The 72,089-nt window shown below is 31.9% G+C and overlaps 4 protein-coding genes across 6 annotated transcripts in view; 2 read left to right on the top strand and 2 right to left on the bottom strand.

Moving 5' to 3' along the window:
* Window positions 1-24,878: 24,878 nt before the first annotated feature.
* LOC125876556 (monothiol glutaredoxin-S10-like) lies at window positions 24,879-25,530 on the bottom strand. Its single transcript, XM_049557769.1, has one exon. It carries the CDS (start codon window positions 25,408-25,410, stop codon window positions 25,102-25,104), a length of 309 nt encoding a protein of 102 aa, XP_049413726.1. The 5' UTR covers window positions 25,411-25,530; the 3' UTR covers window positions 24,879-25,101.
* A 23,529-nt stretch (window positions 25,531-49,059) lies between these two features.
* Window positions 49,060-49,797, top strand: LOC125877092 (monothiol glutaredoxin-S3-like). Its single transcript, XM_049558413.1, has one exon. The coding sequence runs from the start codon at window positions 49,162-49,164 to the stop codon at window positions 49,468-49,470; it is 309 nt and encodes a 102-aa protein (XP_049414370.1). The 5' UTR covers window positions 49,060-49,161; the 3' UTR covers window positions 49,471-49,797.
* Window positions 49,798-53,315: 3,518 nt separating this feature from the next.
* On the top strand, window positions 53,316-63,678 carry LOC125873613 (acyl-CoA-binding domain-containing protein 4). Of its 3 annotated transcripts, XM_049554510.1 has the most exons (18): window positions 53,316-53,489; window positions 53,588-53,658; window positions 54,763-54,826; window positions 54,901-55,053; window positions 55,137-55,214; window positions 56,328-56,432; window positions 58,257-58,323; window positions 58,410-58,471; window positions 59,026-59,165; window positions 59,287-59,413; window positions 59,511-59,625; window positions 59,807-59,895; window positions 61,121-61,204; window positions 61,318-61,659; window positions 62,287-62,338; window positions 62,456-62,784; window positions 62,884-62,943; window positions 63,332-63,678. In XM_049554510.1, the coding sequence occupies exons 2-18, from the start codon at window positions 53,621-53,623 to the stop codon at window positions 63,410-63,412; spliced, it is 1,986 nt and encodes a 661-aa protein (XP_049410467.1). In that variant the 5' UTR covers window positions 53,316-53,489; window positions 53,588-53,620; the 3' UTR covers window positions 63,413-63,678. The 3 variants fall into 3 exon arrangements, with proteins under 3 accessions (XP_049410467.1, XP_049410463.1, XP_049410473.1); XM_049554506.1 differs by having other exon boundaries at window positions 53,319-53,489; window positions 62,287-62,784; XM_049554516.1 differs by lacking the exons at window positions 53,316-53,489; window positions 53,588-53,658; window positions 54,763-54,826; window positions 54,901-55,053 and having other exon boundaries at window positions 55,157-55,214; window positions 56,284-56,432; window positions 62,287-62,784.
* Window positions 63,679-65,463: 1,785 nt separating this feature from the next.
* Window positions 65,464-72,089, bottom strand: part of LOC125846306 (anaphase-promoting complex subunit 7) — a 16,140-nt gene continuing 9,514 nt past the window's right edge. Inside the window, exons 11-18 of the mRNA XM_049525694.1 lie at window positions 70,610-70,660; window positions 70,327-70,527; window positions 70,201-70,245; window positions 70,020-70,113; window positions 69,752-69,897; window positions 66,521-66,750; window positions 66,259-66,319; window positions 65,464-65,952 (exon numbers count right to left, since the gene is read on the bottom strand). Of these exons, the coding sequence (XP_049381651.1) occupies window positions 65,866-65,952; window positions 66,259-66,319; window positions 66,521-66,750; window positions 69,752-69,897; window positions 70,020-70,113; window positions 70,201-70,245; window positions 70,327-70,527; window positions 70,610-70,660 (915 nt within the window). The 3' untranslated portion in view covers window positions 65,464-65,865. The remainder of the gene's footprint in view (window positions 65,953-66,258; window positions 66,320-66,520; window positions 66,751-69,751; window positions 69,898-70,019; window positions 70,114-70,200; window positions 70,246-70,326; window positions 70,528-70,609; window positions 70,661-72,089) is intronic.

Here is a 72,089-nt window from a genome sequence, read left to right as displayed (position 1 = left end):
GAATCATTTGAAGGAAGAGGCACCGCCTCAACCCATTTACTCACATAATCAACAGCCACAAGGATGTATTGGTTTCCACTAGATGGTGGGAAAGGACCCATAAAGTCAATACCCCACACATAAAAAATTTCCACCTCCAGAATGTTACTTAGCGGCATCTCATGTCTACTTGAAAAAGTACCCAACCTTTGACATTTATCACAACCCTTCACAAAAGTAATAGAATCTTTAAATAACGAGGGCCAAAAGAAACCAAATTGTAGTACCTTATGCACCGTGCACTCTCCTCCATGGTGTCCTCCATATGGGCTAACATGACAACTTTCGAGCACTTTTTGAACCTCATACTCCGGAATGCATCTTCTCACCACCCGATCCACACCTTGCTTGAATAAGAACGGTTTACTCAGATATAAAACTTAGCATCATGATTGAGCCTTTTCTTTTGTTGGGTGGTTGCACCCGGAGGGTAGTCTCCACTTACTATCAGATTCACAATGTCTGCATACCAAGAAACTTGAGAGATATCTAGTTCCATCAACTGTTCATCTGGAAACTCTTCTCGGATTTGTTCATCTTCATGCACATGGGAAAAATCCTCCAACCTAGACAAATGATTAGCTATTTGATTTTCAGTACCTTTTCTATCCTTAATCTCAAGGTCAAGTTCTTGGAGAAACAATATACACCGAATCAACCTTGGTTTAGCATCCTTCTTGTTAAATAAATACCTAATATCTGCATGGTCAGTAAAAACAATCACCTTAGTACCTACCAAATACGATCTGAACTTGTCGAAGGTGAACACTAGAGATAACATCTCCTTCTCAGTCACTGTATAATTAGCTTGTGCAGAATCAAGGGTCTTGCTTACATAATAGATTGAGTGGAACACCTTATCTTTTCTTTGTTCCAACACTGCACCCACTGCCACGTCGCTTGCAGCACACATGAGTTCAAATGGTAATTCCCAATTATGAGCAATTAAGATGGGAGCTTCAATTAAGTTCCTCTTCAACATCTCAAAAGCTTTCAAGCACATTTCATCAAAATCAAATTTCACCTCCTTCTCCAAAAGACTGCACATAGGTCTTGCAATCTTGGAGAAATCCTTGATGAATCTTCGGTAAAAACCTGTATGACCAAGGAAACTTCGCACCCCTTTTACAGAAATAAGAGGGCGAAATTTCTCAATAACTTCTACCTTGGCTATACCAACTTCTAATTTTGACTTAGACACCTTATATCCTAATACTATCCCATCTCTAACCAAAAAATGACATTTTCCCCAATTTAGCACTAAGTTAGTGTCCTCACACCTAGCAAGTACTTTATCAAGATTTCGGAGACATACCTCAAAGGACTTCCCGAAGACAGATAAATCATCCATGAACACCTCTATAAATTCTTCCACCATATCATGAAAAATGGCCATCATACACCTTTGAAAAGTCACCGGTGCATTGCAAAGTCTGAAGGGCATGCATTTGAAAGCATATGTACCACAAGGACAAGTGAACATTGTATTTTCCTGATCTTCGGGTGCAACTAAAAACTGGTTGTATCCGGAATGCCCATCTAAGAAACAATAGTACTCCTGCCCTGCTAGTCAGTCAAGCATCTGATCAATAAAGGGAACCAGGTAGTGGTCTTTCAGGGTGGCATCATTTAGTTTTCGGTAATCCATACAAATTCTCCATCCGGTCACTGTTCTAGTAGGAATCAACTCATTTTTCTCGTTTCTTACCACTGTCATACCTCTCTTCTTAAGAACACACTGCACAGGACTTGGTCAATTACTATCAGAAATCGAGTATACAATTCCAACATCTAGCTACTTTATCACTTCATTTCTCATCACTTCTTTCATCAAAGGATTTAGCCTACGTTGATGTTGTGCACTTGGTTTGTGATCCTTTTCCATGTAGATTCTGTGCATACATAACGTTGAACTAATCCCATGAATATCAGCCATCTGCCATCCAATAGCTTTCTTTCTCCGCTTGAGGACCCTCAATGTCGCATCAACCTATATTTTAGACAATTATGTAGAAAGTATAACAGGAAAAGTTTCATTAGCACCCAAATATGCATATCTTAGGTGAGCAGGCAGAGTTTACAGTTCCAACTTAGGAGCTTCTTCGATTGAGGGTTTGGGTGGAGGCCCTAACTCACAATTTAATGGCTCCACTCTATGCTTGTGACTATCCACGAATGCCAGATTCAAATATGTCTCTATCTCTTGAGCCTCAGTATCTCCATCTACCTCATGGCCCACTAACACTCTTTCTAAGGGATATTCGGGCACAACTAACTGCGATTCTACTATATGATCTACAACCGTAATAGCAGACAACTCTTCATAGATAAAAGGTAATTTAAAGCGCGGTAGACATCAAATACTTCAACCTTATCATGTGCCCTCATAGTTAATTGCCCAAATGCTACATCAATCAATGCCATCCTCGTAGCTAATAATGGACGTCCCAAAATGAATGAAACTTCAGAATCGGGTTCAAAGTCTAAGACCACAAAACCCATCGTAAAAATCAAGGAACCTACTTGTACTAACACATATTTTACTACCCCCTTTGGCCTAGAAATGGACCTATCATCGAGTTGGAGAATGACAATGGTTCATTTTGGACTACCCAACCCAAGCTTTCTATACAATGATAAGGACATAAAATTAATACTAGCACCCAAATCATACAACCCTCGGGCATGAACACTTTACCCAATTGTAATCTCCACAATAAAACTACCCGTATCTTTTAACTTCTTGGGTAATCTATTTTGAATTCTAGAGCTGCACTCCTCAGTAAGTGCTACAGTTTCATACTCCGTAAGCCTCCTCTTGTTAGCTACTATCTCCTTCACATATTTAGCATACTTCGAGATACCCTGCAAAATGTCAACCAAAGGCAGGTTAATATGAACCTATTTAAGGAGACAGAAACTTACCGAAGTATTCGTCTTCATTCTGTTTTTTGAGCCTTTGTGGAAACAGAGGGGATAGTTTTTTTTGAAGAACGAGTGTCTCAACATTAGAGTTCTTTACTACCTCTTCCACTTTGTTTTCTTTATTACCTGCCTTAACATCTCTCTTCTTTGGAGCTATTTCCTCTAGTTGTAACCCACTTCTAGTACTTACCGAATTCAGTTGCTTGGGGTTAGGTTCAGTATCACCGGGCATCTCACCTTGGGGACGCAAGTTCAGAGAATTGGTTACTTGCACAACTTGTTTCTCTAAACTCATTTGTGACATTTGGATGTTTCTGATGTTCTCATCCTGCTTATCTATCCTAGTATTTATCTTTGTCCCTAGTTCAACCATGAGCTTTTGGAGTAACTCCTCATTAGTCATACCGCCCCCCCTTTGGTGCACTAGGATTTGCGCCTTGGTTAGGATTTTGGTATTGCTGCCCAGCCCCTTGGGAACGGTATTGGTTAGCCCCTTGCGCTTGGTTTTGGTTCCCACCCCATGAGAAGTTAGGATGGTTCCTCCAACTATAGTTATATGTATTACCATAGTTTTGCTTATCTCCACCTCTTTGCACATTACCCACGTAGTTTACGAAATCCGGGTTTGCCTCACATTTTTTGGTTTCATGAGTTCCACTACCACATACCCCACACCAATTCGTTGCCTGTTGTACCATGTTAACCGGTGCTTGGTTTAGGGACATTTGTTTGAAATGCATGGTTATATTATGTTGCATCGCATCCAGATTGGCATTTATGGCGATGGCTTGATCTACATCTAAGATTCCCGTTGCTCTTTGGGTTGTGGTTTTAGGCATTTCCCCCTCATACCTTGAGTTTCCTTCTGAGAGTCTATCGAGTAAGTCGAATAACTCTTCATAGGTTTTTTCTAGGGCTTGTCCATCTGCTGAACTATTAAGAAATACACGTGCATTATAATCTAAACCCTCAAAGAACGCGTGAACAAGTACCTCATTAGTTTGCATGTGGTGCGGACAAACATTCAACATTTGTTTAAACCGAGCCTATTCTTGGTACATATCCTCCCTATGGTTTTTCTTGAAGCTTAATATCTCACTCCTCAACCGTACGATTTTCTTGGATGGAAAAAATCGACTTAAGAACTTTTTTGTTAGATAATCCCATGTAGTGATAGAGTTTGGTGGCTCTTGGTCTAACCACTGCCTGGCGGCTCCTAACAATGAATATGGGAACAACGTCAGCCTCACATAGTCTGATGAGACTCCATTTGGGATGTATGTATCACTAATCTCTATAAAGTTCCTAAGGTGGATTTGGGGATCCTCGTGGAGGAGACTGGTAAATTGTCCATTAGAATAGAGGAGTTGTACCATGCCTTGTTTTAGTTCAAATCTACCCCGGTGGTGGTTTCCTTATACTAGATGCCACACTGGCTGTAAGTGGGACTGCCACATCACAGACTAGTCTTGCAGGTATGATAGGGGGTACCTCTTGGTTATTCAAGTTTTCTTGGTTGTTCACGTTGTCTTGGTTATTATCCTTATTTTTTTTCCGAAAGACCTAACCCCAATTCTTCATGATGTCCTTGATTAGCCATTTTTCTGTGTCGGCGTAAAGCTCTTTCGATTTCGTTATCTGGTTCGACAAGTTCTTCTTTCCGAGCCAGACTTGAAAGTCAAATTCCTGCAATAAACAAGCTAAGATCAAGTTATTAGCACCTGAATATTCTACTTGTAGACTTAAGAAAATCAAATATAAATTAATTTCTAAGTCTCCGGCAGCTGCGCCAGAAACTTATTGCTTCCCAATATACACGCAAGTGTACGTGGTCGATCAAATAATATAGATTCTTAAAGAAACGAGTTATCGTTCCCCAGGGACTTATGATCAATTTATATTTAACACTCAATTCTACAAATAAAATAAAAGTAACCGTTGAAAGAGATGCTGATGATTGTTTAACTATTATTCCTAATTATGAAGTAGATTAAAAGTAACTAATTGCGAACGACTTTAAGATGATGTTTCAAGCATGTAAAAGACAATTCCAGGCTTGCAGCATGCAATGAATCTTATGTATCATATTCTTGGCTTAGAACTAATTTTAGTTGTCATGGTTTACAGGGTTAATTGTATGAGTCGGGTCTCTCGACCTCTAGTCGCCTACTCTAGCTAGCTGTCTAACTACATCGTTGAGCGGGGATAAACAGGCCTAACTGACGAGCATTTATATTTCATCCTATTTCATAACCAAGCAAGTTGTTCGTCCGGTGTCACTCCTAAACACAAATCACCTCAACTTAATGGATGATCGAGCTCTCTATATTCTCTGGTCTACATTTTAACTGAAAATTTGTCATCAAAGTCAAAGCAAAGAACAGTTTTTCTTTCCTTCAAGGCTCCGGGATAAAGATACAATTTTGATGAAAAATTGTTCAAAAAAATTCAATTCANGAAAATTTGTCATCAAAGTCAAAGCAAAGAACGGTTTTTCTTTCCTTCGAGGCTCCGGGATAAAGATACAATTTTGATGAAAGATTGTTCAAAAAAATTCAATTCATGTTTGCAAAAACAACGTTCCCTTCTTTTTCTGATATTTTTCTATTTTTATAACGGATTAATTCAATGAATTAGAACGAATCAACTGATTGATGGTTTATATCTTTTAGACTATAGTTAATGGATACTCTTAAGTTACCCGGAGAATGAACTCCAGGAAGGTAGAGTAGAGATTAGTATGAGAAAATATACTAAAGTAGTCAAAATGAATGAACACGTTCAATTCAATCTAACCCCTTCTCTCTCAATTTTAAGATTATACAATAGATTTATCTTATGGTGATCAAGCACAAAATACTAAAACAAGAATATAGAAGTAACTTATAATGACAACAAAGAATTAATTCAAGAACCTTAAATAGTCAACAATCGATTCGTAGCTACAGCCCCAGAACTAGGACGTTTAGCCACTCGTACTATTAGAAAACCACAAAATACAATTGTTCATGCGATTTCCAGAAAATAGAAGAGTTAGAAGATCGAAACCTATTACAAACGATGAAACTTGCTCTTGCACACAAATAATGTCGAACTCCCTACAAATTAGCCCTAGGGGTCTATTTATAAGAGTAGGGAAAATTAGAACCAAATTCTACTTCAACTAGGAGTCCTATTTACTCATGTTTTTGCTGAAAAAGTCAGACCAGGGGTGGGGCTTCGCTTCTGCTAGTGCGCCAGGCACTAGCTTCTGAAATTTGACTTGTGGCGCGCCGCGCCTGTCAATGCGCCAGGCAAAGGCCTCTGAAGTTTTGGCCTTGGCGCGCCACGCCTCTCAGATTCCCATGCCTTGGTGCTTCCATACTTAGTTTATTCTTCGCATGTCCTTGCATCTCTTTTCTTCAATTCGACTCCAATCTCCTTGAGAGTTCTTGAAACAACTAATCACATGTGTTAGTGCACAATCATTGCAAATTTAACAAAATCAAGCTAAATAGACACACAATCATTCTTTATTTCAATCAATTCATGGGCAAATATTGATAGCTTAGGTATATAAATACGCCTAAGATCAAGTACTAAACATATACACAACACCATTGTCGTTTGATCCAAATTCAAAACGATGACAGGGGTCTTCTTAAAGTGCTCTGAGTCGATAATTATCACATGCACTACTCATTTTTGCTTTCTCAATTTTCAATGTCCTTATGCATGAGTTGTAATGTCAAAACACATAAATTTTCTATCGGATCAAATCTCATCACAAACAATAGTAAACATTTCAAAATCTTAAATATCTTTCAATGTTTTATTTAACGTGAGTTATAAGGATTAATGATAGATAATTAACTATTAAAAAAAATATCCTTATATAAGCTATATGGTCATCCTTATATATACTACATCGGTTTTATCCTCTAGTTATAAGTTAATTATTTATTAGCATCGAGACTTTATTTATTATCCTTTAAAACTCGGTATAAATTCAACTGTACCTTTATAGGGTAAACAGTTTGACGTCACAATGAGGCTTAGGATAGTTAAAATATTGTTTCAACCTTGCTGCTGATATTTCTAACACATTTTATTTTTGTGAAGGGACATAGCTAATCAACTCATTGACTGATTTTTATGGAGTACTAAAATAAAAATAACAATCAGATTAACGATAATAACGATGCCAATGACATGACATCATTAGTTTTGATTTAATATTATTTATGCTTTGATTTAATTTTGAAGATTGTGTTAGTTATAGCAATTTAAGAGAATGATTCGCCCAATTATTTATCAATAATATTGAGGTAAAATATTTAAAGCGACAAACACCGTTTTAATTAAGCTATTAATTTCTATGATAATTTTATCCATTATGATTCACAGTATAATAAACATTTCAAAAGTATTATTTACTGCATAAATTATCTCTATATTATAATTTTAGCGTAAATTGAACGTGAACCCAACAAACGGAGTCAAAAATCAGTTGAGAAATATATCTATTCAAAAGTATTATTTACTTCATTTTTTTTAGAATTCTTCGTTATTGATAACTTTCCTCATTTTTTCTTGTTTTCAATCTCCTTTCTTTTTCTTGTTTAGAGTTACATACATATTAGCACTTTTATTTTAATTTATGTGAAATAATTGGATTCAATGCAGAGTTTAATAAGAAAATAAGACTTTGAATTATGATATTAAACATGTCATACTATTGTGTATAATTTATTTGAATTTGTGATCTTGATCATGCTATACAATTTATACGAATCTTGTAATCTTGGACACACTTTTAACTTTTCTAAGCTATAAAAGTGTTTCATTAAAATAAAATAAAATTATAATTAAATATTTTTAAATACCACGCGTTATTTTTAATGGATTAATAAAAAAAAACGTCATATAAATTAAAACTATAAAAATATTAGACTAATTCGAATGAAAATTTTCAACTTTAGCAACCACAAAATGGTTATTGGAAATAGGTGGAAACCAATAGAAAGTATTATAATTAGACAGTCTTGCAATATCTAAATAATCAGTCAATAATGGATCCTGCCGTGAAAAATGGATAAAGTTATTTTCCAACATTACCTTAATTAATAATCATTTTTATTTCACTTTGTTTTTTATTAAAAAAAGAAAAAGAAAAAGGGAATAATAAGTTACCGACACCCTTTTACACCTAAAAAAAAGAATAAATAATTTAATTAAAAAGAATAGTCTCATGATTCATGAATGTTGACTTCTTCTAAACGATAAAATTCCAAAATTATATGGCTTTATGAAGACTAATTAAAGGAGGCTACCAAACATTTGTTTTTTACCTTATTCTATATAAATGACGACATTTACTAATATTAAACAAGACAGAGAAAAATTTCATTGACTAGAAGTTTTAGATATTAAAGGTATTTTGTAATTCATACAAAAAAAAATCTTTATATAGTTTTTTATACGTAAATTTGTTTAATTTTTTATTTATAAATATGTTTCTTATAAATATGATAGTTCACAAAATTGTCCTATCATTATTTATTTATTCACTTATTGTAATAGTTATTACAAATTATACAAATATATAAGTTAAGACAACAATTAGTTAAATGAAATAATAATAAAAATGGTATAAATAATGTAAATATTTGTCTATTAACTAAACATAGCAGTGTGTCCTAATTAATAAGTCGTATAATATTCATTAGGGTTAGGGGTGCTCACGATTTGGATAAAAACTGATTCAAACTGAAAAATCAAATCAAATCGATAAAATAAAAACGATTTTACTTGGGTTTGGTTTGGTTTGGTTTTAGATTTTTGAAAATCGGTAGTATTTGGTTTGGTTATGGTATTATTCGAAAAAAATCGAAGAAATAACCGAACCGAATCAATGAATTATATACATATATTTTATTAATATACATACTTAATATATTGTTTTTAGAAACAATTTTAAAGATCTTATATATGTTTCCATTAAAATTTCTTTAAACTTTACTTATTGAAAGCAAGAATGCCCAAGGTGAAAACATTTTTCTTATTGATTTCATGTATATAAGTGTCTATGACAATTCTTTGTGGGACTGAAAATGTTATTATCTCTTCCTTCTAGGCCAATATAGTGAATTTTAAAGCTTTATTGATAGTAAATTCAATGATTGAACGTTCGGTAATTTAAGTCATTCTAACTATTTTTTGTTTTGAATGGATTGTTGTCACTTTTTTCACATTTTGAATGAATTGTTTCTTTTATTTTTGTGTATGGTTAATAACGGAATAACCGAACCAAACCAAACCGAAATCGATAACCACCAAACCGATAAATATATATTATATTTGGTTTGGTTTGATTTTGATAATTTTAAAACCGATTAAGTTGGTTTGATTTTGATTTTGACCAAAAACTGATCCAAACCGACCCGTGAACACCCCTAATTAGGGTCATCAATTCATTTTTCAAAGACTATTCTTCTTTCCGAACAACAAGGCATCCCATAAAGGACCAAAAAAACATAATTTCAATCTTGACTTATTAGTCGAAACAACAATAACAACCCAATATAGTCCCAAAAATTGAGTTTGAGAGGGTAGAGTGTACACAAATCTTATCACTATCTCGAGGAGGTAGAGAGACTATTTTTGAAAGACCCTCTACTCGAGTAACAAACAAAGATGTAACAAAAGTAATGAGGACATATAAAGTAATAAGTAAAACATAACATAACATATCAAAGAGGAGCAACAACCATAATCAACTAATGTGATTACAGAAGCACAATAAATAACGAAGAATAACAAAAGTTGTAAGATAGGACAACTTCGAGATAAATGCTACGTCTACAACTGGAAAATAAAATAAAATTGGGAAACAGATATAGTGCACCAAACTATCCTACTAGGAAAAGAGATAAGGCTCAAATATCTACTAACCTTCCATTCTAATCTGTGATCTCCATAACTTCCTATCTAAGGTCATGTCCTTGGAAAGTTGAAGTTGCATCATATACAGTCTAGTCTAATCACCTCTCCACATGCAATACTTCTTCGGCCTACCTCTATCTCTCCTAAAATCCATCATGGCCAACCTTTCATGCACACATCTTCACTGGAACCTCTACGTACCTCCTCTTCAAATGACCAAATCATTTCAATTTCACTTCCCTCGTCTTGTCCACCATAGAGGAAACTTCCACCTTTCCTAGAATGACCACAAATCCACCTCAGCATCCCCATTTCCGTCACTGTTATCTTTCGGACATACGAGTTTTTAACTAGCTAAACCTCTGCTCCATAAACATAGTTAACCTAACCGCCATTATGTTGAAATTTTCTTTAAGTTTGGTGGTACATTCTTATCGCATAGGACTTTCAAGGCAAACCTCCATTTTATTTACCCTGCACTTATATGATGTATGACATCATAATCGATCTCTCCATTGCCTTGAATTAGAGATACTAAAACTGTATCTCTTAGGGATGATATGTGTATCTAGTTTCACTTTCATGTCATCCTCATGTGACACGTCACTGACTTGCACGCTAGGTATTAGTTGAAATTCTTTAAAAATCACCATCTCATAAATAGAGGTGCATCAATCGTTTCTCAAGTTTAAAAAACATGTTTAAAGTTACTATATGATGTTTTAAGACAATAATTCGCTTATATAGTAAAATTATGCTTAAAAATCATCACTTTGAAATCAAGTTCAAATAATCTCAATTTGTCAGGTAAATCATGTGCATATACATAGTTTTTTTTTTTTGTAATATAGAACAAAATCAAAATATTAAAACTTGATGCCAAGCTTTTCTACACACAAATAAAGTCTTATTAAATTCTCTTTATAATTCTTTTTTCTTTGATAAAGTTAACTAGTATTACATGATTTAGATTCTAGCAAATGCAATTGTCATGATACCACTAACAACCAAGTAACAAAAGGGAAACAACATAATCGCAACACCAATTGTGTGATATATAGAATAGCATAGGTTAAACGCAAAGCTCCTATAAGCATTGCACTGATATTAAGGATTTTAAAGACATAAACACTAAAACTATGAATATTTATATATATATATATCTTACTTGCTCTGATGAACTACTTGACCATCGATCGAACTACATATATATAGTTACGATCACAAATGAATAAATAATAAAATGTTTTAAAAAAATAAATTAAATTCGATAAAAATTCGATGAGCTAGCTAGATATAAATATAACCTTTTGTCTCTTTCTTGCTTTTATTAATTAGAGAAAGAACTAGGAATTTTAATAGAATATCCCTAACTCATTGCTTCCTTGTGATAATTGATACAAAGTATACATAATTGTATGTAGAGTTGAACTACTACATACACATTGATTGAGTCATTATGTAATTACTATATTGGATAAACTAGGAAAATGGGAAATAAAATTCTAACTAAATATATCGATCCGCATTGGTAGAGCCACAATCAATCAAGGGGTTTCAATTTGTTCGAAGTCACACCACAACAATAATATATTCAATATAATTTTATAAGTATTAGCGTGTGAGGATGGTATGTATGCAAATTTTATCCCTATTTTGTGAAGGTAGTTGGTCCTGATAGACCCTCAATTCAAGCAAACCATTTGAAAGCAAGTCATAAACTAAATATCTATTGACTTTCTAGGGTCATATGTTCTCATTAAGCTAAAGGTGTATCATTCCCTGCCTAATCACCTCTTCCCAATACTTTTTCGGTCTACCTTTACTTCTCCTCAAATCTACCATAGTCAACGTCTCGCACCTCCTCATTAGGACATCTTTGCATCTCCTCTTCACATGTCTGAACTATCTCAATCTCATTTCCTCATCTTATTACCACAGAAGCTACTCTCACCTTATCTTGAATATCTCTGTTCCTAATTATACTCCCTCTTAATACACTCGCACATACATCTCAACATTCTCATTTTCGCTACTTTTTGCACCAATACAATATATAACATTATCATCAATCTCCCTATTCTATCAATTAAATTATTGACTCAAAAATACTTACAAAGTAACATTAACATTATTAATTAACTAGAAAAAGACTGCAACTTATGTTTGGGACATTCTGGTCCTACATTTTAGGCTGTACAATTAAAACGTGTTTTTAATCTGAAAACTAAAAACAACTAGAAAAAGACAGCAACTTAAATTTGTACATTAATTAAATTTCGATGGATAATGTTATTGTCGCTCTTCGTACTTCTAATACTTATAACACTAACTGCTAAGGGTGTGATTGGTATATACGACTAAAAATGTTTTCTTGTTTTTATTTCTTTTCATAAATGTAAATACGTTTTTTTATTTATCTTTTTTGTGTTTGATATATATATATATATATATATATATATATTATCTTAAAAAAGTTATACTTATATAATCTAGACAAATGAATAAAAGGTGAGGGTGGGGTTGGTGTGTGGGGTGGGAGGTTGGGGGTTGGTGTGTGTTGGGACCTAAGGTGATGTGAAATTGGGGTGTGTAGGAGGATAGAGAGGATATGAGAAATATGTCACTCGATGGAGCTAGAGAAATCATTTTTCTCACTTTTTTCTAAAAAAATATTTTCCTTCTTAATGAACACGCTCTAAGATGTAAAGGCACTGTTGTGAATTATCAGAGTTAGTTTTTATAAAGCCTTGTAGGAACAAAAATGATTTTACAGTGATTTTTTTTTTCAAAAAATGAATACTTAAAAATATTTTTATTTTTAAATTATCTTTGACTAGACGCACAAGGTTTTTATGATTAAAGTATGTCATATTGTTAGAAAATTTTTGGGTTTGGGTCACTCATAAGTGGTGTTAATTAACCTACAATTTATTAGTTTGTCCTTTTCTTATCCACTTGCCTATAATGTATAAATACAATATTATCGGTGTTACAAGAATAATGATTTTTCAATCATAATATAAATGCTAAGCCTAATTACACAAGAGAAAATATATTCTGCCTCACTTAAGAAATATAGGTTTTGGACAAAAAAAAATTTACTGCTTCATGAAAATTCCTAGGATGTTTTATTTTCTTTTGTCAAATGTATTACTTTTACTATTTCTATTATGTTTCTAATTTCTAATATTCTCATTTTCTAACCTTTCAATTTGTTGCTTGTAGTGTGCTTTCATATAATTTGTAACTTTTCGTATTTTTCTTCTTCGTTTTTTATTAATTGTCAAACACAATTCCGTCTTTTACTAACCTTATTTTCTGTTCATTAGTATAAATGTTTCAGATGAATTTTTTTTTAATTCTAAACTCATATCTATATTTTTGTTATTCTCTTCGTCCACTTTTAATTATCATGTTGCGCTTTTCGAAAGTCAATTTGACTAATTTTTAAAGTTAAATTAGATTACATTAATTTAATATTTTAAACCAAAAAAATTAGATATTCCAAAACTATACGAAAAATACTATAAAATTGTAAATTTTTTGCATATCAATATGATGAAAAAATATATCGTAAAATATTAGTCAAAATTCTTATTGTTTGATTCTAAAAAAGAAAACTATGCATAACAACTAAAACTGAATGGAGAGAGTATTTAAAAAGTGCAATAATTCATAAATTTCAATTACATTCATATATATAAGTTGGTATAAAATAAATAGATTCTTAATTGAAACATTTATTAATTATCTTTTGTCACCTAACTCTGACACTTAGATCATGGTAAGACACCTAATAAGTCATTACACTTGCTTGGCAAACCCTCTATACTAAACATAGTAGAATGCAAATTAAATATATATATATATATATATATACCAATAAGTAACAGACTCATACTATATCAACTAGGGTTGTTGTAAAATGATATCCTTAATCAGATATTTCGGATTCAAATTCCTTAAGTATGAAATTGTCTTTGTTATGAAACTTTTTTATAGGACTACTTTATTTATTTTGAAATTAGAACACATTCAATGTCTTTTACTTGAGTTTTGTAGGTCCTTTTACATATTTTTGTGTCTTTAATATTAGAATGTGTTGAATGGACCAAGATTAGGTCGACAATGAGACCTAACCAAAATAAAATGGGGCTAGTTTCAAATATTATATATATATATATATATATATATATATATATAAAATAAAGTAATTAGCTTACAATAAATATAGTCATGTTTTATTTACATAAAAAATAGTCAAAAGTCACAGAAAGTATACACTATCGGTTGCCAAAACTCATAGAAAGTAGAGACTGGTTATACAATATAGTTTACTTATACAGGACCTATATACAGACGGTATATTATGATACACTCAAAAAACTGAATGTAGCTTAACTATAAATGAAGTATACATTGACTATACGTGAAGTATATATTGACTATTCAATCTCGATCAACTCAAAATTACTTCTAAATTGTCCCAAATTTTAGTTATGAAATCCTTTCGATGTTTCAAATCTTTTAATATATAATTCCTTGAAACAATTCACGTTTATGGTACATTAATTTTTTCTTTTAAAGAAAGAAAAGAAGAAGAAACAAGAAGAAGCAAGAAGAAGCAGAAGAAGACGGGCCAAATTTTGTAAAGCAAAAGTGCCGAATGACCATTTGTTATAATAAAAGGGAAAATTAAAGGGCTTATTTAAGTGGACTATTTTTTATAGGGATAATTGTACGGAATGAAAAACTTATAATCTAAAATAAATGGAGTAGCGACTGTTTGATTTAATTGCGCCCCGTAGCAAATGTTTGTCAGTCGCCTCTCTCCCTCCAAATTCTCGCTCGCCACTCTCCCTTTCTCGCTCGCTCCCTTTGTGCTTGTCTCTCTCGCTTTATACAACAGAATTGTATAAATTGTGTTTCTGTTTGTATAAAGCGAGAGAAAACTGTATATACACATGCAAATATATATATATATATTCGTCATATACACTTATAATTATACAATAAAAATATGCTCCTGCCCAGTTCTCTTTTGCCTTTTTCTCTTTTTCGTTTTATATAAACACAAATTATACAATATAATGTAAATTTTATGTTTGTATAATGTATAATTTATGTTTGTATAAAGCGAAAGAAAATTGTATATACACATGCAAATACATATATATTCATCTTATACACTTATAATTATACAATACAAATATTCCACTGCCCAGTTCTCTTTTGCCTTTTTCTCTTTCTCGTTTTATACAAACACAAATTATACAAATATAATGTATAATTTATGTTTGTATAAAGCGAAAGAGAGAGCGATTTTTGATAAACAAATATTTTTGTCAACGATTTATACAAACGAGAGGCTAACAACAATTTATACAAATGAACTGCCAGCGAAATTATACAAATCTGAAGAGGAGCCAACAAATTATACAATTGCTTCTTTTTGTATATATGTATAGCGAAATAGACATAGCTTTCAATTGTATATGTATAGCGAAATTATACATATATATGTTTGCTATGGAGCGCAATTATGCAAACTTTGCTATAGCATACAAATATGATATTTTTGTTTGTTATACGTGAAAGTTGCTCTTTTATATATAAGAAATATAACCTAATGACATTTTGTCTAATTTACCCAAATGAAAATGGGCTTCTATGAATCTTAATTACAACGAGGCCTAACTAAAATAAATACGGGCTTATATGAATCCCAATTAGAGATTGTAAAGTACAAATCTCATACATTTGGGGGTTAATTACATTCTATCTCGGAAGTCTCCTCAATTATAAAAGTTCTGAATTTTTCATTGCTCTCAGATACATTATTGGTTGTCCAATACATTGCAAATGAAACATTACGTAATGAGGGATGTATTCAAGAGGGGATGGTGGTATATCTGAGAGTGGAGGGATGTATCTGAGAGAGGCTAGAGATGAATCCGAGAGAGGTTTTTTTGTAATTTTTTTAAATGATAGGAAATTTTTGAGATTATGATATCTTAAGTTGTGTAATTATGTAATTTAATTTCTTAATTTTTGTATAATTTACATAAATCTCACAGTGTTAAAAGTTAATTACATTATTTTACTACTATTTTTTCAAATTACAAAAATCATTTAAAATTTATGGATTCCGAATACAACACTGGACTTCCGGATACATTAGACATCCAGATACATAGGGGAGGGATATATCCGAGAGGGGAGAGATGTATCCGAGAGGGGATACAACATTCGTATACATAGGGGAGGGATGCATCAGAGGGAGGAGAGATGCATCTGAGAGGATAGGAATGTATCCGAGAGGCAGATAGGGATGTATCAACGAGAGGGGAGTGTGGTGTATTTGAGAGGGAGTTTTTGAATTTTTTCAAAATGATAGAGAATTTTAGAGATTACGATAAAATAAGATATGCATTTGAGTAATGTTTCCATATAATTAATGATTAGTAGTGTTACAAACTTCGTTACAGATGAAAATATTGAACAAGGTTGTGTTGACTTAATTTACCGAGTGTATGAGTAGAAAATCAAGAGTAATATTTAAAAAAATGAACAAAGTCAACTTAATATACAAAATTTATATAATGGAGAAAAAGAGCAGAGAGAGTGAATTATTAAAATATCATTAGTCAATCAAACTACATACCTATTCCAAATAAATCCGACATGACTAGATAGCATTATTAAAAAAATAAGTAGGTTGTGCACGGTACAAATTAGTGCACAAAGTTGGAATCACTAGTAATCGTGGATCAATTGTAAACACTAATTTGATCCCTAGCAAGAAAAGGAATTTTTTTTTTCCCTTTTTCTTTCTAAAATAAGAGTAATGGGGCATGCCAACTTTTTAGAAAGGTTTTTTTTTTATTAAGAAAAGCATTAGAATCTGAAAAATATTAGGACCTCTACACTATGCTCAAACATCAAATTTGTGTCGCTGTTAGAATTGCATGCGGCGAAAAATACTCAAAAAGAATATTTTTGTATATTGTAACACACACATTAATATTCTCTCTCATTTTTATTTATCTAATATACGGAGGCAAAGTCAAGATTAGGAGTTTAAGAGTTTTAAATTTCAGGACAGAAGAGAAAAATATCGCAAAACATGCTTCCTTAAAAAGAAAAGAGAAACTTTTGTTGGTAGTGGGGTTCAAAAATCCACAGGCCACAACACTAGTGTGGAAAACATTTTCACCGCCCCTTCCTTAGCACTAAGTTGTCATCAATTTTGTCAAGGGGTTCACAAGTTAATATACATATACATTTATTTAATTTTCTAACACAATACATGATCTACGAAAAGACTGATGGATTCGTCCAAATCCGCGAACCCTCACCTATCTCTGCCCCAGATATATATGTCTAGTTGATGTTACAAGTGTGTAATAACTTTTGTAGTGTTCTATTTCTTCTTTTTGTCATTTCATCATCATGTAATTCTGATAAGACGAATAAACTAAAGTTAAAATAGATTCTTTGCAATACACAAGTGTTTGACACACCTCAAAATTTGCCTAAACAACGTGGTAGTTTCTTGTTGAAATTGAGTTTGATCATGTGTATGTTTTTCATGATAAGTAATTTATCATCACTTTTCTTTATCTTCTTTCAAAAGTAATGTTGTTGAGAAATAAATTTTTACGAGCTAATATTCTGACAATACGTAGCCAACAGTACCTCTAATACTACAATCCCAAAATATTTTCTGGTGATTGACTATCTTATCTAAAAGCTTAAGCTATATTACCGTGGGTACACTACTTTAATTATTTAATTTTATCTTCAAACACCACACTAGAATGAAAATTTATAGATCTGATGAAATTAAACATTAATTGTTTTTCTTAAAGCATGTAGAAGAACTTCAGGAAGTTACGTGAATTTGACAGAATTCAATACTAAATTTGGGTAGGCGTATCTAAGGAGGGGTCACCGGGTTCACGTGAACCCATGCTTCCCTCTCGAGATCATATATAGTAGTGTTATATTTTTTAAAAGTATTAAAATATAGATGTATGAACTCATACTCGGAGTATCATATAATGTTATGATGATTGGGTGCACCTCTCTATGTGAGGTTATAAATTTGAATTTTATATTCATCTTGTTTTATTTTTCTTTCTAAAATTAGATAACACCTCTCTAAATGGTTATTGGTAACATTTTGACATTTTAATTAATTTTGGACCTATAATACTAATTTGAATGGTTTTCAGTAATAAAAACCTAAATGTCGAACCGATCAAATTTATATCTTAGATCAACCTTTTTTGTAATAATGCACCCATCATTTCGAAATCATGGATACGCCTCTCCGTACATATGAACAAAATATAAGTATAAATAGAGGTACAGAAGGATTTCTTATACATAACGTCTAAATTTTGGATTTACCACTATAACAATAGCTAATTTGAAATTCTCTCTATATATATCTTTTACATTCAATTTAAAATCATATAAAGTTGAATAAAAGATAAAATTTGTAAGATTAGGCTTTTAATTCCATATCAAAGTTGATCAGGATCTATTCTAAAACTGGAAGGTATATAAGAAAACATCAAAGTTAGGAATATTAAAAGAGAAGTAAAATGCTGAATAATAATTACTGAGAATACAATGTAATCTTTGATTTGAGAGAATAAAAGAACAATAATGTTTCAAGAACCTCAAACTCTTTTATTAGCCTTAGCTATATTATATTATATAGTTTTATATTCATATATACATAATGTGCTGTCGCCGAAATCCTATCCTTTATAGATTCCTAATTAAAGTTATGAATTCATTCTTCCACTCAAACCATCCATTTTCTTAGACAAGATTTGAGTACTAAGATCTTGTTTGGATTGCTTATTTTAAATATTTTTCAATTAAAATAATTTTTAAATTATTTTTTTGAGCTTATATCACAAGTTATAAGCGTATTCAAATAATAGATATATATGGACTCTCTTATTTTTGCATGAAATAAAGCATTTGAGTACTCAAATAGAATGTAGTGTGTATAATGTAACCCCAACCCCTTCCCCAAACGTTATTAACAGGAGTCATGCTCTGCCACATGTATTGATGCATATTAAGTTATGATACATCGTCTTGTTTATAAAAAAAAAGGTATGGTGGCACAAGATATTGTGCACACATTTTTTTTTACAATGATCAAGAAGGGACACATATCTTCTCTAACACCATTTTGCAAAATCAATTAGTGTCTATATATATATATATATTTGAATAAATTGTCTAATTATTCTGCATTTCTAACATCTATCCGTACATATTTACAAGAGATGCATTAATAAATCATATCTAATTGTATAAACTTATTCCATAGAATCAAATGTAATCCTCCCATTACACAAATATGTTCTAAAGAATAAAAATCTAATCTATCATTGCTAAAAATATACTCTATTATCAACCACACCTCTATATATGAACATGAGGTATAATATGAAGATTGGAGCATAATATATACCTAAAATCGATTATCCTTAGGTGAAAATGACAACAATGTAATTTACTGTAATTGTATATGCTCAACAATGAGATCACTACTCCCAACTTTATATATCCTTCACGAGGACATGTAGAACACACTCAATTAGGCATTCTAAGTAGAAAGATAAGGTGATAATTGTTAAATATAATTTTGAACTTAAGTCTGAGTTGGAGTCAAATCTCACAAGAAAGTAATATAAGGGTGATTAAATTAATAGAGAAATTAATATCTCCTATGTAATGCTAAACACTTTTTAACTTTGACATGTTATTAATTTTTAAACTAGAAAACGAGTAAATAATCAATGTCCTCACAAGATGGGAAGATAAAGGATTTTAGGACCTAGAATCTTTAACTTATTAGAGTGATCTAGCACTAAGTCGAGTTTAAATTTTTTTCTACCTATTAAGTTTTTGCATAAAATTATGTGAGGATCAACTTCAATCGATCATATTCAGGGGTGGACTTCCGAACCTCCTCGGCAAAAAATTATGTTGTATACAACAAATATGATAAATAGCTACGAACTTATTAGCTACGACATCAAATTCGTCACTAATTGTTCGCTTTTAGTGACAAAAATTACTTTTCGTGCCTAAGTATATGAGATACATACTTCTAGTGACGAAATACAAAAATCCGTAGCAAAGTTTTGTCCACTAATGCTTCCCACCAAAAAATTAATTGGCGCCATTTGTTAAGTAGTGCTAGTCACAAATTTAAATTTATCAATGACACATTATTTCGTCACTAATAATGTCATGACCAAAAAAAATTTGTCTTAAAATTTATTAAGTTTTGGACACAAAAATTTTCCATCTAAAAAAATATATTGTTGCAATATCGACAAATTAGAGTTCGTAGTTAAATATTATAAGTTTTAGCTATAAAAAATTAGATTTAATTATGACATTTATTTTCGTCACTAATAATATAAATAATTGGTGACAAAGATTTTATTGTCTCTAATCAATTTGTGATTTAGTGACAAAAAAAATTGTCACAACATATGTAAGGTGTTAAATAGCGACGACTTAAAATTTGTAGTAAATAATTCAACTATTTGCTACAAAAAAAATTCATAGCTAAATACAATTTTTTTGGCTACAATTGTTGATAATTACAAGTGACAACTACAAAATGAATAATACAAGTGCTTCATAAGAAATAGACAGAGTTCATTCGTTAATTGGTGAGGAAAAATATTAAAACCAACGAATTCGACCGATTTTGTAAAAATGAAAAAGTTCAATTCATCAATTTTCTTAAATTATGCAATTATAAAATGCATCATTTTGAAAAATACATTCCATGTTATAAGTATCGTGAGTGGGGTACGATTCTACCCCTATATTGCTAATACTTGTTGGTTTAACACTTTTGTTTTTTATTTGATATACTTTCATCGATAAAGACGATAGAAAAATAATTTCTCAAGTCTTTTTGCCTATTTTTGAGTGTGTCTATTGATATGTGATTGGTAAACTGGATAGACTAAGTCGATCTATTTGCTTTTGCCTAAAAATATGTACATATTTAATAGTAATTTCACATACGTGTAGAGCAACTATATAGAGATAACACCGACTTAAAAATTAAATTTAGACTTCGCAAAGGTGCGAAATATATCATTAATTTCTATTAATTTTTTTCATCAGTGTGAAAATTGAAATAAACTAAAAAATGAAAGCAAAAATGAAAGAAATGAACCAACTAGGATTTCAAATATATTATGATGAAGTACTATAGTTATGGATATCAATGTTTTTTTCAAAACAATTGATTTACCGATCGAATTGAACCAATTATTCAATTTTTTTAAATAAAATCAAAAGTTTAATTTTATATAAATTTATAATTGTACTGAGTAATTTATAAAATTCATAAAAATAAATAAATAAAATGAAAGAATTGTACTGAATATATTTTAAGATATTTTAAAAAATATACAGTTTAATTAAAATATAATCTACATTTGAATGATTTTGTGGGTGGTAAATTTCATGCATTTGTGTATGTATATAAATAATCATATAGTATAATATTTCTACATAAGTTAAATTTGAAAGAAGTGAATGAAGTTAAAAATCTCATAAAAATGAGAGACAAGAGAGAGCTGATCGGATGGTAAACACTCCTCACTTCCAAACTTACGGTTGTGAGTTCGATTCCCCAAGAAAGCATAATGTGGGAGCCCCTCTTGGGGAGGGGTTAAAAAAAATTGAGATGGGGAGATAATAGGAACATTGACCTTTTTTTTATAATAATAAATTTATCCCTAATTAATACATTTAAGAACAAAATAATTTTTTTATATAAAATATAGTCGTTAGTGATGAAACTAGATTTTGTTCAACTACGAAATACATATAACTTTAGAGACAATTGATGTCGTCACTGATTGAAGTAAAATAATTAGGGACGATATAATTTTGTCGGTAGTAATAACCTTTCTAGTGACAAAGCATACTATTAACTACAAAAAAAGATACTTTTTACGACAAATAANTAAAATAATTAGGGACGATATAATTTTGTCGGTAGTAATAACCTTTTTAGTGACAAAGCATACTATTAACTACAAAAAAATATACTTTTTACTATATATAAATTTGTCACAAATGTTTAAGCATTTGGGGACGGTTTTTTTTTGTTGTAGTTAAATAATACTTATAGTGACAAAGCACTATATCGTATTTGTATACTTTTAGCGACACATTTAGTGACGAATGATTGATGAATTATTTTTCATCTCACAAGATTTTTAGTGACGAAATATGATTTATAAATGACGAAATTATTTGTCCCTGATAATCAAATTTGTTGTAGTGAAGTCGAGTTTAAATTTTTTCTATCTATTAAGTTTTTGCATAAAATTAGGTGAGGATCAACTTCAATCGATCATATTCAAGGGCGGACTTAGAGGTTGCTGAGGGGTTCACCCGAACCTCCTCGACAAAAAAATATGTTGTATATTTAAGGTACTTTAAAGAATTTTTATGTTTATATATTGATTTTGAACCTCCTAAATGTAACCCTTAATGGAAATGTTAGATCCACGATCATATCTCTCATAATATGAAAAGTTATGTACTTCATTACCCACAAAATAATGATCTTTGAGTCTTCTTTCCAACTCATCAAATTGTTTGTCAATATATATATATATATATATATATATATATATAGTATTACAAATTTGATGTCTTTTTTAGTGTATATTGTATCCTATAGGAGTTGCTCCGCTATCGTAGAGGACTCTGACCGGCCAAGGACCTAAAGAGGAACACAATGATTTTGTCAAGAATCTATTAGATGTTAGGAAACATTAATGGAAAATTGATTTTCAAGGCTAATAATATTGACTTAGGATTTCTTTTTAAAATTTTATTTTTTAGGATTAATGGTGAGGTTTAGACAAACATCTGATTCTTGTCTATATAAATAACAATTATCTGTTTGATCTTCAAAGTTGAAAATAAACTTAGGGTAACAACTTAGATGGCTTGCCGAAAATTAATATAGTGTCCCTCCATATATATTTTTTCCAGAAAAGGATAAAAAAAAATGTCTTTAACTATGTGAAATTAAATAAAAATGTCATCCATTAACAATACTAGCAGATATGGAATTAGCTACAAAATTTATCGGTAATCCCCAGCTAATCTGTCACTAAAATAGCTCCTAGATAATTGGATTTTCATATAATCCGTAGCTTAATAATGAAACTCACATGAAAATTTTAGACCAATCTATTAACTAAGCACATTTTAATTCAATTTCTCATAATTTAAGCTAAGGACATTTGTGACCCTTTTACGTCTTTTTATGCTATCCAAAGAAATACTCAAAAGGCAAGAAAAAAAAGGTTTTAAATATGTTAATGGGACGACAGTGAGAATATAAACTTAAAAGTGGCCTTTATTTTAGTTATCATGGAGAATATATGTGCATTCACCGGAATGACGTTACAATGGTTCATTTTGTGATAGCCATACATATTGAGAGATGTCACTTCAAGTTTTTACACACTTTCGAATCTTCACATTACTGTCTTAATATATCATTACAAAAATTATTAGTTAATTAACGCAATGTTTAAGTGGTTAACTTTTCGTCTAATCATTTGTACATACCAAAATAATAACCTATGTGGTGTAGCTTTTTAAATATGGTCTGACAGTGTTGTTTATAACTTTGTATTATATACATCGTAGAGTAAACTAACCATTATGATTAATTCATGCATGCAAAGTTTGTTAGGGACTCGAATTTCTTTTTTTTCATGACTAAAATTTTGTACTCTCTTCGTTTCGATTTGTTTGTCTTATTTTTCTTGTTAGTTTGCTTAACAAGTAATATCACTTTTATATTTAGTAACTCTTTACATTCAACATCATTATATTTCAGACCACAAGATTCAAAAGACATTTTGGTACATTATATACTACAAAATTTAATTTTTTTTATATTTTCTTATAGGGGTGTACAAAATCGAACCGAAAATTGAACCAAACCATAAACCGAGAAAAAAAAACCCGACTAGTGGTTGGTTTGACTTGGTATGATATTGAAAAAAAAACTCGACTATATTTGGGTTGATTTGGTTTTAACTAATTAAAAAAACCAACCCGAGACCAAACCAACCCGACATTATATATATAATTTAAAATTTTATTTCATACATAAAAATATTTACTTTGATATAATTTTTAAATATTTCTTATTCTTTTTCATAGTTTTTATCTTTTAATATATTATTTCAAGTTTGAAACTTAGATTCTAAATGGTTCAATAAAGATTATAGTCCACATATGTTGGTAATTATAATAAAGCTTAAATCAATCAAATTAATACTAATGCAAAAAGAAAATCAATTCAACACTAAGAATGACAATAATATTGAATATTTGTTCTTTGGTTTAGACAATTCAAATACATAATCTAATTTTAATTTCCTTTAATATTTAGTCATGTAACTAATACTTATTAAACTTATTTTAGCATGATTTAGTACTTTTAAATTATGATCATTTTCATTATGACTTGTTAATTTGCAATATTTGTCTTAACGCGATTTCATTATTATTATTTTTCTGTTGGATATTCTAGTGTCATTACTCATATCATATTTTGTGTTATTTTCTTAAGAAACACCTTAGATAATTGTATTTTGGTAGGACTAAATAAATATTTGAAGTACAAGTAAATTATATGTTTGTATGAATACTTTACCGGAAAAACCTGAAAAAATCCGAAAAAATCCGAGGTTGAAAAACCCGAGTTTTATTGGTTTGATTTGGTTTATAGATTTAAAAATCTGACACAAATGGTTTGATTTGATATTTGAAAAACTCGAACCAACCCGGTCATATACACCCCTATTTTCTTAAGTTTTGTTTCAGATTGAACTAAGAAAACCAAATTGAAGCAGACAGAAATTCATAAAGAAGAGATAGTATTACACACTTATAAACATTGTTGCATTTCTATTTTTTAAAGAGAAATTGCATTCAGCATTTAGCACTTCTCATAAAGATCATGGCCTATTATATAAAAATAAAAAGCCATGAAGGAAGAAGTTTGACACAAAGTACAAAATTTAAAAAGGAAAAAAAGAGGCCCAAAAAAAGAAAGGCCATGTTTTTTTTTATATATATATATAAGCAAAGGGTGTCTCATCACTAAAGCCATAGAGCTCCCGCATCTTTAAGCATCTTCTTGAGTGAACCATTGATATGAAGTGTCATAACAGTGTTAGCTGATCCCACAAATCGACCACCAATAAACACAGCTGGTACAGCCGGGCTACAGCCTAACCTGAGGAGAGATCTCTCCATATCGCGTCCATTCATATCTTCATCAAGTTCATAAATCATAGGGCTAACACCTTGCTCGTAAAATAACCTCTTAATTGCATGACACATGCAACATGAACTCTTGCTAAATATCACAACTGCCTTTTGTGATGCAATTTTCACTACACGATCCATATTGATTATTATTTAATTTGATTTGAATTTTTTGTTTATATTTATGAAATATATAGGGTTTATAAGTTGTTTTCTTGAAGTTGGATTTGCTAGAGACTAGAGAGTTGGTTTTGAGATGGTAATGGAGATGCTATGAAGGGATATTTATATAGGGGGGAAATGATCATTATGATATTGTTGAAGGTGGTGGGATTTGGATAATCTTAATAGTTTATTGTATTTTGAAAAAAAGGAGATGGGGAAAAGTGAAAATTCTTTGAGATATTTGGATAGATTCTAGATTCTTGAGTGTGCCATGGTACAATAATATGCAAAATTCTATATTTCTTTGCTATTTGATGGCCGGTAGGTTTAGATTTGCAAGAGCCAAGAACTATATATATGGACCACCTTCTCCTTTTTGCCCTAATTTTGAAAATGACACCTATCCCACTTACCTACGTCATGCCTTTACTTAGTTGTGTGGCAAGAATCAAAAGTCCATCAACATGGGTTGTGGTGCAGTGGGACTGCTTCACCCTTAATTAATCAGAGATCTTCGAATTTGACCTCTGAATATGAAGAGTTGGGAGCGCCACCTCCAAATTAACAGTACGTGATTCAAATTTAATTAGAGCTTGTGAATTTCGTACCTCAGACGAGAAAAATAATAATCAAAAGGTCAATATTACATTATATAAATACGTCTGATCCCTACGACGCTGACTTAGTGGTAGAATTTATTCCTCCCATATCGTAACTATAACCAATATTATACTTTTCTAGTTTTAGGATTTAATATTATGTCCACTTACATCCTGCCACGTTGTTTGTAGAATGCTAGTGGCACACTTAAGAGTATAAAAATATGCTAATTAACTTTTTATGTTTTCTCTTGCTAACTCATGTATATAGATGGTGCTTATATAGCCCTTTGATTATCTATTGTATTATAGTATTAGGATACTACATTATAAATTTATAATCATAAATTATATTAAATTAATTTAGTGTAAATATCTGAACGTTAGAATTCTACACCCTAATTTTAAACTATGTTGCTATCTATCATCCCCCCTAGGTTGACAATCATGGAACTCCAAACTTACTCCACATTATATTAGTCCATGTAAAGATTGTTTCATTAATTATTAATATAGAGAATTCGTATAATATTTTCTATTGAGATTTCCCACCTATAATAGTAAGAGATCATTATATTTTCTCCACAAATTTGGCCTCTCTCTCTACCAAACCAAACTTATATTTTACGGACTTGAAAAGTCATGACTTGATTAACATGATTCTTCTTACTATCTTCTTCTTTTATGCTATACCCTCTCATTGCATTGATAGGTAAACGATTTGACAAGATTTATGATTAATCCTATTAATTTATAGCTAAATTAAATATAATGTGAAATCATTCTAATCTATCATGACTTTTGAATGTCACAGTTCTGAAATGTGTTTTTCCCCTTTTTCTTTTGATAGTATTTTAGTCATGGTACGTACATGAGAAGATATATTTAAGTGCACAAAAAAATACACAAGAGTGGGACAACGTAACGTAGGTCGCTTTTCAGTAGAGACTGCACAAAAAACACTATTTGTTGAAATTGTAATTGGGAGAGTAAGCATAAATACTAAAACATAAGATTCATATATTCAAGAGTCAATAGTTAATTAACTTGTTGATCCAAACAAAATGGCACTGAAAAATCTTGAATTAAAACATCATCAGTACTTGAAAGACTCGAAAGACCATCTAATATTAAAACATAGGATGCATATTCAAGAGTCAAGTTGATCTAGCTAATAGAAGAACGTTAGTTAGCCTTTTCATATATAACGAATAAAAGTGAAAAAAGAAAAAAAAAATCAAATAAAATTAAAGAAAATGGCTTTAAATTACTTAAAGCTTTTACATAATTAATAAGTGGTCTCTTAACCATTGGGTTGTCCCTTAAGGAGATGAGTTTTTCTGACATCATCACAAGTAGTAGTCGACTTTTTCTAAAGAGATGAGCACATGCTTGTAAAATGAAATGAAAACGATTTTTTTTCACTAGTAATAAATTTCAAACTTTTTCATACTTCTAGATTGATTAAAAATAATTTATAACATCCAATATAGAAAATTATTTTTCTGTGTTTGAGGCCAATTTTAAATAAGTAATTATATTTTAATAAAAATACTGAAACTTATAATTAACGGTTAATATATATATATATATATAAATTGTTAAAAGGTGATGATACATATCTCACCATTAAAATTATTGAAATGTTCTTGAAATTATTTATAAAATTGTAAATTTATAAGTATCTTTACATTTGAAGAAAATATGAATAACGGAAATAGAACAGAAAAATAAAGAGAGAAGTATTGAAAATACCCCTAAACTCGACATGAACTATTAGTTTCATCCCTCAGTCTTAAAAACATTCATTTATTTGACTAATTAAACTTAATTTAATAATACACCACCGATCCATGAGTGAAATACAATCCTAAATTCTCGTCAAGTTTAGAGGTATATTCAAACTTCTATCGGCTTTTTATTAAGAGCATCATGCTTCTACAAGAATTTGAGACTACTTGATATGTCATGTGGCAGATCGAGGGTATATCTAAGTTTAGTTATTCAAGTAGAGAGGTATTTTTAAAGCTAACAATAGTTCAGAAACGAAACTAATAATTTGCGTCAAGTTCAGGAGTGTGTTTCAATACTTCTCTCAAAAGTAAATAAAAATTATTATGTTTTAGAAAGAGTATTTGAAGATTATAAAAGATATAGCGAATTAAATTATAAAAGATCTGGTCAAATTAAAAGTGCTTAATAAGTTGTAAAACTATAAGAGCAGATTGTCTTATTTTAAGTGTTTTTATGTCAAAATAACTTTTAAGCACTTTTTAAAAAATTCTTTATTTACTACTATTATTTTTTTACTTCTAGTGAATGTTGATTTATTTTTGAGATTCCTAGTGATGATACAAAAAAATATGATAGAATTAGGGATGACAATGGAGCGATGTGGGGCGGGGCGGATTGAGCTTAACTCACAAATTTTTTTATTCGTTCCGCTCCGCATAACAACTTTTTTTCATTTTCAACCCGCTCCACCCCGCCCTGCATAGACCTGCTCCACATGCATGAATCCGTCCCGCATAATTTTTATAATATTTTCTTTTTCTAGTTAAGTTTGATACTAAAAATAAAATTCATACAAATAAATTTATTTTTCATTAAGTTGTATTAATTTAATAGGATAGTGACTTAAAAATTTATTTTTAGAGGTCATTAGGAAACATGTAAGAAATTGTATTGTTTTTTATTGAACCATTTTCATTTTAGTAGTTTTAAAGAAATTATCTTAATAAATAATGTTCTATCACTCTTATAACATGCAAAAAGTTAAAATTAACTTTGAACCCACATAAAATCACATATACCCGCAATTCACTCTGTCCCGCATTAATTTTAAAAATAACCGCTTCAACCCGCCCCGCATCCCACCCACCCCGCACAATCTTAAACCCACCCGCCCCGTATAACCTTAAACCCACCCCCACATCCACCCGCCCATTGCGAAAAATTTTATGATGAATGAGATACAACTAGTACTAGTTGTATGAGGGATTATTATATTAATATGAGCAACTTTCACATATAGCAAACAAAAAAATCATATTTGTATGTTATAGCAAAGCTTGCATAATTGCGCTCCATAGCAAACATATATATGTATAATTCGCTATACATATACAATTGAAAGTTGTCTATTTCACTATACATATATACAAAAAGAAGCAATTGTATAATTCGTTGGCTCCTCTTCAGAATTGTATAATTTCGCTGGCAGGCCATTTGTATAAATTGTTGTTAGCCTCTCGTTTGTGTAAATCGTTGACAAAAGTATTTGTATATCAAAAATCGCTCTCTTTCGCTTTATACAAACATAAATTATACATTATACAAACATAAAACTGGGCAGAGGAATATTGTTATTGTATAATTGTAAGTGTATAGGACGAATATATATGTATTTGCATGTGTATATACAATTTTTTCGCGCTTTATACAAACAGAAACGCAATGTATACAATTCTGTTGTATAAAACGAGAAAGAGAGAAAGGCAAAAGAGAACTAGGCAGGGGAATATTTTTATTGTATAATTATAAGTGTATAGGACGAATATATATGTATTTGCATGTGTATATACAATTTTCTCTCGCTTTATACAAACAGAAACGCAATTTATACACTTTTGTTGTATAAAGCGAGAGAGGCGAGCACAGAGGGAGTGAGCGAGAGAGGAGAGTGGCGAGCGAGAGTTTGAGGGAGAGAGGCACTGGCAAACAGTTATATACAATTTTCTCTCACTTTATACAAACAGAAACACAATTTATACACTTCTGTTGTATAAAGCGAGAGGCGAGCACAGAGGGAGTGAGCGAGAGAGGAGAGTGGCGAGCGAGAGTTTGAGGGAGAGAGGCGCTGACAAACAGTTTGCTACAGGACACAATTAAATCAAAGTGTGATTATACCATTTAATTTGAATTAATAGTTTGCCATTATGCACAATTTTCCCTATTAATATTATATTCTGATTCATGGGCCCATACTTTATTTTACTTCCTGCCCTTTTGTTTCTCCTTTTTACTCTTCTTCTCTTTCTTCATTTCTCTCGTTTTATGTTTTTTTTTTATTTAATTTTATTTTAAAATCAGTTCAACTTCTCCTTCAGTTTATACGAATGAAAATAATTATTATTCTTATAATTATTTGTTTTATAGAATATATTTTCCAAATTATAATTTTCAGTATTATATAATTAAGGTCCCTATACTTAAACGCTATGATAAAAAAAATTCAAGTTAATTATTTGAATGGTCACTCGTGTCATGAAAATCGATCACTAAAATTATTTTTATTTCTTTTTCTCTCATTTTTTATTTATTGTACTTTAAAAAATTTTGCCTTCATATTTCGTGTCTTTTTTAACTTCTACTTTTAGCACCCATTTAAGCATTAAAAAATATTTATAAAATAATTTTTCACTTTATTTAAAAATTGATTTTTGACCATGAAAATTTAAAACATAACCTTTTCTTTTTGAAGGTATATTTTAAATTGGGCAAATCACATAAATCCCACTAGTTTAGGTCTTAATTATTAAGATTCCCAATAGTTTCAAATATTACTTCCTCTACCATATTTTATGATTAGGATACATGAGTCTGAATCCATGAGATACATGTATCTATCGAACTTTAAAATTGAGATACAAAATTTATTTATTTAAATTAATTGGTTGTAACTTATTTCCTTAATTAGAGGAGTAATTGAGGATTTTCAAAATACATAGATAATTAATTTCATTTTATTATTCTTTGAAATAGTAAATTCATTAATATTATTAATATAAGATAAAAACATGTATATCTTGGTAATGTAATTTGATTAATTTCAAATTATTACTCTTAAAATAATAAATTCATTAATTTGATGTATCTATTATCAATATATGATGTATCCAACAAACTAAACATTTAGATACATGAGTGCCATACAAGTACATTCATATGTATCATAGAAGTATCTAGCATTAATTTCATGTATTTTTTATACGTATCTAGTATTAATTTTATGTGTGTGTGTATATATATATATATTAATTTCATGTATCTTTTATATGTATCTAGTATGAATTTGATGTATCAAGTATCAATTGCATATGTTATATCCAAAAACATGTATCTCGAATACATAGTAAACATATACATCTAATTATGTGTATCTAAATATGGAATATACAAAAAGAAGAAGCATATACATCCAATTATGTGTATCTAAATTTCATACGTTATATCCAAAAGCATGTATCTCGAATACATAATAAGCATATACATTTAATTATATGTATCTAAATATGAAATGTAGTTGAAACACATGAATCTATGAACAAATCACGACTGTAGAGTATCTGTCGTATCATTAATATCTTTGTGTTGTTAAAAATCATGTATCCGAAATTTAATATATAGTGGATACATATACATGTTCAGATACCTCATTACTAAAAATACAACTCGAATCTTAATTAAGATTACTACTTATTGGATACACATGTTTCAAGGGCTATATCAAAGTAATATTGGTACTACCACATCCATATCACAGTAACCAAAGAAAGTCTTAGAAGAACACCAACAAACAAAAACTCTCTACAATATTCCCTTTGATCCTTTTGCATTGTGGCATAACATAATCAAAACTAAGATCCATTTCTTTCTGAGACAAACAATCAAGACCCACTGTGAATTGAAAGTTTTCTCTGTAGCAGTTACCGTGATTGGAACTCGTGATAAATGAACAATACAAAATGATATTTTGGTTCATGATATCTTGAGAAGAAGAGAGTAGATTAACTATTGTTGAAATGAAATTGTAAGGTGAAATTCTTGAATCAGAAAGGAGGAGACATAATTGAGTGATAAACATGGAAGGGGAGAATTAAGAGATAGTGATTGATTTGGAGTGAAAGAGTTATTTAAGCAGATAAATCAATAATAGTTTTAAGGGATGTGGGTATCTAATAGTATTTTCAAATAATATATTAATATATGGTATAAAATACTAAAAATGATAATATATGTAATTGTTTAAAAGTAAAGATAATATTAGTATATATAGTAGTGATGTATGTCTAATAAGGTAGTTTATCCTTTTAAATTTGGACAACATGTTCGTATAATGTGTTTTTGCAACTCACTTTCACTTTTGAAATTGTATTTATATATAATATGAACATTATTTTGAATATTTTTTTTGCAAAAATAAAACATAACTCTATTTTCAACTCTAAGGCATATATTTCAATACAGTTAAAAATATATATGAATTATATAGTCAAACACCTAATAATAATCATAACCATGCTTTCTATGTTTATAACTTCTAAATATTTAATGTGTAATTTTGTAACAAGTGTTTGATATTTACACATAACTCTAGTTTTATTAATAATATTTTTGTAATTTAAAATTTAATTATTAATATTTTATGTAGTTATTTAATGATAAAGATAACAATTTTTAAAAAAAATATTTTCTATTAAAATAAATAATTAAAAAAACTACTTTAATTTATATTTTGGAAAGAACAAAAAATGAGAAAAAGAAGGAAAGTGAAAAGTAAGAAAGAGAAACAATGCCAAAATGGAAAATAAAGAATGGGTCCCGCACAGGTTAAAATATAATATTAATAAAATAATAGCTTCATACAACTATACTAGTTGTGCCTTATACATAATTTTTTGGCCCATTGCCATCGCAGATAGAATGTCAACTGAAGATACGTAATTGAAAAAGAGGTGCAATTAAAGATGATAAGCATCAAAGCATAGGGGTATGGATACAGTTACGTGAACATATATATCACAATAAAGTCTTGAAGAATTTTTCATAGCATTTTTTATATCCTTAACCTGGCTTTGGTTTATTGGTTATAAAAAGAGATATATGTCTCAATTATGGATTCCCAAAAAAAAAGGATATCACAATTTTAAGTATCCTTTGTTTTTTTTCAGTTTCTATTAAAGAACTTTGACTAATATTTCATAATATATATTTTTTATTATATTAATATTTAAAGAATTACAATTTATAGTTTTTTTCATATTTAGATTTTTACTTTTAAATATTGAATTAATGTAATCTAATTTAACTTTGAAAATTAGTCAAATAGACTTTCAAAAAGCGCATCATGACAATTATAAGAGAACGGAGGTAGTAATGTATGTTGAATTTCAATTCTGTGGTAGCCAATTGATTCCCTAAGAGACATATTAATAGTAAAAGTACAGGGCATAGATCTACAAACATGCATCTGGCTCAAAAAAAATAAAAATATATATATATATATGCATATCTAAAAAAAATTAAGATAATATAAGTATGCATTTTTATAGGGTAGGTGTTGGAAAAGAAAAAGATAGTATTTATTATAAAAATGTTATGAAGGTTTATATGTTAAGGAGTTGTCAGTAGCATGAGAATGGTACTAGCTAGGAGGAAATAAGTCTGTACATGTTATAGTTAATAATCAATAAAATACAAGACAATAGAGATTTTTGCAATTTATTAACTCATTTAATTATGAAAATCAATTGTCAATATTCCTTCCTAGAAACTAGTCTAAACAGGTACAAGAGCTTCTAAGAGAGTATAATTTATGAAAGGAAATACAATACAGGTCCCGGCCACCGTAAGGAAGGAGGAGTAAAAGTTGTTGAAGATCATATTCGCATTCGTCTAGGAAATGCCACTGACCTGCAATCAGACTATGTCAAGTGGCATAGCAAGAATAGTATCAGTAAAAACAACACATATTGATAGACATCATTGTCCGACTTATACTCACTATATAATATCATGCAAATAATCAAAGAACCTGCAACTTGAATAAATAATTAGAATATACAACTAGGACCTGATCCACTCATTCACCACTCCAACTACAAGTAGCATTACCTTGGAATCCATACACAATCTTCGGTCACCCGTACCCCTTTTCGTTGTCAACTCCACCATTTAGGTCATTCCACCCTCATATCAGATCATAACTTAACCCTTCTATCACATAGAGATTCTCAAATACAAGATCACTACTAACAATGTTAACCAGTCTACTATTCTCCATCAAGATTTCATGCCAACATTCTGACCCTTGAAAAATTTAGTAATCCACCCGCAAGACTTTTACTAAACCACCTTTACTCTTAATCCTCCTTATTAGATAATTATCAAATGAATTAAAAAAAAGTCTCAAATATAATTCGTGCCAGTCATATCTACAAGTGATAATTATCAAATGAATTTATAAAAAATCTCAAATAGAAAAAACATGAATTTAAAATTCAAACTGACATATTGAATTATTGAAATAGACTAAACTTCTTCCACCAATTATTCATGATCCCAAAGGCATAAGATTTTAATGAAAAATCAAATTTTCCCGAGTAATGTTGATTGGTTTTGCAAAAGTTAACATGAAGATATATAGAAAACAATATGTCCACATTGTGGTGCACTGGTGGGAGTGATTCACCCTTAACCAGAGGTTTTGGGTTCGAGCCCTGGGTATGGAGAAAATTTTGTTGGGAGCGCCACCTCCAAATGGGCCCTGTGCATGATTCGGAGCTCCAATATGGACTCCAAACACCAGGTGGGAAAAAAAAAAACTGGTGAATTAATCAAGTGACAAAATAAATATTAACATGTGCAAATAATTCTGCAATTTCAACTTCTTCTTTTTTTAAAACTCTATTGGTAGTGAGTCATGATTTGTTGCATGATAAGATGGACCAATTTTTTTTTGGAGAATATGATTCTCTTTTTTGGAATCACACAATGATGTGTATCATATATATCACACACATGCTCTAATTAACTGTTGCTTGATCTCTGTAATTCCCCCCCCCCCCCCTCCCCCCGCCCCCCATATTCAATTTTCATAATGTTCTTTAAAAATAAAGAAGGGAAATTTATTATCATAAAATTTGTTTATATTAATTTATATTTGTGAATAGAAAGCTCTAAAAGCAGAATGACAATCACTCCAAGATATTTTTACTAATTTATTTATATTAATAATTTACACAAGCTTGTTATCTTTTTTTCGTTTGGAAAATATTCAAGAACAATATTTTACATTTACAAGAAAAGAAACAAATTAGAATCTTATTAATATAGAGAAATGTCAGTTTATACAATAGCATTGGGCTGACAAGTCTTTTGAAAATCTGTATACAAACGTTCAAAGTCTACAAAATGGGCTTCTTTTTATTTCTTTTTTAATGTTTATAATATTCAAAAGGTTGAGACTTCATTTTTTAAGATATCATAATGGAAACCTTTTAAGGCTTCCTATGTAATTGTACACGTAATAAAAAATGAAAAAATTAATAGCAACAATTTTGCTAATTTTAAGTACTATACCTAGTACCTACCGTTTAAGAAAAATTGTAATTCGTGACTACAGTTTTCCCAATTCTTGCTATTCACTTGATTTGTATAATTCGTCGATTTGTATAATTCACCTGGTTTGTATAAGTCTTGAATTTGAATAACTCAGTTCTTGATTGTATAAATCCAGAATTTTGTATATGTTTACCCTAGCTATTTATGTACAATTCATAATAAATTACCCTGTTTGCATATTGGCAAGCAAAATATACAAACGGAGTTCTAAAAAATTCTTAAATGTATAAATACAAAATTTATAAACAGAAATATACAAACCGCAAGCTCCATAACAAACGAAACTATAGCTATGGAACACAATTATCGAAACTATAGCTATAGAGCCTTATTATGCCTATTATGTTTGCTATTTCTGAAATTTTCTCATAAAAAATAATTCAACTAAAATGATTTTGTGTATATGTATTATATTGATATTGTATAAATAGTGATGTAATATATTGACATGGTATAAATAGTGTATATATATATTATATAACTATGTACCAGAGGTGTATATATATATATATATATATATATATATATTATGAAAAGTATATCTACGTTTTATATATGCATAATACACTTTTTTTATAAATAGTTGGTGCACATATACATTATGTATATAAAGTGTATATAGTGCATAATACATACATGAAATTCATATATTGGATTTAGAATATATGTAATGAGAAGAATTGATATATATTTATTTATATAAGTGTATAGTTTTTCTTTCACACATATTCTAAGTCTTTTTTTTCCTATTTTAGATCTTACTTTTTAATGCTTTGGTGGTGGATGACACTAATCAGGGGTGGACTGTCACAATCTAAATCATCGTGAGAGGTATTCACACTAAATTAAACCCTCGGTGGGAGAACCAATCGTCAACCCAATACATACTCAACTTAAGTCATTAAGGTAACATTTTCATTAATTAAAACAACATTCATTATAAATAAAAGAAACATGTAATAATTCCCCTAGAACCTTAAAGTTGGTTACCAAAACATCTATCATAGTCTAGAATGCGGGGATGCAACCCCAAAATAAAAGGAGTCAAGTCTGAACAATAGATCAGAATGAAAAGATAATTTCACGACATCTAGAAGAAGCAGCTCACCCTTGAATTCAGAGAACATAGGATTCACAACTGAGGTCGCGTAGCAGTCATCGGAATATGCTTAGTACTCAACAAAGAAAGAGCAAATGCAGTATCAATACCCAAAACTCACAGTGTAATAGTAGGATAATCGGTCAGCTCCAATTATACAAAATATGAAAAAGCATTGTAAGTTAGTAAAAGAGGGCAACACACATACATAACTCAAGTATGAAAATATAAACATGAATCCAAGTCCTCCTGACTTAAAAATTACGACAAATATATCCAACAATACTACAACAAATAAACTTGATTCACTCATGGAATCAACACACATAAAATAATCAACATGTACTAGACATGGTACTCGATCCAACAAATATAGTACATGTATCAGGTGTGGTACTCGAGCCAATCAATAAATATTTCGTACGAGGCATGGTACCCTTGTCAACCGATAATCTATACTAGGCATGGTACCCAAGTCAACCAATAATATGTACCATGTGTGGTACCCGAGCCCACCTATAATCAAAACATCACACAATCACAATGAATACAACCCTGCTTGTAAGATTCACAAGCAAATAAGACAAGTTCATTGCATAAGATTAACAACAAGATATCAATTCATTTTCATCCCTTTTTAATTACCTAACCACGTATTGTACAAGTAATACTAGCGAAACAGATAACATGCACACATAATGCAAAATTGAAATATTTCAACCATCACCTACTTCAAACCAAGTCTAAATGCTCTACTGAACCTTAGTCTTCCCCACGTTATGAAGTTTAGCTTGTTCTTGATCTTTAAACAACAATACAACACAATATCAACCCAAAATGGCTTAAATATATATATGAATTATATCCTAATCCCAACCCAACGTCAGTCTCATGATTATTCCGCCAAATTCAAGGCTTTTTTCATCATTATTTCACCTAGAACTACCAATTTTATAGTTACCCTAGTAAATCATGGGTACATAATCATGAACAAGCGTTTTATAACCAATTTTAAGGGTTTTTATATTCCACAATCTTTAATATACATGGTTTTCACCCTAAGTCAATCCAAATCCTTCCCCAGAGTCTCAACTACCAATTCTAAGGCCTAAGAATTGAAAAATACCAGGTTAGGGGAGTAATGTGTTGAAGAAGAAGGAAGCTGGCGATTGGAACATGTTAAAGGAACAGGTTCAACGCAGCTGACTGACGTGTCTACATCAAGTGTTGATGAAGAAGGAAGCTGACGATTGGAACATGTCAAAGGAACAGGTCCAACGAAGCTGACTGACGAATTTACAACACTGCTCTAGAATTAGAGTCGCACTAGGATTAGACTATTTATATTAATTAGGATTATATTACGACTATGATTAGATTATGATTAGGATTACAGTACAACTAGGATTAGATTATTTATATTTGCATTATTATTATTATTATTATTATTATTATTATTATTATTATTATTATTATTATTATATAGTAGTAATAGGTATTGTAGTAGGACTCTAAGTAGGCGTTTGGCCATGCGATACTATATCACGATATGGTATCGTGAGATGGAATCAGCGTTTGGACATGCGATTTTACGCTAATTCCATCTCATGATTTCATATCATGAGAGGTGATACCATATTCTCCAAAAACCATGATATAGAATTATATGGTGATATTTTAATACAATAATTGATCCATGAGTTTAAATTTTGTTAAAACAACCCCACATTTATATCTACTAACCATTTGTTTCATATGTAAATAAAATTTATAATCACATCATTACTTTTTAAAATTTATTATTCTCACCGACATAAAATTTATTATTCTCACCAACTTATAGTCACTTTAACTCACACCTCACGATTGTGAAACTTTTCAACGTTCACTTGAAACAATTAACCGGCATGTTAAAATAGTTACCGAGGCAATTAGCAAGATGGCACCAACATTTATACAACCAAAAAATATGACTGGTTTACATTCCAAAATTCGACATAATACTCGATTTTGGCCTTGGTTTAAGGTAAAATTTCAATCACATTAATAAATTTATTTTATGGCCTTAATAAGTGCACATTTATATTTTATGTGTAAGTTATTAGTATTTAGTTACATATTTCCTATCAACTTTGTTTAAAGAGATAACATTTATTTTATGACTTTGCATTGTCTTGGAAGCACTATTTTTATTACTCTTACAAACATTATTTTTATGAAGTACATTCTATAATGCTTCCAATTTATTTTATATTCGCTAAACTAATATTGATGTATTTTTTATTTGGTAGGATTGTGTTGCGATTGATGGAACATATATAGAATGGGAGGTTCCTAAAGCGGTGCAACAAGCATATCGTAATCGCAAAGGAAGAACATCACAAAATGTCTTATGTGCTTGTGATTTTGATATGCGATTTACCTTTGTTGTTGCTGGTTGGGAAGGTACTGCACATGATAGTAAAGTACTTGAGAATGCACTTGTTGAACCAACGTCACAATTTCCATTTCCACCACATGGTAACTTTAAATTACATCCTTAGAATAAATATTATTTATTTACACAAAGCTGTCTCATTTACGTCACATTTGCTTTTAGTAATTCTTTATAAAATATTTTTTGGTAGATAAATATTATGTTGTTGATGTTGGTTTTCGAAACACAAAAGGATTTTCAGCTCCATACAAAGGACTACGCTATCCTTTGCAAGATTACCGAGGAAGTGAAAGAGAGCCTCAAAATGCCAAAGAACTATTTAATTATAGGCATTCATCTCTGCGCAATGTGATTGAACGGGCTTTTGGAGCTTGGAAAAATAGATTTAGAATACTGAAACAAGGCATGAACCATTATGATATTAATACACAAGTGAAAATTGTTATAGCTTGTGCAGTGTTACATAATTATTTGCGAGAATACCAAAGTAGTGATAAAATAGTTATGGTCTATGATCATGAAGATATAGTTGCGGAGGATATTGACCAACAAATGACTCAAAGTAACAATGTTGGTTCGTCTTCTCGGTCACATGATCGAGAAATGCAAGTTCAACGTGAGAAATTATTCGTACTATGTGGGAGGATTATATTAAAGACTAGTACACTACAATTTATGTTCAATTTTTTTTATTAAATTATAGTTAGATGAAACAATTACTTAAGTGGAGAACAAATAACTTTGTAATAATTTATTATGCGATTTTATAATTTTTTGTTTATTTGATCAGATTGAATAAACAATTGGGGCTATTTTAATAGTTTTACAACTTATGAGATTTTTATGTTTATGAGAAAATATACAACACAAAAATTTCATATCGCATGTCCAAACAAACCTTCAATTTCATCTCATGATTCCATATCATGATACCATATCATGATTCCATATCATGATACCATATCGCATGGCCAAACGGGCCCTAAGTATAGTTAACTTAGGACTCTACAATTCTCTCCTATATAAGGAGGTTGTAACTCAACATTATTTTTATCAATACAATCATTTACAATGACTTAAGATGAAAAATTAATGAAAATCGCCCTAGGTCGCCTCTACACTTTTGATACGTCAAAACTTACACCTCAATTAAGAAGTATAAATGGTCGAAGTCAATTATAGAACTCAATTGCAATTGAGGTCGATCCCACATGGAATTTACAGTAAAACTAACACTAAAATTGAGTTGTGGTTAATATTTCCGAAAGAAATAAATTGTGAAAAGTAAATATTGGGTTGTTTTGTATTCAAGTAACCAATTTCTGTTAAAGTTGAATGTTAACAGCAAACAATAGTTTCAAGATTTAATGTTTGATTTAGATAGAATAGGAATGTGTTCCCATGACCCTTAACTTACAACTCAAATTCTACACGAATAACGATTTATTGTCAATCTCATATGTTCATAGCAAGTTATGTACATCTAAACATCTTTCAGCCCTATTAGATGACTTTCACTCTTCTCCTCTCGGTCTTAGAGTGTTTTGAAATCTTAAGCTTGCATACTTGTTAAGAAAACTATCCTCTCTCGAGCTCGAATCTTTAAAACAAGTTAATAAAATTCATTTCTAGATTTTCCTAATCATTACTTTTCTCTCAAACAAGTGATGAAACATGCATGTTATAATGTGTGCACTCATTAGAAGACATTCACTATGAATATAGAAACGACATATGCGGTTATCAATCAAAAGTTACTCATGCTTGAATTCAACGTTGGGATTTAGTCATGGTTCCCACAACCCTAGTTATGGTGTTTAGCCGCTCATATTATCAATGAAACAAACATTAGAGATTACTGAAAGCATAATGAAATAGACTTAAAATAATTGCAAAACCAAAAGCTTCTTGATATGAGAACTTAATCAAGATCACAAAATTGATCTAAAGTGTTCAACCAAAAGTGTGTCAAAAAGAAAACTATCGTTTCTCCACACATAACTTGTCTCAGAGTTTCGATAATCATATAAAAATAAACCCTAAGGAATTAAAATAGTCTTAGAAAAGAGTCATACACGAAGTAGGAAACATAACAGTCGACTCAACTCACGAGCAAGGTAACAGTCTGTGAAGTTGTTCATGGCCCGTCAAAATCCCTCGTGAACCCACACTTAGATAAAAAGTTGTCAATCTTCAACTGTAGCTTCTTCACGAGCCACTGTACGACATGTATAGTGCATCACGGCCCGTCTAGGATCTCGTCTTGTTACACTTAAACTTCATTCCTTCCAGATCACTTCCATGAGCATCTTCATGGTCCGTACAAAGCATCGCGGCTCGTGCCTCATATAGCCAACCGTATAGTCTCTCTCACTTTCACACTTCACTTTTACTCCTTTCCTTCCATCATTGATTCAAAGTATTTTTACCTGCACATTAGCAAAAGAACCATCATATCCATAAAAACATGCTCGACTTCTTGCACTAATCTTTTTTTTGGGCGTTAAATGTGCTATGAGTTCACGACACATCACTTTCCCAAAATGTTCTTGAGTAAAATGTGCGCTTTTGAATTTTTTTGAATTATTAGCGATTTACCGCAGCATAGCGATCCATCCCGCTATAACGGTGTCACCATAGAAGAACTTCCCGCTATATCATGAATTAATTTGATCGTTGTAGAGGTGTGTCACCCACTATAGGGGCTAACATGGGACAGAACCTCAAAAATCCTTTCAAAATTTCTCATTTTACAACGCACCTTCAAATCTTGACATTTGTAACCAACATGTTTCACTCTAAATTCGATATCGAGAGTTTTATTCACCCAATCCAATTCTTAAAATTCTTATGGACTCCTTAACGTCTTATCAAAAAGATAAACAAACTCTAGTAAGACGTTTCACCCAATCCTTGGATCTCTCTAGACCCTGGCACGCTCAGATTTTGGTTCTAAGCTAAGATATTTTGTATCATTAAATCTTGTTCCACATTTTTTAATGATCCGTTCATCTTCCTCTACTTTCTTTCTTTTACTAAAATCTTTCCATGAATTCATAGTTATATATTTCATAAAATTGAAATTCTCAAACTATCTTGTTGGAGGACCCAAATAAGTCATGAGTTGACGCAAATCCTATAGATTGATGACATTATTATGAAGGAACAATATCCTCTATTAATTAAGATTGTGGTAAATGCAAAGAATATATGAAGATAACGTATTGATGAGTTTGAATTGTTTTGATAATTGTCAAGGAGATGAAACGTTGTTCATGCAACAGCCAACAGCCAACAGGCAATAGGGATGTATTATCATTCCAGCACCAAGAGTCCAACTCGAGTTAGGACTAAAATATCGTAAGTTCACACAAAGCACATCCTGGATATATATGAGTCTTTGTTACGCAAGATTTCTAAGTCTTTAACGAGATATATTCACACTCGTACATTGAGAGAAAAATATAGAACAAAATCATATAAGTAAAAGAAATATTTGAGAGGGTTCAAAATAAAGATTGAAGCGCAGCTGATACAAAGAATTATCTTGAAGAACTTGATCCATAGGCATATACTATACGGTCTCTAAGTCTAGTTTTTAAGTATTAGAAAATTCAATCGGGTTAGAATTTATTTCTTTTCTAAAAATTGTGTTTAGGAAACAATATTGAGTTGTGTAAACTTCAACAATCTAGCTAGGATATTGTTGAAAATTAGGAATTACAGTTAGTTTCTACAAGTCCAAAGTCTTGAGGATAACTACCTATAAGCTAGCAACAATTAAAATAATAAATTCAGACTATCAAGATGGGGTCAAAATCTGTAGGTAAATAAATATATAAAAGAATTCAAGAAATTTGTCATAGATACATAAATCATTATATCAAGAAAGCAAGATTATAATTTTTTCTAAAGATCTTGAAATAAATATAAAATCTTGAGGATTGTTATGAAGAATGATGTCGATCAAGCCATGAATTCTCAAGTCTATAAAATACAAGGTTCGTTTGCTAGAGGTATAGGCAAGGAAAAAGGCATGCAAGCCCATACCAAATTTGTGGTGGAAACAACTACAATGTTATCTCTTACTTTGATAGATGGGATTAAATGAATAATAATTGTTGGAAAAAAAATTGTTTGCACTATAGGTTATTATCATAGTATTTCTGGTTTGATCTATTTGTCATCATAAAGTAAAAGGATGAATAACCAAATCGAAGTGATCCAAAAATGCTATTTACAAGGTCAAAATAGGTTCCATCAATCTAACGATATGGCACCCAGAACTTTTAAATAGATTCTTAATATATCTTTTAACGAATCAATAATTCACTAAACATTTTAAGATCTTCCCCAATATGCTTTGCTTTGTCCAAGGCTATTCAGGATCAGGAATATATATATATATATATATATATATAATATAATATAATAGCCCAACTACGTATCACATATATAACTAGTGAAAGAATTGAGCTATCACAAGTTGAATTATTAGCCCAATGGATCTACTCATCAATTTGAGGGAATAACTTTAAATCTGTACTCTTAAACCTTAAATCTGACCAACATGGTTGTGGTGCACTGATGGGAGTGCTTCACCCTTAACCAGAGGTCTCGGGTTCGATCCCTGGGTATGGAGAAAATCCTGTTGGGAGCGCCACTCCCGAATGGGCCTTGCAGAGCGCAATCCGAATTTAATCGGAGCTCCAATGTGGGCTCCGGACCGGATGGGAAACCAAAAAAAAAAAAGGGCAACCTTAAACCCTGGCCTTTGGGATCCAGGTAGAGCCAATTATGGGCACAACTTTTGGTCACCAGTCCCTTCCCTTGTATAGGACATGAAATCATCAAAGCACTAACAAATTTAAATTCCATTCTATCACATGAACAAGCTGGACACCATTTTATTTTTAAGTTTTATGATCAACATGTCCAAGATTCCTATATATGCATGCATGATCAAAAAGTGAATCAACTTTTGAACTATACGTCGAGATTTCTCCAGAGACAGCTTTACAAGTATTTGATCTTGGAAAATCTCATAAAGTAGTTAATAATAGTAAAAAGTAATGACCTTGGCTAGCTAGTACGTATAAAGTTATCCACAAACCTCATTAATGCCTTTTTTTTTATTACTGCCTCCGTTTCATTTTATATGAGTTAGTTTGACTTGATACGAAATTTAAGAAATAATAAAACTTGTGATCTAAATTCTAAAATAAGTGATAAATATTTGTCTGGTTATAAAATATTTAATTACTTGTGTAGTATTAAGGAAAAACCCTAATTAGCCAATTAAATTATTAGAAGAATATTATTAAATATTGTACTGTACTTTTCAGGATGTCAAGTAAAAGAATAATCGACAAATTATTAAATAAATTTCGCTAGTGTCGAGTTATGTGTTTCTATAGATGTTCCTAAATAATGTGAACGTTCCATGTTTTTTTTTTGTTTTATTATATGCACAAAAATAGGAAATTAGCAACTAATTCAACAATTAAAAGTTAAAACCATTTATAGATCTCTTTGGTGGGCCAGAAATGTCGGATTAATCAGCTAAACTATTAGCAACGTGTGAAAAGGAAATCATGAAGATAATATCCTGGACCTCAAGGCTTTAATTTGTCTCATTGTAATGTACGGTCCTTTTCCTTATTGATACTGAATTTCATTTCATTTATTAGAGAAAAGAAATAAGCAATCCATAATTTACTTAATATAGTTTACTAAGAGCTAAAAAGTATTCCCTCTGTTTGAATTTATTTGATTTACTTTTATTTTATTCAGTTTGAAAACGATTGACTATTTCCTCTCTTAGCAACTTCTTAATTTCATTTCCCATATGACATGTTTAAAATCACTAGATTAATAGATATTTTGATACATTTGACATATCTATAATTTAAAATAGTAATATTCAGAAATCTTCATTATTTTCTTAAATTACATATCAAGTCAAACAAATTAAAACACAGGGAATGAATGACTTATTTTTCTAATTGGAATGTACGAACTTGATGGTTATGCATGTTTGTTTACGTATTGACTTTTTTATGTATATTAGCATTCGATTATTTTGGATTCGTGCCACGTAGAATCTTATTTGGAGTAATTAGAATGTACAAGCTTGATGATTATGCATGTTTGACTTTTTTTAATGTCTCATTTAGTGTTCGATATCTGTATTGAAGCTCAATTATTTCAAATTCGTGCCACGTAAAATCTCATTTGAAGGGAAGCGCTTCCTACCAAGAATCTTATTCATACTCAGGACTCATTTGATGATGGTATTGACTTCAATATTATATAAATTAGACACAACCACATAAATCATATATATACATAAATAAAAAAAGTTTTTAAGTATGTGGTCATCAATGTCATTTACGAAAATTCTATCCTTATGCTTTTTTGCAATATTTGTTGGTGAATTGGATGCGTATCTTTTATTGTCGGACCACAAAAAAGTTTCCCATTGGATAAATCCAACTACCTCTCTCCAACTCAGCAGATTCTTTCATAGAAAAAGATGCATCATTAACACTAATCAAAAACTTAAACAACATTATCTTAATTCTTCCCCTAATAATCCCTTTCTAAACAACCCATAATCAAAAATCATAATAATATACCTAAAAAGGAAAGAAAAACGTATTCATGAAATCCACTTTCTGTGCCACTACAAAAAGATAATGGAATTTTTTTTTATAAATAGTATTAATGGGGCACCGACCAATTGTTTTATTTACTAATTATATATTTTGTTAAATAAGAATAATTAATTAGAAAAAAGGGGTAAAGTGATTAAATTAATGGTTTATCGTATCAAGTAAAGAGAAAAAGGAAAAAGGCGCAACATTGACACGTCTCTATTTCCGTATGCAAAGAATCGTTATCGTGTAACATGATTTTATTTTTATTATTATTTTTAGGGAAAAGGGTGTGATATACCCTTCAACTTTGTCATTTAGAGCTGATATATCCCTCGTTATGAAAGTGACTCATATATACCCCTACTTATATACAAATGGCTCACATATACCCTTTTCCTCTAACGGAAATGAAAAAAATTAATTTCAGGTTAATTTTTTATTATTTTTTTAAAAAAATATAATCCCATATGAGTATATTTAATCCTCCTCAAACATATATATTTTTTTAACTTTTTTTTTTATTTAAATGACTAATTTAAATTTATTATTTTGATGGTCAAATTTATTTATGTTTCACTAATATTCTTATAAAACTTATTATAGATGACCAAATTGTTTTCTTCAAATACAAAAATTAAATTACAATATAGACCAAAAAAATAAAATTTTAAATTATAATATGGCCACAAAAAAATAGTTTTAAATTTTTTTCTTTACACTAAGGAATGAAAGAAAAAAATAAAATAAGAATAAGAAACTCAAATAATTATAATAAAAGAAGTCAAAAAATAATTTATGTATAAAAAATATTAAAATATACCTTGAACTTTGCTAGAAGAATCATATATACCCCTAAATAATTTTTAAGAAAATTAAAAGTCAAAAATATAAATTTAAAACTAACTTTTTCACTTCCGTTAAATAAAAGATATATGTGAGCTCATTTTGTAATTGTAGGGGTATATGTGAGCTGTTTGTATAACGGTAAGGGTATATATGAGCCTCTTCATAACGAGGGGCACATCAGCTCCAAATGACAAAGTTGAGGGGTATATCAGGCCCTTTTTCCTTATTTTTATGTAGTGCCAACATATGTATACATCACTATCAAATTTGTGATCTCATGTAAATTTTGGAACCTATCCAAATATCTTTGCCAATTGTTTGAAAGTTACTTTGATAAATATATGGAATGAGGATGTCACCTAAGGTTTTTTTTTTTCATAAGCGTTTGATAAAAAAAAAACATATATAATTAACAATACTTCTTTTTAGAAAGAAAAAGAAATTGTGTTAAAGAATACTCTCTCCGTTCACTTTAAATTTTATACGCTCTTTAAGAAATAATAATTAATACGAATATTGAATAATTTTAAGTCTTAGAAAATAATTTTGAAATAAATAATTAATGTTAGAGAGAAAAATATAAAGATTTTTTTTAATATAACGAACAAATAAAAGTGAAAAGAAAGAAAGTATTATATATTGATAAGCATAAAAAGTTTTGCGCTATAATTGTTAAAGAATGATAAAAGTTCCACATCGGTGGTTAATGATGGGTGGACTCCTTATAAGGCTTGGACAATCCTCCTCCCTTTGAGCTAGCTTTTGGGGTGTGAGTTAGGCCTAAGACCTAATCTAACATGGTATCAAAGCAGGGCCCATCTCACCCAATGTTGGGGCCCCCAAAATAAAAAATTGCTCACGCACCAGATGCTAAGCACTGGGCGTGAGGTGGGGTGTTAAAGAATGACAAAGGTCCCACATCAGTGGTTAATGAGATGGGTGGACTCCTTATAAGGCTTGGACAATCCTCCCTTTGAGCTAGCTTTTGGGGTGTGAGTTAGGCCTAAGACCTAATCTAACAATAATCAATATCGCATTTTCCTAAGTCCCTTTATATATAAAAAAATGCTGGGAGTTACATACATACCCCATTAGTATCAAAATGGGTTCGGGTGCACTGGTGGGAGTGCTTCACCCTTAACTAGAGGTCTCGGGTTCAAGCACTGGATATGGAGAAAATCCTATTGGGAGCGCCACCCCCAAATGGGCCCTGCAGAGCGCAATCCAAATTTAATCGGAGCTCTAATGTGGGCTCCGGACACCGAGTGGGAAACCAAAAAAAAAAAATATACCCCATTAGTACAAGGAATTTATATATCATTAGGTCAACCTTAAGAATGAATATTAGTGTCATTTGTTAAAATCATATATTATCAATATATTTTGCTCCCTTTGTTCCTTTTTAGTTGTCATAGTATATTTTTTTAGAGTCAAATGATAAGAATTTTAATTAAACATTTTAAAATGTATTTTTTCATCATATCATGATATGAAAAAAGTTGCAATGTATAATACTTTCAATATTGTTTTTGAATATCTAAAAGTTTATTTTTAAATGAGCAACTTTCACATATAGCAAACACAAAATTCATATTTGTATGCTATAGCAAAATTTGCATAATTGCGCTCCATAGCAAACATAAATATGTACATTTCACTATACATATACAAAAGAAAGCAGTTGTATAATCTGTTTTGGTATACATATACAAAAAGATCAATTATATAAAGTGAGAGAGGCGAGTGAGCAAGCGAGATCTGGGAGTGGGGAACTAAAATATATGTATATATACAATTTTCACGCATTTTATACATTTGCGTTTTTGTATAAGGTGAGAAAAGCGAGTGAGAGAGCGAGATCTGAGAGAGTGGTGAGCGAGATCTAGGAGAGGGGAGAGAGGGGAACAAAAATAATGTATATATACATCTTTCTCTCGCTTTATACAAACACAAACGCATTTTATACAATTTGCGTTTTTTGTATAAAGTGAGAGAGGTGAGTGAGAGAGCGAGATATGGGAGAGTGGCGAGCGAGATCTGGGAGAGGGAGAGGGAGAGAGGGGAACGAAAATATATGTATATATACAATTTTCTCTCGTTTTATACAAACACAAATGCACTTTATACACTTGCGTTTGTATAAAAAAACGAGAGAGGCGAGGGAGAGAACAAGAGTGGCGAGCGAGATTCACTAGGAGAAAGGTGAAATAGCAACAGTTTGCTATGAAGTACAATTAAATCAAACTATATATATAGCATTTAATTTGAATTAATAGTTTGCTATTATATATAATTTTCCCTTTTTAAATATCAAATGATTAGTCAAATTAACTCTCGAAAACATATATAGTGTTTTTTTTTCCTTGTTACCTTTAACATTTATCGACAAATGTCTTGCCTACACATGAATTGGGAGTTGTCATTTTTTGCTTGGTTTGAGAATCAAAGCTACACATGGGATCGATCGATCACCTTACATATTTTGGATTCTCTTTACATCCTCACCAAATCTACACAATTCCACCTATAAATATGTCTTGTTTGTGCTTCGTTTTGCCTCACCTCAAAACTCATCAACTAACGTCCCTACACATAAACCATAAGTCATCACTACTAAACCTCAAACAACAATATCCACTATCTTTTAACTTTCCACTACATTATAATAATTACTCATCAAATATGGAGAGAGTAAGCAGAATGGTTGCTGAAAAGCCAGTGGTGATCTTCAGCAAGAATTCTTGTTGCATGAGCCACACCATTAAATCTCTCTTCTGTGATCTCGGCGTACATCCAGCAGTTCATGAGCTTGATGAGATGCAGAGAGGACGAGAGATCGAAGCTGCCCTCTCTAGGCTTGGCTGTAATCCTACAGTTCCAGCAGTGTTCATCGGTGGTGAACTCGTTGGCGGTGAAAATGAAGTCATGAGTCTTCATCTTCAACGCTCCTTAAAGCCAATGCTTAAAAGGGCCGGAGCTCTATGGGTTTAATTACTATATATATTCAACTACAATAACAATAATAATAATAACGCGATGAGCTAGCGTGGAAGAATAATAATATAAGCTAGAGGTGAACATTAATAAGTTACTTTTAGCATATAAAAAAAGCATGTGTATGTAATTATTATGTATAAAGAGTGAGTAGTAGCCTAGTGATTTCTTCATGAGCTAACTATATATTTTATTTTATATAAATATGGTGTACTTATAAATAATTAATGTGTTCACTTCTAGTAACCCCAGCTTCTCTTTTCTTTTTTTGTATTGTAAGCTGTGATCTTTTTTAGCGAATATATAAAATAGTGGCTTCTACTTTTTTTCTGTCTAATTAATTTTGAATTCAGTTGTTGTTTGATTTGTCTCATTTCATATATTTGTACATTGATGATTTTTTTGTTTTCTTTTGCGCTCATTAATTTAAAAATGACGTAAAAATTATTTATATTGTCAAAGTTTACAATTTAAATTCATATTTTTATATGGAATAATCAATCGAGTTCAAATAAAATTGAGCAATAATGAACCTTAGCTTGTTCATGCAAAATTGCAGAATCTAAATTAAAGGGAAGTACATATTATTTGCCACTAATAATATCTCTACTATGATAAAAGAGCATAACATGTGTTGTGTGAATGGTTGCATGCATGCAAGCTATTACCATACAAAATATTAACGTCTAGAATGATACAACATTAACATATAGAATCATAGAAAATCATTATGTCAACCAAATAATAATTTTTTTTTTGAGTATATCCATGAAAATTAATCACTGGCAAAGGTATAGTGACAACTTAGTAATTTATAGGGAAAAAATCCTCAAAAATACTTCAACTTTGGCCGAAATTGTTGTTACGATACCAAACTTTATGGAGGACCTTTTACCCTCTGCACTATTTAATAGTGTATTTTAAAGATATATATATGCTCAGGTAGACACATTACTATTTATGATGATGCAATATTTATGATGTCCACGTGGGCACATATATACCTTTAAAATACATTATTAAATAGTATAGGGGATAAAAGGTCCTTTCCAAAGTTCGATATTGTAACAACAATTTAGGTCAAAGTTCGGATATATTTTATGTCACTTTCCTCCTTGTGACAATTGCATCGATATAATGATGTTATGTGCTCCATATAGAGAATGAAATTTACATGAATTAGATTATATTCCATCTTTCCTTTTCCTGCTATAGTTCATGCAAATTGATGCTCTCACCTAGATTATCACGAACCAATTTACTTAGGTCGCGATAACTATTGCATCCAAACTAGCCAGGCAAACTAATTCATATAAAACATTTTTCATCATTAAAAATAGTAATAAATTAAAGCACTAGATCAATAGAAATTAAATTCATGATATAGCATAAACCGAATGTTATGAGTGTGGAAATACATTGAAACGGCTATATGAGTCAAGAACATCTAAATGAAGAAATAACACAGATGTCTCAAAAAAAATACTTTGTCTTNAATTTACTTAGGTCGCGATAACTATTGCATCCAAACTAGCCAGGCAAACTAATTCATATAAAACATTTTTCATCATTAAAAATAGTAATAAATTAAAGCACTAGATCAATAGAAATTAAATTCATGATATAGCATAAACCGAATGTTATGAGTGTGGAAATACATTGAAACGGCTATATGAGTCAAGAACATCCAAATGAAGAAATAACACAGATGTCTCAAAAAAAATACTTTGTCTTAATGGAATTACACAAAAATAAGTAAAGATAAAAGATAGGACAAAATGTTGCGGACCCATCACACAGCTCACCCCGACTCTCCGAAAAGGCCTCGCTCTACACACGATTGCACAAAAAGTATGGCAGGAGCGGCTTAATGACTTTAAAAATGAGGTATCCGTCTTATCAAATTTGAGGGATTCATTTTTTTTTTAAAGTAATAATAGAATTATTAACAAAAAACTATATTGTGTCTTTTTTTTAGTTCATTTCCAAATATTAAATAATGTTTCTTTCTTTTTTGTCAATTCTTAAATTTAACTTTCACCGGACATGTTTAAGACCACAAGATTAAAAGGAATTATATGTATATATTCTTTACTATCTTAAAAGCATGAACTCCCCAACTTGAATGTTAAATTACTATAATACCCCCAACTTAAAACAACTGATCATATTGACTCTTACACGGTGCGGTATATTTATGGTATAGAGTACATAAATTTGTGGGCTAATTACATTCTATCTCGAAAGTTTTTTCAATTACAAAGATTCTAAATATTTTTTCATTGCTCTCGGGTACTTTTTTTGGTGGTCTGATACATTGTAAAAATGTTATATTACTGAATGAGAGGAATGTATCTGAGAGGAGATAGAGATGGATTCGAGAGGTGATAGAAATGTATTCGAGAGGGCATATGAATGTATTTGAGAGAAAATTTTGTTATATTTTTAAATTTTAAAAATTATGATATCTTAAGTTCTATATTTATGTAATTTTTTCATATATATATGTTTTCTATCCTTTGGTAAATAATAGGTCAAGCGTGGTCCATGAAGTAAGGCCCAAACATGAGAAAATACTCATCCAAGTTCCATTGATTCGAAAACTCATTATACTGGGCTGGGCCACAATATTCAGCCCAACTAAAATAATATGGTTTCTGACATTAGCATAAAGTTGAGAAGGATTCGAAAACTTTCCCTTTCCACAAGTTCCAACAACAATAGTGGGCCCAATGGACCCACTTCGCAATAAATGCTCCTCGACTCACTCTTACCCAAAAACCATATATATACAAACAAACACCCACAGCGCATCTTAGCATCCACACCCCAACAGTGGCGGAGGCAGCATGTAATGAGGGGGTCATCCGACCCCCTTGGCGAAAAATATTACTATTTATACATGGTTAAAATTATTTTTTAGATATGTATAATAGATGTCGAACCCCCTTTCACTAGTTCGTGTGTTTACTTTTCAGATTTTGAACCCCCTTGTTAAATTTTCTGGCTCCGCCACTGCACCCCAATGCTTTACGTAATGACAAAATTACACAAAAAACAAACGAAATGCTAAAATGCGCACCTCTTTTCTCCTCAGTCATTTTCACTCCATCTCTCTCAGTAATTTTTTTTGATTTGCGTACATGTAGGATGGTAATAGGGCTGGCGGGACAGGTTTAAAGCTGTGCAGGGTTGGAGGGATTGGAGTGTGTTTGTTTAAAAACTAATTTGGGGTATGGCGAATTTTGGGAATATGTGATTTTATGTTAGTTCAAATTTTATTTTAATTTTTTACATGTTATGAAAGTGATAGAACATTATTTATTAAAATAATTTCTTTAAAACTATTAAAATATGTAAGATAGTAAATGAAAATGGTTTAATAAAAAATAATCAATTTCTTACATGTTTTTTTCCAATTAACCTCTAAAAATTAAAAGATCTATTAAATTAATATAACTTAATGAAAAAATGAACTTATTTTTATGAATTTTATTTTTAGTACCAAACTTAACTAGAAAAATGAAATATTAAAAATTATGTGATGCGGATTCATGGGAGCAGGTTTATACGAAGTGGTGCGAATTCATGCGGAGCAGATCTATGCGACGCGATGCAGATTCATACGGAACAGGTCTATGTAAAGCAGATTAAAATTTTTGCGGTTAAGCTTAATCCGCTCGGACCGCATTGCCATTACATGTACGTTTATAGAGTAGATATGCTAAAATACGCACTTCTCATTAGTCAAATTCAACTCATTTTGCTCAGTCATATCAATAATAACCTTTACATACACTATTTTTGTATCTATACATACCTACAGTCATTTTCAGCTCACTGTAAAAATCAGCACAAAACTATAGAGTGAGGTTCAATGTACATTTGTGGAGGAAGAAACTCCCAAGTTTAATCAAGTTTTTGGAGATACTTTCTGTCGCTTTCAGTGTGGATGATGATCCAAGAGTGAGCTTAAATGCGAACTGGCAAAACCTAGTTTTTTCTCTAATTCTTAAGTGAGTTTCCGATTACGAAGTCTGAGCTTTTCTTTGATGGAAATGTGATGTGGTTGTTTTTGGATGATAATGCGGCTTTGTTTTCTGTTTTTTTGAAGGTTTGAGTGCTGCGGTATTTGTTACTTGACGAGATGTTTGGGTTCTCGAAAAGGCGAATGAAACTCGGGAGGTAATGACATACTTATTCATGCCTAGAAACTACATATAAGTAGCCATGTTTATGTGTTGTGCTGGTGTGCTTAGTTTTCTATGAATGATTGTGCTTTATAGTGTTTTAGGATTGAGAAGCTGGAGCTTATTGGTTATGTCTCTGGAGATTGTGCATATTTCCATTTCAAAAAAGAGTTCTTGTATGTATATCTTAGTTTAAGAAACTATCAACATGACAACATGCTAAATTAGTCAATTTGGTTCCAAGACCTAATCATGTTGTCATTTAACCATTTAACTGGGTTGCTGTTACTGGCAAATTCACTGTGGTCTAGACAGAAGTATTCTTCTTTGCTAGATTTGGTTGCTAATGGCAGAAGAACTTAAGGATTTTCTCCTCAAAGTTGTGGAGTTTGGAGACATATAGCAGAGCTCTACTATTTTGGAGTCTCAATTAGGTTCTTTATTAAACATTAGAATTTAGCACCTGGATGTTGCCTTTCCCTCATGCCTTTTCTAGGAACTATAAATTGCATTTGTAAGAGGTCAGGTACTAAATGCATTATTGCAATTGACATTGGTGAGCTACAACTTTGCTCATTGGCTTGTATTTGACTCATTAGTAAAGTTTTATGATCTCTATCCATGGAGCACTTGTGGAAGGCGAAACTGACTTAACGTTAATTACGTTAGGTAAGAGAGCATTACTGAAAGATTTTCCCTTATGTCAGATATGGCTTTGCTTTCCTTGCAATCCTTTCCATGTGTAAGATGCAATTTCACCCAATTAATCATTACGCCTTAATCCCAAACTAGTTAGGGTTGTATAAGATGAATCCCCTGAATCAATTACACTCCCATTTCAGATCCTCATGTGAAAGATGCCATTGCGATCGCTAATACAATTTTTGGCATGACTTATACCTTATATAAACAGTGATATGAAGTCCTTGCTTACCTAAGTTGCTAAAATCCTTCTATTGATATTTGATACTCAAGGCTTTTTGATCTCTCACGTGCATTTGTTATTGGACTTCTTAAGGATATGGATTTCCTCACTATAGCTAGGTCTTCTGAACCATATGCTATTTACATCTGTCTGAGCTCATCACTATTTACTCAGATTGAACTCAGCTCAAGGAACTAGAAGTCCTATGAGGCACCCCAAGCGTTCTAGCAATTCCAGTGTAAGACCTCTATTGCAACTTTTCCTTGTGTTGCATACAAGAAGCAAAAAGTTTAAGCTCTTTCTGCATCACAGGGTGAAGCTGTTCCTCCCAGTAATAATGATTCTGAAGAAAAGAGCTGCCAATGCTCATCAGGTGCACCTGAGTTTAACGATTGTGCTTCAGGTGGCTCAGAAAATTGGATGCTTCTTTCTATAGCTGGAGAGAAACCTACACCTCGTTTCAATGTAACTGACTACTGTTCAAAGATATCACATGTTATTAAATTTGTGATGCTTTAAAAACTTAACATCTTGCTTTTACTGAGTAGCATGCAGCAGCTGTTGTTGGGAACAAGATGGTGGTTGTCGGTGGAGAAACTGGTAGCCGTATGTTAGAGGATGTGCAGGTAAACTGGTGATTGCTCCTTAAGTAACATTATCTCATGTTTGATGACTCCTGCCTTAATATATAAACAGAAATATTGATCTTTTTTGCGCTTCAAATGGGATAGTGTTTGATTTCACTGTGGAATGCGAAGGATAATTATCACCAAAGATTAACATCAAACATTTGATAAGTAAGAAATTATAATATTAAAGGTGATTTGCTGATTTTAGTAACATCAAACATTTGATAAGAAATTATAATATTAAAGGTGATTTGCTGATTTTAGAAGTTAGATTCTAAAGGAAACAGATGTACATGGAGGGCGTGTGTAGAATAAAACACGTGAATAGACAGAAATATGATTTAAATGTCTGTGCCCAACAGTGAGAAGCTTCTTCATCTTGGTTTATGGAGGGATTTTCAGAACCATGAAACTTTTTCTTTTCTTCTGACCTTTTAAGTCACAAGAGAATTTCTGCAGTTGTACTTTTGTTCCTCCAAAGGACCCAATGGCCAATTGCCTAGCATTGGGTATATCTTATAAAGAAGAGACTGTTACATAGAGGGGGACTAGGCCTGACCTTAATGTAGACACAAAAGGAGAGGAGCTGACTCTTGTCAGGGCACTTTGTAAAGAAAAATATGCAAAGAGTTAGTGTGAGCTTTGTTACCACTTACCAGTTGAGCTATACAATCAGTTTACAAAATCTTTCCAAGTAAAGTATCTGATCTATTTACTAACTCATTAGCTCTGGCTTAGATAGTTTGTATAGTTAGCCAGAGATTTTTTTGTAAGCTCAAATGCCTTATCTTGTAAATTTAGCATCTTCCTGATGCTGTTATTAATACCACTTATCTTATAAAAAAAAAAGTATCTGATCTAGGTCTAATTCTAAAATTAGTTATGCCTTGTTTATCCAACTTCGAGAAGATATGCTGGACTAAACTATCTCCCCTGTTTGTCATCTCTTTTAGATCTGTTATCAACGCTCCAATCTGCAGTTGTGTTGATCTTTGAAAAATGGGAAATGATTAGATAGTAACTGAGACGAGTTTCAATCATTAGTGTCGTGGAAATTGCTTTGTAGGTGGCATACTTGATACCAGTGGCATGCGTTCATTTTCATTTCAGGTGCTAAATTTTGATAGCTTTTCCTGGACAACAGCTTCATCAAAGCTCTACCTCTCGCCCACCAGTCTTCCTCTAAAGATCCCAGCATGCAAGGGTCATGCTTTGGTAACCTTTACTCTAATTTTTCTAGTATACTTTGTTGCTTTACTTTTGGATTTTACTTGTCAAGATACTGTTATGGATTTAGAGATGCACCATGTCTTGGTGATTTGTCTCTTTCAAGTAAGAGTTTGTAGATTTCGAGAGCCTGCTAATTGAAACATGCAATGACCTAGCTAACATCCATTTAAAGAAATTTGGAAAGCTTCCTACCTGAAGATGTTATTTATCTTTGAATTCCACAAAAGGTAGAAAAACTGAAGGTCATTTTCCCAAAAATGTTTCTGTACGATATTTCCTCTATCCTATTTTAGTTGATATTGGTTGATGTGTCACCGAGATTAACAGCAGAAAGTCTGGATAGGTTATTATGCGTGAGTTTTAGGTAGAACAACAACAACATACCCGGTGTAATTCCATAAGGTGGGGTCTAGAGAGGGTAAAATGTATGCAGCCCTTGCCCTACCCCCGGGAGGTAAAGAGACTGTTTCCAAAAGACTCCTGGCTCAGGTTATGCATATCAAAGAACATACAGAAAAAAAGAAATATAACAAGTACTAGAGGAAGCATCCATAACATCCATAAAAATTCTTACAATTCCAAAGAGATTCAAGTTAAAATTTCCTCCTTAGAATAGTCTAAGGATATCTACCTCTTTGTTGCATAATTAATTAGTGTTCTTCAAGCATAAGACAATATTATTGAGGGTGCTTTTTATGCACAAACCAGAAAGAAAAAGTTAATTATCCTCCTTGCAAGTACGGCATGAAGAAAATACAGTTGGAAATATTTTGTTGGTGGAGACCTGATGCAATATGTGAAAAATGCAAACTAATAAGCCATGTTACGAAAGTGTGCAAGTTTAAAAACAATCCTCAAGCACAAATAGTAGAAACAGAAATTGAGGAACAATTTTTTTAGATTGCTTCATAGGAGGAGTGTTAAAATTTGTTTTCAGTTACTGAAGTGATTTTTCTAGCATAATAAGTTGCTTAGTTATAGGGTAAAATTAAATTTTAAAATTCTATTAGGTTGTTTTTAGTTTTTTGAGATATTTTAGCTTTTTAAATTTTTTTGATGCAGATTTTTTGTAGATTATGTTTTTGAGCTTTTTCTTTCCTGTCAGGAATCTATGATTTCCCATGAAGGTTCAACTGTGAATTTGAAATTGGCTGTTTAAAGTTCTCCTATGCTTATAAAATTGAGAATCCTATGCTTAACTAAACTGAGAGACAATTTTTTAGAAAAAAGAACAAAATTGGGGGTTGGGGAAGGGGAAATGGGAGAGGGAATTACAGTGCAGGGAATAGAACCCTTGCCAATAAGATAAACATCCAGGTAGTCAACCAATTGAGTTGTACCATCTTCTAAAAAATCAATAAGACTGCCTGATAGTTTAGTTGTGGAGCCTAAGTTGGCTGGGAAACCCCTTTTTGAAAAAAATAATTGCTACAATTGGAAGATGTGGAGGGTGTGTAAATTGTTGACTTTCTATTTAAGGAAAGAAATTATTTTTTCTGGAACGGATTAAAATAGCTGGAAGAGCAAACAAAATGGAAAGAAGGGACTGTACTGGATGTTTGGAGAACATCTACATGAATATTACCTGAACATTCTAACTCCCAATCACAAGGATATTTGTTATCAGTACTTGATTTCAGATGAAGAAGAGAAATTAATGTTTTTGTACAAGTCTACTACATGTGGTACTTCTATGGTAGCAATGCTGTTATAATCCAATTTGTTAATCTGATTAGTGTATCCTTTTGTGGCGTTAAGTGTGTCATGTTGGAGTACTATTCATCAGAAAATTTATTTGTTATTTCCCAGGTTCAATGGGGTAAAAAGATTCTTATGGTTGGAGGGAAAACAGACCCTTCAAGTGAAAAAGTCTCAGGTTAACTTTCTGCTAATTTTACAGTATTTCTATCTAGTCCAACTGTGCTTTCCACTATATACTTCTTCCTAAATTGTCTGTTGCAGTCTGGGCGTTTGACACTGAAACTGAATGCTGGTCACTTCTGGAAGCAAAGGGAGACGTTCCGGTAAAAGCTTCTAGTCCTCCTGTGCAATCTGATTGTGCATACCCTTTTCTGCCTTTGTGGTATTCACTTCATAGAAGTGATCGCTCAGTTAAACACGATATAAAGTAGACTCGAGTGTATCTATTATCGAAAAAGTAATAGTCTCTCCGTCCCATTTTATGTGAGGTAGTTTGACTCGGCACGGAGTCTAAGAAAGAAATGAAGATTTTTAAAACTTGTGGTCCAAAATGAATGATAGAAATTTGTGTGGCCGTAAATCATTTCATTGAGGGTAATGCCATTCTTTTTGGGACTGACTAAAAAGGAAAGTAAGTCACATAAATTGGGACAGAGGGAGTAGTTAATATCTTGTTTTCTGCACCACGCCTCACTAAGTTTGGTGAAGTAAACTTCTATACACTTTCTCCTTTACATGAGGTATTATCTTATTCTTTTTGATACAAGGGAAACAGAAGGAAAGTATTAAAGACTTAACTTCAGCATGATGTCTGATACCTGGGGTGCTATTCGTCAATATTTTTGCTTTCTTTTTAACTCGCCAATTCAATCGACAGGTTGCGCGTAGTGGTCATACTGTCCTTAGAGCAAGCTCAGTTTTGATTTTATTTGGGGGTGAAGACGTAAAGAGGAGGAAGCTAAACGATCTGCATATGTTTGATCTTAAATCCTTGACATGGCTGCCACTTCATTGCACGTGAGTTGCTAAAGGATATATCATTTATATGATTGCTAATGTTCCTGCTCCTTGGGCCATTAACTTTACCCAATGGTGGCATTATCAGGTTTGTTTCTTGATTAGTAGCACATGCATGCAGGGGAACAGGTCCTTCACCAAGATCAAACCATGTGTCTGCCCTCTATGATGATAAATTACTCCTGATTTTTGGTGGATCATCAAAGTCCAGGACGTTAAATGACTTGTACACGCTTGACTTCGAGACGGTTTGTGGAATAAAATCTTAAGCTCTCCTTTCCCCGAATGAATGCAAATTTCTTCTATATGCAACATTCTAATGCCAGATGTTCATGTTCACCTCAGATGGCATGGTCAAGAATTAAAATACGTGGATTCCATCCTTCACCTAGAGCTGGTTGTTGTGGAGTGCTTTGTGGAACTAAATGGTATATTGCTGGGGGTGGTAGCAGGAAAAGAAGTATGTCTAAATATCTAATAACTGCAGCCTTCTACTTCATCATCATCGATACACAACTCAACAAAGAAATGCATTTAATAGGAACCTATTTGCTACTTAAGCTTTCTGATTTTTGAATTTATTCTTCTCCTTCTTCCCTTTGTTTCCATTCTTAGTACTTAACCATACTTTTTTCCTTCAGGACATGCTGAGACTTTAATATTTGATGTTCTAAAACTTGAATGGTCTGTTGCTGTTGCTTCACCAGCTTCTTCTATCACAACCAACAAGGTTCAGTTCAGTTTTTCTTTTCACCTTCTCACAATTATGATACATGCTTCTGCCTTTTGACATTATGTCAATCGACTTTTGTGTCAGTCAACTCACAGTATATGCTCTTGTGCTGGTGCTATCTTTGAATTTTTACGTCAGTCAACTCAATTTTTTTTTTCTCCAGTATCTGATATGGTCCAGACCTAGCAAAGATTTGCCATGCTTTGTTTTGCATGTGAAAGTATGACTATTATAATTTATGTTAAATATTACTCCCTTTATTTCAATTTGTTTGTCCTACTTTCCTTTTTAGTTCGTATAAAAAAGAATGCCTCTTTCCTTTTTAGTTCATATAAAAAAGAATGCCTCTTCCCCTTTTTTTTATATTGAAATTGGTAATGTTGTATTCCTCGGCATTAAGGATATGCTGGAGACCTTCAAAAAGAAGCAAAAAGAGAATGGAGGAAGCTACTTACAGAGGTCCCAACAAATCTAGTAGTTCTAATTCATCTATTTCTATCTTTTTACACCATGAATGGAATTGGACCTATCTCAGAAACAGCCTCTCTACCTCCATGAGGTAGTGGTAAGGTCTGCGTACATTCTACCCCATACCCCACTTGTGGGATTTCATTGGATATGTTGTTGTTGTGTTTGGACTTGCTCCCAAGGCTTTGGTCTAGTTGTAAAAGCCAATGCATGATGTGTGGGTTATAGGTGCATATCATGGGTTGCAACCACACTGTAGAGAAAAGCTGGTAATTAAGTGGAGAAGAATGGGGGACATTATCCACCGAGTTTCAAACCATGTGGCCGGCCATTGGGGATTTTGGTGATCAAAAAGAAGTATTGAACTTAGGGTTGGTGTTTGAAAAAGATAGTTGAATATTTTGGTTTTTGTTAAATTATTTTATGGCAAAAATAAACAGTCAGCTTTCAAAAGTAAAAATAAATATTTTAATCTAAGCATCAATTTTTGTTGTTTATGAAAAACTTCTCTAAAGCAAAAGGGTTGTTAAGGACTTAGTCGTGTGGTCTATTATAAAGTGCACCTATGAAAACTTCTCTAAAGCAAAACGGTTGTTAAGGACTTAGTCGTGTGGTCTATTATAAAGTGCACCTATGATCTGATGTTTGAACCTGTACTTTAACAAAATTACATGCTCTTGCTCTAGATTGCATCACATAAAGTTGACAATTTAGTGGATCATGTAGTATATTTGAACATTTTAATGAATGCCAGGGATTCAGTCTCGTCCTTGTGCAGCATAAGGAAAGGGATTTCCTTGTGGGTTTTGGTGGTTTCAAGAAAGATCCATCAAATGAGGTAACATGAAAACCAGAACTTTTGCTGTATAATCATCTATTAGCTAGTCTTCTTAAAGTCAAATTCTCATGTACAAAGTATTTGCTTTACCTCATTTCATCTTTCTTTTACAGGTTGAGGTACTTATTATGGAAAAAAATGAATTGTCAATGGGCCGCAGATCAAGCTTAAGTAAAGCTGCTGGGAACTTGCTATCTGGGAATCGTTTGACATCCACTGGGCCTGCTTCTCAGCCAGTTAATGGTACTACTACCTCTCATGTGGATTCCATAGCGAGACAGAATCTAGCCTCTGCGGTTGAGCATCATGGCTCTGGTAGAAAATCATTGTCAGAGTCTTTACTCATTGATCCTAGTTCTGTGTCTGGTAATGTCTCACTTCGCAAGCAATTTTCCAATGATGAAGACGCCAGTGCAAAGATGACTAAGACCTCAGGAGATGAAAGTCCTTCACAGGTAAACTATAGCAACTATTCTAGTATTTCACTCTTCACAATCTCAGGTCCCTGAGTAGATGGATGAGTACATATGACCTATCAAACGAAGTTTTGAATTTGCATTTTCGATGGACGGGGTTATGAAATAGGATACGGGTTAAGATTAAGATAATATGTTGGTTGAATTAGATAGGAAAAGAATTTGGAATAGGATCAATAGGTTAGGGGTTTGAGCCGTGGAATTAGCCACTGATGCTTGTGTTAAGGTAGGCTGCCTACATTACAATTTATACCCCCTTGAAGTGTGGCCTTCCCTGGACCATGTGTGAACACGTGATTCGAGCACCGGGCTGTCCTTTGATTAATTTGGTTTGAAGTTCTTGAAGATTCTAGTTCTTTCTTGATGGCTATATGTTGTCTGTTGAACATTGTAATTTCATGTGTTAGGTGTGTTTTATTCCGGAGGTTTTTATAGCTTGTTTTTTTCTATTTAATGTTGCTGTTTTTGCTGCTAGTGATTTCTTTATATACTGGGCTCGAAGATACAACAATTAGATTGATTTTAATTTACAATTAAGTGATTGTATGTTCTGTAGTTTATTTGTTTTTCTAGTCAAACTGAAGTTTCATTCATCTTCATTCTAAGGAACAAGGAGCAAAACAACTAGACATAGGACCCAAAACAAGCAGCAATGGAGGTAAAATTATGTCCGAGGAGATGTCTACTATCTCTGAATCTGGACATTTGCCTACTCATTACAGACAAACAAGTGCAAACTTTTTTCAAGACACTGATGATTTTGTCTTCCAAGAAGGTGATTATAAAGCTGGATTGCCAGCTTCATCAGGTGCTTGTCAGCAGTATGAAGCAAAACTTTCTTCCCTAATGAGAAAGAATGGAATTCTAGAAGGACAGCTGGCAACTGCATTGGCTGGCCGTGAAGCAGCAGTGAAGAGTAAACAGGACATGGAGAAAAAGATGGCTGATGCTGTAAAGGAGATGGAGTTGCTTAAAGAAAAGCTAGCTAGTGTCGAAATGGGCCAGGAAGAGGCTAACAGTTTATCCAACATTGTCCACTCTGATAATGTCAGGCTTGAGCATGACGTGGCTTTCCTTAAGGCAGTTATGGATGATACACAGAAGGTAAAGAGAGGTTTTATTGTTTTATCCATTCCTAAAATGTCCGAGCCAACTTTTCAGCCCACTCTTTTATTAAGTTTATCTCTACGATATCCAATGCAGGAACTGCATACAACAAGAGGAGTCCTTGCTGGAGAAAGAGCAAGAGCTTTCCAGTTGCAGGTATGATCATAATCATAAGAATGATAAAGGAAATCATAAGCAACATATTATTTTACATTATTCGTCTTTTAATTCTTATTCTGGGGTTGGGATGGGATGCTTGGGTAAGGGAAAAACCGTATGGGGAAAGAACCTGATGAGATCAACAGATGCTTAGGATACCACTCAAAAGTTACACAATTATCGAAATATATAATTGCTTAATGCACATTTTGGCCACTTGACCATCTTTGATAGAAATTTATTAGCTCTCTTATGATTATGTAACTTGCACAAATACACATCATAAGAGGTTTAATTGTTTTTATGGTTCTTTGTATTGCTCCACGAGGTTGCTTTTCAGACCTTGGCATTGTACTTATTCAGGGAATATCCTTTGGTTTTGCAGGTTGAAGTTTTTCATTTAAAACAAAGATTGCAATCACTGGAGAATCGATCTCCAACACCTCGGAAACCTTTCCACGTTTAGAATATATAGCATGACATTTTGTATATTAGTTACGACAAGATTATGTACATATATGTTAGACTTGAATTGTCATTGACTCCTTTTAGGAAGAATCAAACAACAACTATCCAGATTGCTTAAGCCTGCAAAGTAGTTCACCTGGCAAAGTTCAAATTTTGTTAGAATATCAACTACATTGTTGTACATTAGCTGCAATTTCTATTGTATTGTAATATTTCCATATCAAGTCTACGAACGAATGTTTGCAGAAAAATTGTGAACCTAAAGAGTCAGTCACTACTATTCCAGTACTTGTTGGGTTAAGTCATTAGCTTAATCCGATAGTTCAACAGAACTACCATTTGAATAGATACGTATAAAACAACAACAAAATTTTAAGTTAGATTTTGAATTCACAACTTTAAAATGGGAAAAGGTACAAATATCCCCGGTACTATATAATTTAGAGCAAATATATCCTCCATATTAAAAAGTGATATAATTATATTTTTGTCGTGATACAAATGGTTCAGACATACCTCTTTCAATTCGACTTGTGAGGTGAAAAAATTGATTTAAATTTATTTATTAAAATTTTTAAATTTAAATAAAAGTCATGTAGTAGGGATATATTTGATTCTTCTCGCAAAGTTTTGGAATATATTTAATCCTTTTTCACATATGAATTATTTGCCTTATTTAATTCAATGATTAATTTGAATTTATTTCTTTTGGTGATCAAATTTCTTTCACTTTATCTTCTTCTTAAATCTATCATAGATATCCCAAAATAACTAAATCTCGACACATACAAAAAATAAATTACAATTTGGCCACAAAGAATTATTGGGAATAATGATGAATCTTAAGATATTGTGTCAACCAACATGGGTTATGGTGCACTGGTTGAAGTGTTTCACCCTTAACTAGAGGTCTTGGGTATGGAGAAAATCTTGTTGGGAGCGCCACCCCCGAATGGGCCCTACAATGCGTGATCCGGATTTAGTCGGGGCTCCAATGTGAGCTCCAAACATTGGATGGGAAACAAAACAAAAAAAGATTTTGTATCACGCCTCAAATCTAGGGAGGTGAGACTAGCACTCGGTGTCTCACTTGACCGAGCAAACCACATAAACCATACAACCTCAGCTCTACTAAACACATGGACCGACAAGGCCAAGTCATATAAAAACTTGTACATGCAAACAACTCAAACTATACGAGCCAACATTAAGGTCATCATCTAAGACATCAATCAATCGCAAGATTGGCAAGGCCACACCTTACTCACTAGACGTACAACATAAATTTACAAGCCTTTAGGAACATTACTTCTAAGTTCTAACATATGGTCAAGAGAGGATCTAGACCTACCCTTCAACTACATATAACATAATAAGACTTCTGACTCAGCAACCCCAGAAGGAATGGAGATTACTAATTCCAACTGTCGAACTCAGCAATGCCTAATGAGGAGGCATGTCTATTTGTCTGTCAAAACTTGATGCAACACTCTTCGATAGTGGGGCGTCAATATGAAATTATGCATTGAGTGTGTAAGGCGACTGAATAACTAAAATTGAACTATACAACAACACAAACAACTTTTAGCAGCAATAAATGTCTACATTAAAGAGTGGTAAAGTCTTTATCGGCATTAGTTAATTATCATTTGATTCAATGTCGCTATAGGCATTAGTATATATACAAAAAGTGCTAATTGCTTGCTAAAAATACATATTTAGCGGCAATGAAGTTGTTGTCATTAATTAGTTGTTGTTATAGATCATTTTTGGTGTAGTGGATGTTAATCAATAGAATGACAAATTAAAACCAATAAAGGAATGTAATGTGATTGAAAATGACCTTTATGAGGGAATTGTAAATCACTCTTCTATAAGTCTTTACTTATTACTAGGTGAACTGCATCTACATTTTACACAAACAGATAATGTTTCTATATCAACTCGCAATCACAAATTAGTTGATATCAGCTAGTACTACATAAAATTGCCTGATTCAACTCATATCATCATAATAAAACCATCTTTCGTTTGCAGTTAATCTAATACAACCTTCCTCATTTATTTGAGGATGGGAGCAAATATGCTTTCCAAAGCTCATGTAAGCTAAGTTTTATGTCAATCAATTTGTTCAAAATTTTTGGTACAGGGGTAAATTTACATTGACAGGAAAAGAGACTACAATAAATTACAACATGTGGGGGAGCCATATTATACTCTGAAAGGAACAGGGGCCTATCATGCTGGAAGTCTGATGGCAAAGAATTTCCAGCATAAAGCACGAGGCAGCCGCAACAAGCACCTTATTTGTAAGGCTACAAAGAATCTACTCCTGGTGAAAACGATTTCTGCTGCTTTTATATCAGATGTCTGCCTACTGAATCAAATTCTCATATAAGTGCATGCAGCAGAACAGGAGAAGATCTTAAGATGTGTTGTTTTCATTCCACATCATAAGAGCTCGGCTTCTTCCTGGTCTGCATCAGCATCCTCGACATCATTCTCCTCGTCTTCTTCTGGAGCATCAGGGTCTACTCCCTGCCAAATATGGATAGGTTCATTTAAGAAAACAGTGGGAACAAAAAAACTGTCAAATGAAGTGCTGGTGTAAGTTCATTCAAGTTACGAAACTCAATGTATGCATGACAACAGGAGCAAAGCAATGTAAACCAGAGGTACAGCCAAGTGAATTTGGTGTCCCACAGTCAAATTTTCCAATGTATACATCAATAGAGACGTTCAAGAACAACTAGCTACAATATTTAGCAGAGAAACTATGTTGCATGATTAGATTTTAAACAAGCATATTTAGAGATTGCTTTCACGTTGAACAGGAAACAGAACCTTGAGTTGCTTCTCCAGGCGATCCAATCCTTTCTTTGCAGCTTCATTTTGAGGATTTATCCTGACAGGCAGAGCATTGGTGTAAGTATCAAGAATTATGCTATTTTCATGCAAACTGCTCCATTTTTGTTTTACTTTCTCTGATTTAAAGCATAATAGATTAGATAAAGGGCTGATTTTGTGAGATTGATTATCCGACACTTCTAATTCCTTAAAATTGGGCAGGAAAAGATTGCAATAGCATTCAAAGAGAAGGTACAACCTCAGTGCTGCCTGATAGTGTGACAAGGCATCTTGCAGCATATTTGTAGCAGCAAACACTTGGGCAAGCTTAACATGTAACGAGTCATCAGCCCAATCCTTGAGATATCGCTCAAGGAGAGAAACAGCATCTCCATTTCGACCTTCAATGACATGCAATTCTGCCAAGGCTAGCGCTGCTCCAAGATAACCAGGTTCCAGCCTTAGTGCAGATTCATAGAACCTCTTCGCCTGTAAAAAGAGTTGGTACTTGAATTTCAAGAAAAAGAAACAAATAAAGTGCTACTCAGGCGTACAGCTATAATGTTAAAGTTGTTTTTAAAATTTATAAGGTAACATTTTATTAATGTTGTGGGAAAAAGTCTCATATATAAGATGCATGCCAAATATATAAGATGCATGCCAAAAAGTAGAGAACCTACATAAAAAAGTGGTTATCTACAAAGCTACCCAATCATCTATACATACATGAATCTTTCAGATCTTCAGAAATATGTAAATTAGAAGATAGCTGAAAGATTTTTTTTGCTTCGGTACTACCATAAGAGGTTCTCAACCACTTCATTGACCACTAGACCACAACGTTGGGTGCTGGTTCTTTTTTTTGCTTCTTATTTTCTTTCTCCCTATTTTTTAAACTCTTTTCTCCCTGATTCTATTTCTGATGGTGATTATCCTTTTTCTATTTTTCTTGGAGTTACTATCTATCCTTTTTGGATAAGAAGAACTATAAATCTCCATTCAATGGAGTTTCAATCCCATCATTAGTATAGTGATTTTGATTTTCAAATTTGAATCTGATGATAATTTGATTTTGGGTATGGTTAGGGTTACAGTTAAATAAAATAAAATAGTGATGGCTTCATTGGAGATTGATCGGTGGTGGAGAGTAAGAGGGAAGGAGCCTCCGACGTGGAGCAAATTTAGGGTATGAAATTGGGGAAGAAGAATAAAAGAGGAGAGAGAGAAAGTTGAAAAAGAAAAAGAAATAAAGTTCAAAAACATATAGTTCAAATTGAGAGTGTCCTGTGGCATTTTTACATTGATTTGGGGCAGTACATATACTCCTTCATGTGCCCATGTTTTGTGACAACACGGCTGTTGAGGAAATGTATCAAAAGGGTGTATTTATTGTGAATTTAAATGATTCTGTGGGGGTAATAGGACCCTCACCAACTTTAGGTGTTTGCTTCAAAAAAAAATTTGTCTAAGGTAAGGGGGGACTTTATGCAAATTTACTAGATTAAACAATAAAAAGAGACTTAAAAAATACTTTCTATCCACCAATCAATTACTAGGAAATACTTTTTGACATATATATTTTATTCACCAATCAAACACTGGAAAAGAAGCACCGAGAATGCTTTCTAGAAAGTACTATTCGAGGAAAACATTTTCCATCATACCAAACACATCACAAGTCTTACAAAATTGGATTTTCTTTACAAGTAAAAGTGAAAATGTCAAATAAAAAGTATATACCTATATATAGTTGACACAAAAATAAAAAAAAATTAAGTAATCATTATATTAAAAAATGGAAAATGGTCAAAAATGCTATATATGATTTCTTGTTCTTTGGTTTCTATTGCTATCTATGGTTTCATGTAGTTCAATAATAGTAATATTTTGTTGTAGCATTGTTCTGCTACTATCTATTGTTTTTGTTACTATCTATTGTCTCTTCTACTTCCATCACGTCTTTTTTCTAGATTATTCTTTTCTTGAGACGAGGATCTATTGGAAACAATCTCTCTACTTCACCTCTGAGGTAGAGGTCTGGTCTGCGCACAGTCGTACACTCTACCCTCCTCAGACCCCACTTTGTGAGATTACAATGAGTATGTTATTGTTGGTCAAAGTTGCCCTTAAACTATGTGAAATTAAGTAAAGCTGTCCTCCTTTAACAATTTGGTTAAAAAATATCTCTATTGTAACTTAATTGGGTCAAAAATGTCTTTTTTCCTAATTATCATATTGTTACTTTAAAAAACACATTCTTTTCCAAATAAAGATATAATTTGTCAAAGAATATTTTTCTTTATTTTAAAATCCCTTTAACTAATAAAAAAGTAGGAATTAGTTTCCTTTTCTATCTTAATCTATTTAAATCAATTAAAATAGAATAACCTTATGTACTTTTTAAACTATTGATGTCTATATATATATATATATATATATAGTTTAAAAAGTTCATGAGATTATTCTATTATAATAATTAAAACGACATGAAGAAAATGAAAAGATTTCTCACTTTTTTTATTAGTTAAATAGATTTTGAAAGGAAAAAAACAAGAAGACGGTTCTTTAAAAAAGAAAATATTATAAAAGAATGTTTAAAAAGAAAAGAAACAATATGTTTATCAATAAAAGGACATTTTTACCCACTAAAGTAACAATAAAGCATTTTTGGATCAAATTATTAACAGGTATTTTTGTACAATTTTCATAGTTTAGGGCATTCTTTTACCCTTTTTCGTATTAAAAATGTGTTGTAAAATCATCATTTTCCTTATTATGTATAATAGATTTACCTATTTCAACTTTTAGTTTTCTAAATTGGACATTAAAAAGGTGAAAAACAAAACGAAATCATTGGTCAAAGAGGATTAAAGTGTCCCAAAAGATGTGACACGCGATTATTATTTGCATAGCTAAACCACTTTTTTACTTTCAGATTGACATTCTGAAAAATTTTGATAAATTATTAATTTTTCAATGTTTGACCTATACTGCTTTTTATAGTTTCTAAGCATAAACGTAACTGATTATGGGCAAAGGAAGTAATTCTAAACAATTTTGAATACTATACAAGTAACTTTAGAGCACTATCCCATACATTTCCATAATCAAACATTTTTTTACAGAATTTATAAGAAATAATATATTTTTTCATTCTCCATTACAGCCAAGTGCAAGCAGCTGTGTGTAAACTAGTTAGGTCAATAGTTCAAGTGCACTAGAAAATGTGTGTTTCCAGCTCAAACGTTAACAATCTTGCCAAATCATATTAAGGATTCAATTTGAAATAGTTCTAAATACATCTTTATGATATTGTAACCAATAATATGTGAATGGGAACCCTAGTGTTGTTACCTCTTTTAGTTTTAAATTTTACTAAACCTTTATGATTCTCTTACACAATGCTAATAAGAAATACCAAATAAACCAGCTAGATCTGGGAACTCGGTTCAAATATCAAAAGATACAGAAGAAGGAAAGTCAATTATACCTTTTCCCTCCCACTAGTGTTACTAGCATGTACATCACCCACCAATTTTAGAGCTTTTGCTGACTGTGGCATGGCCTTCATCGCCTCCCTTGCAGCATGCAGTGCCTCCTTAATCTTTGAAATCGCTAAATAAGAGCGTACTAAACCTAGAATTGTATTTGTAAGAAACTCAACTCAGAAAAGGAATGGAGCAACACAATGGCATCATTCAAAGAAGCAGAATGCTGGCAATCCAAACAATGAAACTTCACCCTTCTTGAAAACAAACCTTGATAAGAACGAAGATCAGGTCTCAATTCTTGAGCTCCTCTGAAGGCAACCACAGCAGCTTCAGGTCGATTCATTGACAAGTATAAATTTCCCTAGATGTTGGTTAAAAAAGAAAAAGAATAACCAAACTATGTGCTATTGAAAAGCATTCCACTAGGCAGAAAAAATCTTAAGCACACCTTCATTATATAGCCTGGTATATGCCTCTCATCAATGCGGATGCTCTGGTTGAAAAAACGAAATATTATCAGTCTACGCTTGCTTAGTGAATAACAATTTCAAAACTAAAACTCAACAAAACTAACCTTATCAATATAAGATAGAGCCCCTCTCTCATCTTTCCTTTCCCATAAGACAGACAAGGCCACAAAAACTTCAGGTCTGGTTGGGTCTATGTTCAGGAGATCATGTACTAATTTATTCAACTTCGAATAATCAGATTTCAGCTTTAAGAGCATGGCATACTCGTCCATATAAGTAATAACATATGGATCAATGGACCGAACCTGCAGAGACGATGCAATATCAATATGTAGTGTATATTTAGAAACGATAATATATCACATCAGCACGTAGCAGTTGTTTTACCTTCTCAAAATCTGTTATAGCTTCTTCAGATTTTCCAATGATGGCTTCAACCTTCAGAAGTGCAAACATGAGATAAGAGATAACAATAACTTATTTTCTCATTTTCAGAATAAAAATTACAGAGGAAACTCAAGATACCATCTCCTTTAAGAGTTTAGGATAAAAACAATTTTCATCAAAAGATAGTTATTCAATTTATTGTGTCAACGAGCATTCAATCATCCGCGAAAATAAACACATACCAACAGTAGTTCTCTATAGTCCAAAAGCTGTAAAGTGAAGAAAAAATATAGTTTTCATGTGGGATTTTTTCTGGGTGATTTAGAACAATCATTAAAATAAGGCATTTCCTTGACGAACAGTTCAAATGTGCATGGTTGGAGTTGGATGTTCAATGACAAGACCAGACAAATCTAGAACATGGAGAGAAAATTCAAGGCATGTTATAGTTCACTACTTCTACTTGTCTACGCATGTGACACTAGTAAAGGAGAAAGCCAGTGTAGAAAATATTTGATCCACGAGAAAGAAAAAGCACAATTACTTTCAAATAATTTGGCTTTATTTTTAGTAATTTGTTTATATTTCAATTAATATAGTCATGCCTCTGACATGCTACACAGAGGAAAACTGTTAAAGTTAGGCCAAGTACTTGGATAGCCCATAAAGCTGGCACGAACTGCCAGTTAGACACCTAATCTAGCCTTGTGACCAGTAAGACACCTCTACTTGGCACATGTGTCTTAGGAATACCCGTGCCTAATTTTTGAGCGCGAGACATTTTTTTAGGTTGGCTTAGAACACTTCTCTTTTCTCTCTGCCAGCTTTCATAGCTGATGTTCATATCCTTCAGACCTTCACCATCTCTGCACCATTTCACATTTACAACAACACCTGAAACACTCTCAATTACCATTAAATCCACCCAATGCCACCTTAACCATCAGACTCCTTCCTTTCAAAGGAGAAAAAGATGAAAAGAATTTTGGCCTACACTCATTCTCACTGGAAAATATGGACTCTTTTCCGGTGATCATTCAACAATGGAATCCAAATAACAAAACGCTCTACTACGTGACTCATCAACCACCATAAAAACTTTTCTAATCAGCTTCATCCGAAACCAAAAGATCACCATGCAACTCAACATTTTTCACCTTCCTCCACTCTCATTTCACTCACCCATCTCTGTTTCCAGCAGCCTGAGTTGCTCGGACTCCGGTGCGGGCGGCCGATACGGGTGCAGATCTAGAGGTCGGATCCTCTATGATCTAAATTTATAAGATTCGGGGATACGAATAACGGATCCATGTGTGGATACGGATGCAGGGACTCGGCTAAAGATAATTCAAATATCTAAAAATAGAGTTATAAAACCTAAATTATGAGATACTATGTGGAAAACTTAAGGAAAAAATATTGTTCAAGAGGAGAATCCTAAAAGGAGATAAAAGGAAAGGGAGTGACAATAGAAATTTAT

This window comes from Solanum stenotomum, chromosome 1 (assembly GCF_019186545.1).
Source record: "Solanum stenotomum isolate F172 chromosome 1, ASM1918654v1, whole genome shotgun sequence".
Taxonomy (NCBI): domain Eukaryota; kingdom Viridiplantae; phylum Streptophyta; class Magnoliopsida; order Solanales; family Solanaceae; genus Solanum; species Solanum stenotomum.
Note: the sequence above shows the minus strand (reverse complement) of the source record. Positions and strands in the feature narration are given on the sequence as shown.

Bases quoted from the DNA above. Each gene is read 5' to 3' on its own strand.
- LOC125876556 (XM_049557769.1), bottom strand. From the start codon at position 25,410: ATGGATCGTGTAGTGAAAATTGCATCACAAAAGGCAGTTGTGATATTT.
- LOC125877092 (XM_049558413.1), top strand. From the start codon at position 49,162: ATGGAGAGAGTAAGCAGAATGGTTGCTGAAAAGCCAGTGGTGATCTTC.
- LOC125873613 (XM_049554506.1), top strand. From the start codon at position 53,621: ATGTTTGGGTTCTCGAAAAGGCGAATGAAACTCGGGAG. The intron at 58,472-59,025 runs GTAAAAGCTTCT...TTCAATCGACAG, and splicing joins AAGCAAAGGGAGACGTTCCG to GTTGCGCGTAGTGGTCATAC. The intron at 62,944-63,331 runs GTATGATCATAA...TTGGTTTTGCAG, and splicing joins CAAGAGCTTTCCAGTTGCAG to GTTGAAGTTTTTCATTTAAA.